Genomic DNA, 60,789 nt, shown 5'->3' with positions numbered 1-60,789 from the left:
CAACATGTAATGGCACAATTTACTTGACTTCACGGAGTAATTTTGACGTTATATGAGTTTAACAACCATGGCTCTGTGTGCATCGTCATACTATATCATAAGGCATATTTTCTGCTCCTCAGTCAGTCACAACAACAAGGAACAGGGACGTGGGAAATCCAGTCCGAAGGAGACGATTGGTTGACTCGCCTGTCAATCATCGTCAGTGGGCGGGTTCATTCGACAGTCGCCATCGCAAGCATGTTAGTAATCTCTGAATGAGCCTCAGTGTTTGGCTTGGTTTGACAAGTTCCACTACGCTATCATGGTGGTGAGACTGAATACTTAGTTAACGCGCCTGTCGAAAGTTGCAGCTTCTTGTGCGCGTGTTTCGGGTACCGCTATTGGAAACTAAGTGCTTTGACAAATGTAAGGACGTAAAAGGTGTCCGATTTGTTCTCTCTCTCTCTCGGTCCATCAAGTCAAAAGTCTACACTGGGAAGACAGACACAGAGTAACGATGAACAGTCTGTCGTTTGACGATCCTGTTTTGGATAACCTGGATCCAACCCTGTCGCTCAATGACCCCAGCGATATTGACACGGCCCTCCTGAACGACATTGATGGTAAGAAAACGTAGTGATGGCTGTTAGCAGTCGCGCGTACTGTTTGCTAAAGCAGAATGACCGCTCCTCGTTACCACCTGTGTATTTTTCACTGTCGCCTGTCCTCTGACTTGTCTCCGACTTCTCATAATATCTATTCACAATGAGACTACAAAAGACCGGCATAGTCTGTTATAGCTCAACGTGCAGTTACCGTTAGTTAGCTACAATTGCTAACATTAAACAGGTAGCTAGCAGGTGTTCCTCTGGTATTTGCAGCGGTTTCAGTACATGAACACATAGTTGTTTCACGACTCGCCGTTTTGATACTATTGTATAGTGATAACAATAATGGCAAATAAGAGTGGGTTTGAGTTATTATGTTGGGATATCTTAGAACGCTTAACTTGCTGCTAAATAGCCTCGAGTGCGCCCCGCCCCCAGCCTGCTCCACACTGGGGTTACTGTCGTTCATTCCTCTCTGCTGGGTTCACAGTACCTCAGTTCACCGAGCACACACACATCTCCATTATTATCATTTAATGTATCACATTGTTATTTTTATAAATAAGAATTGCATTAACATGAACAGTAAAAAGATTCGCATACAATAAAATGCATTGGTTTAAGAATATCATAGTAAACCAATTACTACTATTAGCTGGGGCAATGTACAAATAAAGTAATATATATATATATATATATAAAGATGGATATATATCATCATATATATGTTGGCTCTGAAAGAGACATTCTCTGCCACTGGCTGAGGTGTTACAAAGTTTTTAGCAGTGTAATCAAATGCTAACGAATAATAAAATAGCACATTAAAGTCATTAAGTATGCTTATTATAATGTTAACATGTTTTCAAGATGACAGTTGACTTGTTTACATGTGTTTTGTGAGGAGGTGATCGGTGTAATCGGTGGTCGGGAGCCGCATCTTCCAACCGTGCTCGCTGTATATGACCGACAATAACCCACGGTGACGCTGTCCGATGGTAACCTCGTGTGAAGCTGCAGACAGCACTCTCTCTCTTCTCGTCGCTGTCTTGCGCTGATCGGCATAGCGAGGCTCTGAGCCGCGCTGTGATTGGTCAACAGCGATCACCTCATACCAAAACATTGGTTTACAAATCCGGGCTGCTGCTTTGCACTGCAGACACACAACATGCACTGTAACAGTGTCAGAGGTGTCTTTCGTTCTTATTCTTAGTTTTATCAACGCTCAATGAGAGACTTTTGAGATAGCATCTGCCCAGTGCTGATATAAAGAATTGAGCTCAGTGTTGTCACATTTATGTTGAACTTTGGTTTTGTCATACAAGTTTTACTTAAAATGACAGATGGTTGTAAAATAAAAAAGTAAACTTTTAAATATCTCGGGGTCATATCATGCTAATGATGTGCAAATAGTCAGTAGTTGCAACATCACAGCCAAAGTTTGGTCTTTATTTGTAGTAATTTGGCCTACAGCTACATGAATATCATAAATAGTCTGCCTGCACATGGGTGGACAAACATTAAATGTAAAGAGTAAGGGTTCAAACATACTTTTTTAGGTTCTTGGTATCTTGGTCTTGAAAAAATATTTATCCATCACAACATCAACATGCACATTATACATATATAATTACACAGACTGCTTGAAAAGCATTTGTCTGCTAGTTTTCTTTGGTCAAGAATTTGTCATCAAAGTAGTTTTTGTAAGTATATGTTACACAAATATTAACAGCCTAGTAAATCCCCTGCTTATATTGCAACACCCTCATACCTCAACTGCTTGGGAAGAGAAGTGAGAAGAGGATTGTTTACATAATTGCAATGAAAAACATTGCAGTTGGATTTAAATTATCTTGTTTATATTTATTCAAAATTACACTTGGCTTTATTAGGTAATGGGTAACAATGGATGTTTTTGTGTCGAGTACTAGAAACTGTTTGAGGAGGTAATTAAGAAGATCAGTTTGTCAATAAATCCTTGTAATTTAATGGAAATAATGCTTAAATTTGTTTTTGACTACATAGGCTAATAACTGTCTAAGTCTATGCTGGCATTAAACACAAGACATGATGACATTATTGCTATATACTTAAGAATTTGTTTACTTATTGCAAGTCGTATTGTTATCTCAATATTCAATACCTTTATCCCATATTGCATGATTTCCTAATGTTTTGCGGTCCTACATTACATCCCTTACTGCAATAAATTATCTCTTTGTTGATGTATGTTGCTTATGTGTACTTTTACACAGTGATACTGATAGTTTTGTTGTGTTACCATTATGTCCAATAGCTTATGATGTAAATATCAAGCCCATACTGTGTCTATAATGTACGTTATACATCCTATTTTAACTTTTTCATATAGTTCTAGTGTTAATATCTTTATATATTGAACTTTTTTTGGTAATGCATTTTTATTTTTATTATCTTTACTATCTTTGCTGCTGTAACCATGTACATTTCACCACTGTGGGATTAGTAAAGGACTATCTTATCTTTACTTATCTTTGTTACTTTTTTTCATGTTTTATCATAAACACTGTACATGTAGTGGGTTGATGGATAAGTAACTAGCAACAGAGATAAAAATACAGTTCCAGAATGAAGACTCAATGAAGAGTTTAGATGTATATTAAAATAAAGGAAATTCAAATGCTGTTTCTCATAGATCACTGTTTGACATTGGAGAGACCTTTAAGAAAAGTTGTTGTCTTTAGGAATCAGTTAGCAAGTAATTCATAACTGTAGGGTAACACGACCTAACTCAGAGGCTTTGCCAATTTCCTGTCTGAATGTGGACAAGAATGATTCTGTCCTGAACTCTGCATATTTTTCTACTTGTTCAATAATGGTAAATCTGGTTTTGGTTTCCTCTTCTGTTTAGATATGCTACAGCTCATCAACAATCATGACATGGAATTTGGAGGGCTATTTGATAACCCTCCATACACAGGGCCCACACCCTCCCATGAACTTACTGGTTTGACCCAGCCCATTGCTTCAGTTTCCCCTCCAGCCACTGTTACCACACCTCCATCTTCATCGCCATCGTCCATCCTTAGTAGTAGCCCTCACCTGGATGCACTTCTGGGTCCTCCCATCACCCGCAGCTCCTCTACCCCAGACAAGGCTTTTCAGCCGCCCACTTTCCAGCAGTCCCCCCTGGCCCAAGTATCCAGCTCCACCCCACGGCAGCAGGCTCAGCCTGTCAAACAACCCCAGGTAGAACAGCCCCAACCCATTCTCAGCCCATCTGCTCCAGCCCAGGCTGCTTCACCTTGTGGCTCACCTGTTCCAAGTCCAGTATTCACCTCCACACCCCAGGCTCTCTTCACTTCACCTACACCCCAGGCTCCAATTCCGCCACAGACTCCACTTCAGCCTCAGCCACAGACTCCACTTCAGCCTCAGCCACAGACACAACTTCAGGTTCTGTCCCAACAAGCCCAGGCCGGCTTCAGTAGCCAGAGCACCTTCACAGGTAAGCAATCTGAAGTGGTGATGACAAGGGTTTGTTGTGTGTCTGTAGCTGCTACTATTTGCAATATTTTTGATATTTTTTTAGGAATTCATTAAGGGAAAATGGAAAATCAAATAGTATATACTGTATATGTTACATAATGACATGTAGTTTTTGGGGAAATTTCATGAATGTTTTGATTGAGGCTAAATTTTTTTACTATACTAAAATGACTATTTTTCCAGTTGGCAGTCTGAGCAAACCTGCCCCCAGTTTGTCACCATCTGCTCCAAGTGTGCAACCAGTGGCTATCCAGACTCGTTTCCAAGCAGTGACCACCACCTCTTCTCTGCTGACCACGTCAGCAAGTCCAGCTTCTCAAACCATCACATCGCACATACATCAAGTACCTGTAAGTGAGCCAGGCTATGGTGTGAGTGAGCTTAAATGGACTAACGCAAAGGGAATTTTTAGTTTGCATTATGGTCCTCTGTGTCGTTTCTCAGGTATTGCTGCAGCCCCAATTCATCAAGGCTGAGTCTCTGCTGCTGACAACTCTAAAGCATGACCCCTGCATTGTCACGACTATGGCCTCTCCCACATCCCTGGGCACCACCACTCCAGTACAGAGCACTTCACTCCAGGTACACATACAGTAGATGTAGGGGGGTGAAGTGTTATCTCATTTATTCAATTTCCAAGGCAGAATTTGAAAACCATGAGGGTTATTTTTTTCATAATTCTGTCCACCCTGTTTACCTCCCCAGGCTTTTGTGGGCAATGGCACCATCCTGACCACAGTTCCAGTCATGCTGGACACCGATAAGCTTCCAATCAACCGCATCGCCATCAGCAGTAAGCTCTCTTGCCAACCTCATAAGGGGGAGAAACGCACTGCCCACAATGCCATCGAGAAGCGCTATCGCTCTTCGATCAATGACAAAATTGTGGAGCTCAAGGACCTGGTGGCTGGCACGGAGGCCAAGGTAGGACAGGTAGATATAGATTTACATTAGATATACCATATATAAACAAAATCACATATTTTATCTGTGTATGTATTTGTTTAATTGAAAGAGACTCCTTCGTAGAAAATGCTGTACATGTGTCGGAGTTGTCAAAGAGGTTCTTTTTCATTTCCAGTCCATGGACAAACATTAGTTGCAAAAAAAAGTTATTGAAATGTTTTTGCGGACAGAACAAAATCAAAATGATGAATTAACATAATTCAGGATTACATTGCAGTATTGTAATATTATAATGGAAGGCAGAATGACAGATAAAAATACAGACTGATTAGTCTAAATAGAAAAAAAATCTAAATAATGCCCCCTGCAGTTGTTATTAATGTACTGCATTTGATTGAGCACCTTTTTTATTCATTCATTCACCCTTCATCCTCAACATGGGAGTTTCCAAATCCAGCTGACATAGGGCAGCAGGCGGGATGCACCCTGGACAAGTCGCCAGTTCATCACACAGAAATGCAACTTAAAATATTGATACTAGTAAAATGTGATGTCAATTTTTTTTTTCAATCTGCATTTTGTGACACTTCTAAGCTATCAATATCTAATGTCATGTTTTTGTCAGGTTATTTTTGTTGCTTGGACAAAAAGGTCTTTCAGAGATTGCCCTACATAAGATTGGATTCTATTTAATTCCAACATGTTTTTTTTTCCTTCTTTTCTTAGCTCAACAAGTCTGCAGTGTTGAGAAAAGCCATCGACTACATCCGTTACCTGCAACAGTCCAACCAGAAACTCAAACAGGAAAACATGGCTCTTAAAATGGTTGCCCAGAAGAACAGTATGTGCTTCAAACCTCTCCTCTCTTCTTTATTCCGAAACATTTTGTTGAAAATTGACACTTTCTTACCTTTTTGATTGTGGCTTATCAAAAGCTACTGTTCTCTTGTTTATGCTGTAACTGCTCTCCTCATCTTGTCCAGAGTCTCTCAAAGACCTGGTTGCCATGGAGGTAGATGGACAGTCTGATGTGAAGAGTGAGCTGCCAACCCCGCCAGCGTCTGACGTGGGGTCTCCGACGTCTTTCTCACACTGTAGCAGTGACTCGGAGCCTGACAGTCCAATGGTGGAAGACACCAAGGTATGCAGCTCTCGATATTGATAAAGTCAGTGTTATAATTGAGGGGTTTGGCCCCTCAATAAGAAACATTGACTCCCTTTTTATTTGTGTAATAAAAGCTAATTTTTTTCTTAATCTTTTATCCTAAATGTATTTTAAGTATCTGCATTTGTGTTATATATGTAGAGATTTTACAAGGTTGACGAAAGTCTCTAAACAATGAAGAAAATATAGTCACAGTCTTATTCTACAGTATACTTTTGTTTCATTGATGGTGCTGCTTACATCATTTAAAAACAAAAAAAAATGCACATTAATCTTTGTGGTTTCTCTTTTGTGTGCCAGCCCACTGTGGGTGTGTTGGACGGATCAGCAGGAAGCAGCATTGCTGGTGGCATGTTGGACCGTTCCCGCATGGCACTGTGCGCCTTCACCTTCCTCTTCCTCTCTCTCAACCCTCTGGCTGCTTTGGTTTGTTCATCCGGCAGCAGCTCAGCTGGAGGCGCTGCAGCCACCACCGCTCACAACACAGGCAGCAGGAGCATTCTGGGTGTGAATATTGGAGGTAAGGAAGGATACATGTTGGGAAAGCAAGGCTCTGATTCCTTGTTATGTTTTCTAAAATAACACTCAGTTTCATTATTTCATTTATTTTGGTGAGATGACAATGCTGTGTGTCCTCCACAGTGGACTCTTGGGGCTGGATGGACTGGATGCTACCAACTATACTAGTGTGGCTACTGAATGGTATTCTGGTGTCTGGAGTTCTGATCCGTCTTTTGGTTTATGGAGAACCTGTCACCAGACCACACTCTGGATCCTCTGTGTTGTTCTGGAGGCACCGCAAGCAGGCTGACCTGGACTTAGCCAGAGTATGTTTTTTGTTGTTGTTATTGTTGTATTATGGGACATCATTTTCATTTCATACAGTAGTAGTAGTATACAGTATCTGTAGCAACCATGGATTGGATATAAAAATGGAAGTACAGAATTATTAGCACCAGGAGTAACATGGTAGTAGTAAACATCTCGGTTACTAGTTTCACTAGTTTGAAAATAGACCATACATAGGTCATATATGAGCAGACACTGTGTGATGGGTATTATTGTCTAACAGTTTCCCGGTTTCAGATTACGTTTGTTAAGTTCAGTAACTGAAATGCTACTGGTCAAATCGTGAATCTTGAGGCTTTACAATGACCATCCATTTTTATATAATCTATGGTAGTAACCTACTCGAGTCCTACTCACCCATCTCCTTTACCTTCCCCAGGGTGATTTTGCTCAGGCGGGCCAGAACCTGTGGACATGTCTAAAAGCTCTCGGTCGACCCTTACCCACCTCCCAGTTGGACCTGGCCTGTGCTGCATTGTGGTCTCTGCTGAGATTCTGCCTCCAGCGCCTCTGGGTGGGCCGCTGGCTGGCTGCCAAAGCAGGAGGACTGCGCTCTGACCGCCCCCTGCAGGAGGATGCATGCAAAAGCAACCGAGACGCTGCCCTGGTTTACCATCGCCTGCACCAGCTCCATATGACAGGTTGGTCTCTGGGAAAAACCCTGTTTCTGAATCAAATCATTTTGTTAGAATGAACGCAGTTCAATGGCAGATTAAGGAGACAAAATCTCAGGTGATTAAAGTCCAGTGAGAATAATCTTATTTTGACTGCTCTCTGTAAAACAATACATTTTATTATTCTGACAGGTAAACTGAATGGTAGCCGCTTGTCAGCGATACACATGGCTTTAAGTGCAGTGAACCTGGCTGAGTGCTCTGGGTCCTGTCTGCCTGTGGCCACTCTGGCGGAGGTCTACGTCTCTGCAGCTCTACGGGTCAAAGCGAGTTTACCTCGGATCCTGCATTTCACCTCTGTAAGTTTCCCCTGTTTGGGTTATTTGTTCTCCATATTTAATTAACAAACTGATGAAATTGCTATCTTATGCTGGCCTAAATCATCATTGCTGTGTTTTTTTGTTGTTGTTTTTCAGCGTGTGTTCCTGAGCAGTGCCCGTCAGGCTTGCCTGTCGTCCAGTGGCAGCGTACCTCCAGCCATGCAGTGGCTTTGTCATCCATTAGGTCACCGCTTCTTTGTGGACGGGGACTGGGCTATTCGCAGCGTTCCTAAGGAAAGCATCTATAGCCAGGCTGGAAATACAGGTCAGTGTCTACAAAGTTGAGTGTGGTCTGCTGAAATTGACCATGCTGAATTTCTCTAAATGTGTCACCTGATGCCCAAAAGCTGATGCTGATTTGTATTTGGTTCTGCAGTGGATCCTCTGGCCCAAGTGACACAAGCATTTAGAGAGCACCTGTTGGAGAAGGCTCTCTACTGTGTGGCTCAGCCTCATGGAGAGAAAAGTCCCAGCGAAGGCGAAGGGTAAGAAAAAATGCTTTTTGACACCACTTAAAATGTGTTATCATTCTTTGTTTAGTTTTTGATTTACAACTCTTTACACGTGAGTAGAAGTGAACAAGAACTAAATGATATCACTCATCACCATTCAAAGTAAATTTAAATCCTTCAAGAACACATTTGTTAACAAGTGATCCAATGGTTCTGATGTTGTCATTGTGCATTGATGCTGCAGTAAAATGACCATCCTGTGTGTGTGTGTTCATCCTCAGGGAGTATTCTGACGCTCTGGAGTACCTCCAACTGTTGATTAGCGCTTCAGATGCAGCTGGTGCCACAACCCAGTCCTTTGCGATCGGCTCCAACATGGCAACTGTGACTGGTAGGTCACCTGTGGCAGGTGTCATGTCTTTTAACACATTACTCATCTGTTTTATGTATGAAAAGTAAAGAAAACTCAATTTTAAGGAAAGTTTGTCTTGGATATTATAGGAAAATCTAGATGGATTCTTTAAATTTGACAACCAAAAACTCCCCCTGGATTTGAACACCTTATTGTTTCATATCTGCTTTAGGAGCATTGTACTTGCTTCTTCTGCATCTCTTCTTTGCCTTCCCCTGAGTGTTTGATTACCTTCACGTGCTTTTAAAATAACAAGCCGTGAGAGGAAGGTAACTTTCACACTGTTAAGATCACGCACCCATATTTCTGTAAGACTTACACCCTCCCACCACTTGCCTTTGTCCTCACTGATCACTGATCTGAGTGAAAGGGAGTTGGATGAAGGGGAGACATCCGCTAGATTGCTTCATCTATCTTCAGTACTGTCAAATCGGTGATCACCTTGAGAGGAGAGCGGGGAAGGGAGGCTGTGAGGGGATTTTAACAGGAGACTTTTCTTGGCAGAGCCTCAGGTTGCTCACACACGGTGTTAAGTGTGTCACCTGATGTAAGCTGAGATTTCCCTTATGAGGAAGTCATCAAAATGGCTGCTCTCTCTCAGCATGTTAAAACTTGGCCAGAGGGCAGAAACAGATTGATGCACTTTGCACGTACTCATGCATGTTAAATGTTAAAGTGGGCAGAGGGAGATTCTGCCTGTGCTTCAGCTTTTTTGACTGCTGTGTTCTACTTAACCAGGCTGCGACCCCCACTCCAAGTGGTGGTCTTCAGTTGCTGTGGTTATAATCAACTGGCTCCAAGGAGACGATAATGCGGCAGAGAGACTATATCCAACTGTGGAGCAACTGCCCCGCAGTCTGCAGAACGCAGAGTAAGTTCGACACAGACACACTAAAACTTGTGTACACGGCCAAAGAGGGTGTTGCATAATCCTTATCTTCTAATGTCAAGCAAACGTGGGCACACAAATATTCATTTCCACTACTTTAATATGTGTCCTCGGTCTCTTTTCTGTCAGGAGCCTTTTGCCCAAGGCCTGTCTGAACACATTCAGAGCAGTGCGGGCTCTGCTGTCTAAGCCAGAAAACTGCCAGCTGAGTCTGAGCTACAGCGACAAGGCCAGCACCCTGCTCCGAGACAGCCTCAACCTCGGACCACACAGCTACAGCTCCGGTTTAGACAAGGTATACACACCGTGGTACTCGCACAGACGTGTGCAAATTACAGTTCTGCTTTTTTGTGTTTATTATAACTTCGAGGAAAGATTTGTGAAGTGACATCATCCACATTAAAAATCTATGTAAAATAACTTGCGGCATATGGTGAGAGATGTGTCCTAACATCTGTCGGTATAAAATTGTAAACGCAGGAAATTGCTCTCGCATAATCATTCCAGCACTCTTTTCACAATACAAGGCCACGCTTGCTTTCACCACAAACAGTGAATCCCCCGCTGCGACTCCCACACAGTGATTGTGCTGCGTCCTCGCCTGTGGCGTGCAGCAGATGGTCATACTGATGGACAGGTAGCTCAGACCGTGTGTGCGTGTCTACGGACGGAGCTGTAGTGCATTGTAGTTGCATTGCATGTGTGTCTCAGCAAAGTGCAATGTACCTGCAATGCAACACAGAGCTGGCCCACTAACAGCAGAACACACACACAGTGAGCAGTCGTCCACTATAAAGTAGAGCAGCAAATGGGTTTGTGCTTGGCGGTGTTCCTGTGTCCTATTGTTTAAAACACAATAATATAAAAAACTCATGATTTGTATTGTGATTGTGTCGAGTAAAGATGCCGTCAGATTTCTCGCAGAAATATGTCTGAGATATTTCCCCCACATCCACACACATCTCGCACTAAGCTAAGAGTTGACTTGCCTATAGCCTAAATACAAATTCCTCACTTCTACGGTTCATTAGTCTAATGGTGCTTTTCCATTATACACTACTCGGCTCTACTCTACTCAGTTTGGTATCAGTCAGACACACTATTTTCCATAAACCTCTGCCATAATGTTGTTTTATACATGACACAAACTAGTGATGAGCAAAGTAGTTATTTTCGGTGCACTGAATCATTAAAATCCGTTAATTAAAACGATTAGTTCAGTATACCTGCAGACTCCGTCTGACACAGTCACTGTAAAACAAGTTGTGATTCAGCTCACATACGCCAGCCTCCTCTGTTAAATATTGAGATTTTAGACATTTCCTGGCTAAATGTTGGAGATTAGTGCATGTTTTCAGGATTTTTAAGTTTTTTTTTTTTTAACTGATCTACAGTTCAGCATTGTTCGCTTTTATTCCTGTGTCGGACATCCTGCTCATGACTCTTCCAATGGCGACACGCTCTGCCAATCACTGGGCGGCAGTCTGTTGACGTCATGTTTCAGTGTTGGCTCAGCTCGCTTGGAACCTCATCAAAGCCGAGCTGTGCTCGAACTGTATAATGGAAAAGCGCCGTAAGACTTTAACAACTGCTGTGGCTTTACTGACGTCATTGGTGGCTGTAAAGTGTCTCGGTCCTAATCCTGTTTTTCCCTTTTGTCTTTCTAGGTCATCCAGTTGCTCTTGTGTGATCTGCTCTTGGTGATGAGGACCAATGTGTGGCGTCTGCAGCAACAAGGGGCCAGTCCCGCGGGGACGGGGCCTGTGGGGACGGGGCCTGCGGGTGTCACTGGCTCTGCAGGAATCCATCAGGCTTCCCCACCTGAGCTCCAAGGCTTTCAGCAAGACCTCAGCTCCTTACGAAAACTGGCACACACCTTCAGACCTGCAATGCGAAGAGTATGTACATTTGTATTATTTCCTCAGAGCTTAAAGGTTGTGTGGCTTTTGTTGAATGTATAAGTCTGGCTTTAAAATAGATCCAACCATTCTGCATATAACTGGAGTGGCAATGGCATGTTGAATTCTTACTGCGCACGTGTTTGCAGGCAGTTCATGGTATAAATCTCTGTGGAAATTAGCTGCAAGACATTGAACATACACTCTCTCTCTCACACGCTCTCACACACCCGAGGCGAGTGTTTAGCACTGTTATTCACAGGGCTTCAAAGTCTCTCTGAGGTAGAGCTGAACATTCTGTATGAGTCATCATCACAAGCTCTCATCCCTCCTCCTCCTCCTTCCCTTCCTTTTCCTCTTCCTCCTCCGCCACTGCCACCGCCGCCACCTCCTCCTCCTCTTCTTCCTCCACCTCCACTTCTCTCATCTCTTGCCCTCCCTTTTCCTCTTTTTCCAGTTGTTTCTCCATGAAGCGACAGCCAGGCTCATGGCAGGGGCAAGTCCCACCCGCACACATCAGCTCCTGGATCGCTCACTGCGACGCAGAGCGACGCCTGGAGCCAAGACAGGTGTGTAGAGATGCTGATATTTATTTCTCATCCACTAACAATCTGCACTTGTAATTCTATATATATGCAGCATTAGTTTTAGTTTACTTTGATATGTATGTGTCTGCACTTTCTACAAATATTTGGGATATTTTTTTTCAACAAAGAAAACCTTAATGGCTGTCATCATTCTTTAATTCTAAATCCCATCCGTAATTAAACAAAGGGACTGCTAAATTCTGATTGGATGCTGATGGGTCATTATATCACCCTTGATAGCATGGTAACATCCATTGTATGTTTCTGTGTGCAGAGGAGTGCGAGTCGCGGCCTGGCCAGCGGGAACAGGCCGAGGCAGTGATGTTGGCGTGCAGCTACCTTCCTCCTTCATTTCTGTCGGCTCCAGGCCAAAGGGTAGGTATGCTGGCCGACGCAGCCCGCACCCTGGAGAAGCTGGGAGACAAGAGGACGCTCCACGACTGCCAGCAAATGATCATCAAGCTCGGCAGTGGCACCACCGTCACCAACAGCTAGAGAGAGAAGGGAGAGGAGGAGGGGGAGGGGCCAAGAGACGTGCATGGACACTGTATATAGAAACAAACGTGCTCCCACATATACACAACTGTACCGTCGCTGGCATTTTTGCTGTGTAGCTATTAAAGAGATTTATTAGACTCTAAAAATTCAACCTGAAAAATATTATCTTCATGGATCGCCCCTCCTACCATCTTAACCCCACATCAGCTGGTACTTTCAGTGTTCACACTCTAAGCATCCCCCCCTTACAGAGCCGAATCCCCCATGAGATTGAAGTGCAATGCCACAGGTTTCCACAAAGAGGCGCCATCACGTCCTCCTGGTTGATTAATTTTGTGTGTGTGAGAGAGAGCGAGAGAGAGGAGCCTGAAAAAGTTTTTGCTCTGCATTTGTTCAGTACCCTCCCACCCCCAAGTCTTTTGGATATAGATGTATTCTCTATATGCAGGATATGCTCAGTGGGTTGAAGTGGCCGTGTTTGCTCTGATTGGCTGCCGAGTGAGGCGTCCCTCCCTACTGTGTGGGGGGAAAAGGACAAGCGTCGTATTGGTCCAGCTGCGGAGCTTGTTCAGTGGGAAGCCGCTAAGCAGGTTGTCCAAATATTGTTGAAGTTTTGTTTCATCTGAGGCGAGGTGACCCACTGCACGCACTCTGTTCTCTGTATCTGCACTAGCCCTGAACAGGCTGATTTCAATGATAAGTAAAATATGGCTTTATGAGTTTATTTTCATAGAGGTCCATTTCTTTGTTTGCTGTGTACATATTTTTAAAGTGTATTTATAATCTGTAAGAAGTTTGATTAAGCAGTATTTTTGAATAAGCAGAGTGGAAATTCTTCTGTTCTTCCCTTAATTTAGTTTTATTTGGTAGCTTTTGATCAGGTCCAAGTAGTTACTGTACCATGTTGCCATGGTGACGAGTGTTTGGACACTATCGAGTCATCAGGGTGGTATTTGCGCCACGTCGTCTGATTCGGGTTGACCTTTTGCACTGTTGCACACGTATGCAACCATGATGTTAAAAGACAGATTTGGAAGCGTCTCATTCAGGCCAGACAACAAAAGAAACCATAACGTGAACCTTGTGCTGCACTTTTGCAGCCCTATTACATAAGACATGCAGACAGTTTGAAAATAATTTAACATTGTTTTCCAAAGAGGGCCTGCACTGAATCTTTACCTGGTTTTCTTTTATATCTATATAAAATACAGACTATCGCTTGTTCTTTTGAGTCATTATAATTTCATGCTCAAAGATGAGCAGTTTACTTTTTGAAGAACTGTAAAAATATATCCGAGACAAAAAACGTAGGCCTGTCTTTTCTTTCTTTTTTTGTCCCTGATCTGTATTTTTTTATAGTGTGTGTCACTATTGTACATAACTGAAAGATGTCAGTTTGAGTAGAATGAAATGAGTGTTTCTTCAAATGTCCTTAAACAGGACATCCTTTCATCTCTCCCTGTCTTTGGTATCGTCTTTTTTTTTTCTCATGTAAATATTAAAACATTTTGTAAAGAAGACTAAAGTGTTCTCTTGTGGTGCTGTCAGGTGCAGAAGAGTAACAGACTTTATCTGATGTCTTGGAAAAAAGGAAGGTAAGTTGATTTCCAGTAACCTCAAATATTCACTTGGATACTATGTCACTTCACAGGAAAATTTAATAATAACCACCATGTCCAATTTGAATGATTATCTTTGTCATTAAGTGTTTAAATTAGGTTTCCATTCATTTAAAATTCATTTTCTGCTCTGAAGCACTGAGGGGCGTGTCTGCTGGAGGAGCTGAAAACACATAATATGCACTTTAGTCGGGACCAAAGCCGGTGAACACGATCGTTAGTCGCAGTGTTTGCTCAGAATGCTCTTGTATTAACACACCTGTTCAACAAACGTGTAGAGAAACTTAATTTGGTCCCCACTAAAACGTGCAGGGCACAGCTTCTCCAGCTGACACATACACACGTCTTCACTTGCTTTGGTCACCACTAAAACGTGCAGAGCACAGCTTCTCCAGCTGACACGTAGAGAAGCAACATTCACTTGATTTGGTCCCCACTAAAACATGTGCAGAGCACAGCTTCTCCAGCTGACACGTACACACATGTAGAGAAGCCACCTTCACTTGCTTTGGTCCCCACTAAAACATGCAGAGCACAGCTTCTCCAGCTGACACGTATAGAAGCAACATTCACTTGCTTTGGTCCTTACTTAAACGTGCAGGGCACAGCTTTTCCAGCTGACATGTACACACATGTAGAGAAGCCACCTTCACTTGCTTTGGTCCCCACTAAAACATGTGCAGGGCACAGCTTTTCCACCTGACACATACACACATGTAGAGAAGCCACCTTCACTTGCTTTGGTACCCACTAAAACATGTGCAGGGCACAGCTTTTCCAGCTGACACGTACACACATGTAGAGAAGCCGCCTTCACTTGCTTTGGTCACCACTAAAACGTGCAGAGCACAGCTTCTCCAGCTGACACGTAGAGAAGCAACATTCACTTGCTTTGGTCCCCACTAAAACGTGCAGGGCACAGCTTCTCCAGCTGACATGCACACATGCAGAGAAGCCACCTTCTCTTGCTTTGGTCCCCACTAAAACATGTACAGTGCAGAGCACAGCTTCTCCAGCTGACACATACCCACATGTAGAGAAGCAACCTTTTCACCATTTGGTCGCAGGTTATTGACGTGTACACAAACACAGCACTGCTTTATTCACCGTCTTCTCTCTCTCTCTCTTCATCTCTCCTCTGCTGTGCGGCTGCAGGTACTCGGGCGTTTCTTTCTGTTCTTCTCTATTTCATTTCCCCATCATAAGGAATTTTAGATAAAGTGCCAGAACTTTTCTGCATGTTTTTTTTTTTGCATTTGCAAGACAAACACTTCTCAGCCAGCTAGAAAAACAAAGGCACTTGTGAAGGAGCAGGTGCATTTGCTCACTAGAGGTGCAGCCATAGTTGAGTCATTGAACCATATTTTTAGACGCACCTAAAACATCCTCAATAGAACATTGGAGAGGGAAGAGTTTTCAGTCTTTTCTACAGAGTTGTATTTTTTTCACATTTTCTCTAGCCTGTTTGTGTGAAGAGGAGAAACTCAATACAATTAGAAATACAATTATCTGATTGAAATATTTGCTAAAAAAAAATCCAGTTTATACGATACCTAATTGCCTAATTGTTATAAATGGTTCAGACTTTAGAGGGATAATGTTGAGGTCTCGCATCAATCTTCAGTCAGTGTTCTGATCCAAACTCTGTCTCCTGTGTGTTGAGGAGTGTTGGTGCGTGTTCGGTGAAGATAAAAAGAGCAGGCACTGGGTCATAGCAGCATTGAAAGGTGCTGGTATATTTAACATTGGCGTTACAAAAAACATTTCAAACAAAGTGATGCTGTGTCATCAATTCCAAACAAGTAGACATGAAAATCAATAAAACGGCATGCTCCAACTCAAGTGACATTCCCAAAAAATGTCGTTCATTTTTTTTTTTTCATCAATGGATTCTTTTAATAACATTTTATAAGCAATAACATATTCCATTTTATAGAAAATAAACATCTCTAGGAAATACTATACACAGTTATATTAGTACATCACATCTTACATTTAAACAGCATCAAAGACTTATATACACCATTAAATAATGAGTTTTCATAAAAGAGAAGGTTTGGTGTGGAGTTTTTGCACTTTCTTTTATGTTCTAATACTTAAATATGTCTCCTTTTTCGATATGACTGGTACTTTAACTGATGCCCTGTGCAGGGCGTTGGTACATAGCATGGCGGCGTGAGAGAGGCTACATTTGAGATACACAAACAGGTGTGTGATGGAATCTTTCTGCACGGCTATGGTGGGTGAAATCGTTTTTTTTTTTTGTTTTTTTTTACATCATGGCAATGGTTAACAGTAATACTTCGGGAACTGTACATATGAAGTGAGTTGACCTGACTCCCAGCTGGACCCTTGGAGCCCTGAACTGCAACCTGTCGAGTGAGGATGTTGGTGGTCTACTGTACATACTGAATGTGCACACAGTTCAACTGATTCTTAAACTGGGCTTTGTTTTTTTTTTCCTCTTTTTTTTTTTTTTTTTTAATTCTCTGAATAACACAAAGCCTGGCGTGCACTGACGGTGACGGAATGGTGTTGTACAGTCATGATGCACATCAAAATACATCTCTGAAGGTAAAGAGCGTTATATTAAAATACTGCGTCCGTTTTTCTTCGATATTTAGAACCTGTAAAGCACATCGTCATCATGTACAGTTTCCTTTTTTTGTTTTAAACACACATCGAGATAGTACAGTGGTCCAGTGGTTGGCTGCTGGCTTCTTTTTTTTCTTTTTTTTAGATATGTGACATTTTTGAATGTACTTGTGCACGAGATGCACTTCTCCACACACACAGACGCACTGATGATGAGACCGTGGAATTGATGAGTTAATGATTATCACACTTGCACACACACACACACACAGATGTGTCTCTTGGCCAGACAAGGTGGCTCAAGGGACGCAGTTATCCAATCGGTGTCCACCAGGTGTCTCAATATGATAGTGAGCCATTAAACGGCTGAACACACAGATTCCTCACTCTGCATTTCAAACAGCCCCCCCGCCCCCCCCTCCATGCTCTGGGCCCCACAGGCGCACAGTCTCTAAAGCGCAAGCATCGCCGCCACTGCCTTCCAGTGAGGTTCTCAGTGGAGAAAATGTGTTTCCAGACCAGGTTCAGGGAGTAGCCATTCCCTGTGGAGCTCTTTCTCCCCAGGGGCTGTATCGCTCCGAGCTTCACCTCGGCGCTGCTGCCTTTTACCTTCCTCCAGCCCCAACATGCCTGCCCATCATCAGTCATCACCATGTCTATTTTTTAGGTGTAGGTGCCTGTAAGGACAGCATTTTCCTTTTTTGCCATGGTACTTGTCTGGCTGAGAGGAGGTGGTGTCGTGATACACTGGAATATCTTACAGGCCCTGTTGAGGAGGAGGGAAAAGAGATTAAAATACAGATCAGAAGCTCACAGAGAGGAGGGAAAGCAGTCGTGTGTACTCCTTTATGTAAGCTGTGTTTTACAAGTAACGGGAAAAAGACGGGCATCGTTGTCCAGGTAAAACCGCAGGTGGTAGTGTGGTCATGTGCAGATGTGCTTTTCTTTTTTTTCTTTTTTCCTGCAAATGTGTAAGAGGCTTTCTGTGCAGTTCTGCAGAGAGCAGCCCGGCTGCAGTGAGCAGGAGTGGGGAGATGGATGCATCTGGCCAGTGAACCAGCTCTAGTGTGAAAGACACAGCGGGAACGCCTACTAATTGTGCTGCTGCTGGTGGTGCTGCTGCTGCTGCTGCTGCTGCTGCTGGTGGTGGTGGTGGTGGAATGCCTTGTTTTCCCTTATCCTCCTCTGCAGCCTCAGAGTAACGCTCGCTCCCTCTCTGTCTTTCTCTGAACTGTCAGTTACCCGTCCTTACGCACTGGACTTAGACCAGCAGCCTTGCTCTGTGTCTTTTATCTCTCTGTCCTTCTCTCTGTCTCTCTATTCACCCTCTTTGAAGTTCCCCTCCCTCTCCTTCTGGAGTAATTTGTTTACGCCTTCAGTCTCACTTGTTTTCTCTCTGCTTCTCCATCACGCATCGTGTCTCCCCTCTCTCTCTTTGCCCTTCTTTTCTCATTCTATCTTTCTTTTATTATTATGTCATCCTCTGATGTAACTGCCACCATTTGCCTTTTGTTCCCAACCAGGTCCTCTCCCCACTGCTGCCTGTGTCTCTCTCACTTATGTGTACACACAGTTGAGCTAACAGGTAACCTTGTTCATGAACCAGTATGGACACACTAAAGCACATGCGTGTGCCCTGAAACTAAGTTATTGCAAGCAGAGGGACCATTTTTTCATGGGTGAGGTGGTTGCATACTTGTGTGTGTGTGTGTCTTTTCCTTTTGATTAGGCTGCTCAGCGTAAATTGGCGCGGCACAGACCCACACATAGACCTTCAGATCCCTCGGCTGATGACAGCTCTGCCTCAGCCCACTAACAACAACAATCTCTCCGTTTGTCTTGCTCTGCTTTCCTCACACTTTATTTTTTTGCTACTTAGATGTGGGATTTGGGGGTGAAGAGAAACAGAAGGAAGAGAGCAAGGTAAGGGAGAGAGAGAGAGGGATGAAAATGGAAAAGGGAGCTCACAGGAGATCAGAGGTGAACGTAGTGAGAGACGGAGAGAGAGCGCTGCAACAGCAGGGGAGCGCGGGGGGGGAAAGGAAGGAGATGATAATGAGTAAAAGGGGAAAAAAAAAAAAGGATGGAGAGATCATGTGGGGATGACGCCAGGCAGTAATGGTGGGTGGGGTGTTTTGATCAAGAGCCAGCTTTTCATCCCTGTCAGTCTGCACCGAGGAGAACAGAAAAGGAAGACGAAGGGAGGGAGAGAGAGATGCAGGAGGGGGGGGGGAGGAGGCTACTGCCACTGCTGCCTCACTGCACTGCTGCTCCCTGCTGAATGTCAGCATCTCTCCCTCTCTACTCCCCCCCCCAACCCTCCTCTGCATTTGACCTTCCCCTCAGTGCTGCAGTGTATATTTACCACCAGCAGATGGCGTCTGTTTTTACAGTTAATCTGACAGTGGAGTGGAGACTATTGATATTAACAAGGAAAAAGTGTGTGTTTGTAGTGGCCAACAGTCATAACAGAGGGTATTGCTTGACAGTAATCCACAACGGGTACGTTTCTAGCGACTATAGTAGCCGCTGATGTGGGTTCAGTTTGCCAAGGTCGTTCAGTATTGACTCGGTAACAAAAGATGGGTCAGTCAAAGATGAGATCCTGGCCTTTGTGGCTTTCACCAGCACATGAGATACAGCACTTGTTGCCAGTGTGTAGTGAACGCCACACTGAAAGCTCAGGTGTTCTTGTTGGATTCTTTTTGTGCTTTACATGAGCTGACAATTGTGTTTTCTGCACTGCACTGAATCATCTAACCAGCCGTTGTGCTGCTACCTGTGACAGCAAAGTGTGAATTGAATTTTTTTTTGAGACAAGCACTGACTAGTACAGGAAAGTGGAGGGATGAAAAAAAGAAAAAGAAAAGAGGATGCCATGGGGTGGGGGTGGGAGGCAAGGTGAGAGAAAGGGAAGAAACACACAGTGGTTCCTAAACAGAGGTTGTACTGTGAGTGTTGTGGGTACATTCATTCAGATTTTCTATTCGTTAAACGTGGGACGCACTTGTTGTTGTATAACAAGCTGTTTTTAGGTGATTGAAATTGTTGAAATTTTGTCGTTTTCTTACCTCGTGTTTAGGACATTTGATGGAGAAGTCATCCTCGTGGAATGTGCAGCCTATATGCAGAGAAGAGAGAAGGCAAACAAAAAAGAAAGTGAGGCAATAAGCTTAAATGTCACGGACAAGACGATAACAATGAATGGAACATATAGAATTAGGAAGATGCTCACAGCCACCTGCCACAGCCACCCTCGGAAAATGAAAATCGTGCAAGAAAGGAGGCAGAGAGAGAGAGAGAGAGAGAGAGAGAGAGAGAGAGAGAGAGAGAGAAAAGGGCAACAGAGGAAAGGAAGAGACTGAGTGGATGAGTTGTGATGCAGGCAGGCAGGCAGTCAGATATGGCTGGTGCACTCAGCAGGATTAAAAAGGGCCTCGCTCTGCTCCCTGTGCTGGCTCGGCAGACGTGGCAGGCCTTCTAATCCTCGCACTGTACCTCCTTGGCATGAGGTAATGTGAGGGGACGCCACACAACACATGTGCTGACACACAGACACTCACTTGTATCGACGAGAGAAACCAAGGATGCGCATGCACACGCTCACACACGTATATATTTGTGCAGCTATTCTTGTTAGGACTCTGCACTGACTTTCATTCACTTGGACAGCCTAACCAAATGCTCATCCCCGACTCTAACCATGACCAAGTTAATGCCTGACACTGACCTTAACCTTTCCACAATTCACACCTTAATCCCAATTTAAATCAGAGCCTCTGCAATGACGTTCTGCTTTGTTCGGATCAGGATTTGGTCCCCGTGAGGATTAACAGTCCTGACAAGGACAGTATTTATAGCAGAAAAGGTGCTAAAGAGCACACACACACACGCACGCACACGCACACACACACTGTAATGACGACAACACAAGCATCACGGCTGTAAGCCACACATGAGGATGCATTCAGGCAGGAAGGCAGACACATACATGCACATTCAGTCCCCAGACAGCAGAATGGATGAATGGAGCCACAGGGGTTGTGGTCAATAATGCACACATATGCTCTCTTCTATGCTCTGTCTTTTTCCTCTCTCCCTCTTGTACACTCCAGGGTCCCACTTCCCTCTCATCATCCTCTTTATTCAAAGCTCCCTCCCTCTTTCCCCTTCCCTTTACACTCAATAACGTTACTTCTTGATGTATTCTCTCATTTTACCCACATTCCCTGCTCTATCTTTCTTTTTCTACTACCATTTTTCTACCTACCCTTCAACCTACCTACCTACTCCCGTTCAATGTTCCCGTTCCCAATTGTCCTCCTAATTCCTCCTCATTTTACTTTTCCATCCCTCATTGCGCTCTTCCTGTCTCGCTGTGGTCTCTTACCTATCTCTTTGGCGCAGACATAATGGTATTTATGAGAGCAGCCTCTCCAACAGCAGCTAAGGGACGCCCCCACAGTCTGGCACTTGTAGCAGCTCTGGTGTTAGGCAGGCAGACGGACATATGGACCAGGACCAATAAAGACACAAATAAAGTGACCGATAGGGGCACACACAGGGGCGGAGAGAAAACAGAGAAAAAAAAAAATATATCAAAAGTTAACAACAAAATTCTCATATCAGCTGCTCAGATTCTGAACGTGACTATACACTCTTCCATATTGATACACATATCTCAGAAAAGTAGAAGTAGTAATTGTTTGTGTACCGCTTGGGCTGAGTTGTCCACAGCCTCCTTCAGTCCATAAAGCCTCCCAGCGACCATAATTACCCCCTTGGTCCAGACGGCACAGTTTTCATGGGCCCAGTGCTCCTTCGCCTCTGCCTCTGCTTGTAGCCTTTGGAACACGCTGTCGCCTCCCTCTTGGTCACTCGAGGCTCTTGAGCTGATGGCCTGAAGCTGCTTCATCCTTCTGAACCTCTCACGCAGGGTTAATTTCCGCGAACCACCCTCCCGTCCCGTTCTTTCTGGTCTCTCTGGCCGCCAGTAGTGCCAGTGATGGTTCCTTCTACTGGTTTCCTCTTGCACGGGTGCTTCTGTGTCGCCTTCGTTTCCCGCGATGCTCTCGCCGTCTTTTTCCGAGGAGCTCCCTGGCTTTTCGTCGGTGCCGCAGTCACCTTCGCCGCTCTTCTCGGACTCTTCCCTGAGGGATTTTGTGTGCTTTAACATCAAAATCTTCCGTGGAACACCGTCTTCTGTGTAATAGGGTCCACACAAATCACCTAGGTCTCTGTAATTTGCTGGTTGTCCACACAAGCAGCATGTAAGACACCTCCCAATTAGGTTTTTATTCACCAAGGGTCCCTGTAGCATTGCAGCAGTATGCGGTACTACTTTTGCAACTGTGAAAGGATTCTTCATTCTGAGTATGCCCTTTTTTCTTCGTCTCTGAAATATTACTGCGTCCTCAGGCTTGTTGACTATGGCACACCAAGAGGAAAAATCTCTGGAGTTGTTGATCCGTACATAAGGACAGAAAGACAGTTTAGAATTTTGATGTACCAGTCTGCGCCTGATTCTTTTTACAGCAATGGTCTCAGTCTGCTGCTCTGTGATCGTTACTATCGGACCAACATAGCACGTCTCCTGTTTTTCCTCAGTTTCTCTCTCCATCTGTTCCGTCTCCTCTTTTTCTCTCTCTTCTTTTTCAGCCTGTTCACACCCTGCAGCCCTGACAACTGCCTCAATAACCTCCATGGCATCTTTCATCCCGGGTTTTGGCCCGGGCTTTTTGTGGACCTTCACTGGCATGCCAGGAATAGGCTCAGATGAGGATTTGCCTCTTTTTTGTTTGGTTGGGATTGCTGATGGTTTCCTGCCTCTCCTCGGTTTCTGGAGGAGATCTGTGCTGGGGATATTGAAGCTTTCTGGGATCTCATCTGGGCTGATTGGCACATGTACTGTGGACTCAGTAAGGCATATATTCTCTTCTACACTTTCCTGTTGTTCTTGTTGTTCTGTGGTTTCAGTATTTGTCTCTTCAACTGGCTCTGTTTCTTCAAGAGGAACTTGGCCTTTTCTTTTCTTCCTCCTCTGCTTTAGGTGCATCTCGTGGTTGTTTTTAATGGCCCTCTGCTTGGCTAGCCTTGGTGTTGTCACGATAAGACTCCCTGCTTCCAAGGCTACTACAGACGCATCTGTACTCTCCACCATAGCCCACCTCTTCCTTTTAGTTCTGGATGACTTAGTGATAGCACTGGAAACATCTTCTGAAACATGTGGTGCACATTCTCCTGGAGCCCTGACCTCATCAGGGTCATCAACACAGCTCCAAACTTTGTCATGTTGTCTGTCCAGTTTGCTGTTTTTCTGTCTTGTATATGTATTGTCATTATTTACAATGCCTTCTTCTACTCCTCTTCTCACCTCATCCGATGTTGATGTTACTTGACTCAGCTCATGCTTTTCTTCTTCTTCTTGTGTCTCCTCTTTTCGCTCCTGTTGTTTTGCTTCTTCTTCTCTGGACTCTATGCTTTTCACTTCTTCTGTCATCTCAGTGCTATTTAAAAGAACAGTTGTCCCAGCTTCCTTTAAGGTATGTTGAGACAAAGCCTTGGTTGTAACATCATCAGTTAGATAAGTCTCTATTTGTGGAATTGGAATGTGTTTCTTTGAGCTTGGGGATGTAATTTTCTGTACCATGGCTTCATATTTCTGTCCCCTGCCTTTTCTGGGTGGGAGAACTTTTGTTTTAGTCGGGCACTGGGGAGTCACCACAGGCACATCACTCATGATGTCAGTTTCACTCAAGTTAGTGTCTTTGGTTGAGGGAGTGACCACAAAGGCTTTCTTGGGTGGCCCACGCTTTTTTTTAGCGACACGGGCAGCCTTTCCTTTAGGTGTAGAGACTTCCTGTTCCAACAGCTGGGGCTGAAGTAGTACAGGTTTTGATTTGGGCTTTGGACCCCTCTTTTTCTTGACTGGTGGAGTGGTAAGTTCAGGACTAGGCTTCCGTTTTAGTGGGAGCTTTGTGTTTTCTTCAGATTGTTCAATGGGGACTGGTGAGGCAAGTGCCACAGGTCGGTCTGCTGAAACATCTGTGGCTTTGACTGTGTTCAGAAGAGGAGTATGTGTTTGTTCCACAGTGAAAAACTCTTCTACTTCTGGACAAACATCACTAGATTTAATTTCTGTTAGTGTCTGGGTTAGGATCTCTTCTCCTTTGACTTTTTCCTTTTCTTTTGACAGTTTTTCTTGTGAGGGTTTTCTGGATCGTAAGACCATGTTTTTACTTTCCTTCTCTGATGCCTTTACCTCATAGTTGGCTTGTTTCTCCTCCTGGTTTACTGGCTTCACATTCTGATGTACTTGTGATATTGTAACCTTTAAGCTCTTTTTGCCTCCTCTTTGCAGTCCTGTCAAAATTTGAGTGGTTTCTTCATGTTGTTCTTGTTTTGTTTTCGAAACTGAGCCTTTGGGACGACCTACTGGGGCCTTAATGAGTGCAGAATCAGTAGTGGGCAACATATCTATAGGCTTAGGTCCTGGTTTTGGACTTGGTTTTAGAGTTGGTTTGGGTCCAGGTTTTGAACCTGGTTTCGGGCCTGGTTTTCGTTTCACAGGAATCTCAATTTTCGGTGGCAGGTCCTCTTCATTTGGCACAGGCTTTGGCCCTGGTTTGGGACCTGGTTTAGGTCCAGGCTTTGGTCCAGTTTTAAGCCCAGGTTTAGGCCCTGGTTTTGGACCAGGCTTTGCTACTGGTTTTTGCCCTGGTTTTTGTCCAGGTTTTGGCCCTGGTTTTGACCCAGGCTTAGAACCTGGTTTTGGGCCTGGTTTTCTCTTAACATGAGGCTCAACTTTGGATGGCAAATCTGGTGCATTGAATGAGCGCGTGCACATTCTTGAACGGAAACCATCAGTTACTATTTTGGGAGTCTGGCTAACTATAGATTCTTGATGAGCTAAGTCCATTTGAGCTGAGTAGAGCACAGTTTTGCATGGAGGCATGGAAGATTTCTGTTTCGGTGAGGGGGCTCCTTCTTCTTCTTCCTTCTCCACCTCTGTCTCCAAGCTTAGCTGCCGCCTGACTCCCACACCTGAATGCATGATTCTTCTTCTGCCCCTGGCATGCTTTCGTCCAAATGCCCTGGGCTGAGCAGATGGCGCCTCGGGCTCTGGCTTTGACAAGGGGGTCACAGCACTGGCACAGCTGGTGCCTGGCTCCATGTCCTCATCACCTTTTTTCGGAGAGGGTGGAGTGTCTGCCCAGGAGGGAGCTGACGGAAGAATTGACTTCCCTGGAAGCTGTGGGGAATCGGGCTCAAGCACTTTAGCATCATTGTGATCAATATGATCTCTGGCCTGAGCTGGAGGTGTCAACTTGTCATTGAGGGCTGAGAAGACTGGCATAGCAGACTGGGGCTGAGGAGCAATGTCACCAATGGCTGACTCCCTTGAAGAAGCATCTGCTGCTGCTATCACTGCTGCTGCATTTGGACGGGCAGGTGCTCCCACAAAATCATTGTCAGAATGGGGCTCAATGCTCTCATTCCTGCTGCAGAGATCTCCATGAGGCTTCTCTGACCCATCTCTATTATTCATGTGCTCCTGCGTCATTGACTTGCTCATTTTATTCCCCTCCCCCAGTGCCTCCACAACCTCTGCAGACAGAGGAGGGGAGAGAGAGAGTTGCTGTTCTTTCTGTATTTCTTCTTCATCATCAGCCTCAATATCCTCCTCCCCTTCTTCTTCTTCATCCTCTTCATCTCTGCTCTCTCTTTTGTCTGAATTACTCTCATCCAAGGCCTCAACTTGGGGGGTTGGAGAGGTGTTCTCTGAGCTATCTTCTTTCTCTGTGGAATATTGATCCTGTTCAAGGTCACCACCAGAAATAAAAGGCAATGTCTTAACCGAGGTCTCAGAAGCAGTTGGAGACTCAGATTTGAATACCTCTGATTTTATCTCTGGGATAAAGTTTTCCTTGTGACTGGAATCAGATAGAGCTGCAGGGGACTGATCAACTAAGTCTCTTGAATCAGGTTCATATTTGCTCGGAAGCCCATGGTATGCTGTTTCTGTCATGTCTTTGTTTACACTGCTGTAGAGCACAGAACATTTATCTTTATTTATCCACTTCTCCAGCTTCTCTGTTGATGTAGTTGTGTCTAAATCTCTGTCATGATCAGAGGTGTTTTCTGCTGTCACCTCTTCTTTGTCAACTGATTTCTCTGTCCAGGCAGATTCTTCAAAGTTCTCTTTGACAGACTCATCGTGTTGTATATCTGGAGGGGAGTCCAGTTCTTGTTTCATTGGACTTGGGATTGTAATGCTTGTAGGAGACCTCTCATCACCAATGCTCTTCACTGGTGTACTCATGCCATCTCCTCCCTGCCCTGACTGACACCTAGTTTGATCAGGGGTAAGGTTATGCAGACCAGAGTCCCCAGACCTGGTTGATACATCATCTGGAGATGTCATGGAGCATGATGAGGTTGTGTCCATGCTGAGGTGCACGTTGTTAGGGGCCTGCGCTGGACTTCGACCCTGTCCACAGTAGAAGTAACTCCTCTCCAGCTGTTCATCACTACTGCTGGAGTAGCCTCCTTCATGAAGTTCCATTGGCATTGGCTGGTGCTGTGGGGTGGAATAAGGGTCCTGCATTGGGCCTCCACCACCACCGTCTGGATATGGAGGACTTTTGTACTCCTCACCCTTTTTGGAAGATGCGCCACTCCCAGCACTACTGTTGCTTCCACCACTGTTGCGCTTGCTGCCCTTCTTATTGGCTACCAGGGCCTCTGAAAGCAGCAGCTGCTGGACATTATTGGAAATGTTTTCTACCTGAGAAGTGAGGGCATTCAGGCTCCACAAACTGGGGTTTGAAAGTAGTTTCTCTGAGAAGCGCTCCTTCATGGTGGGGATTTGTGGTGTGGAAGTGTAGTTGTGTGTGGCTGCGTGGAGAACGTTGGGTGAGGGGTGTGAGCGTGGCGGCATTAACATGGTGTTGGCACCGGTCTGCTCCTGGATACCAGCTGAAGAGGATGAAGAGGATGAAGCTGCCCCAGGAGTCATTGGAGGTTGGCCATACTGAAATGATTCTGGGTTAGTCATTAGTGGTGAAGGGGTGGAACTGTATGAGGGGGAACGCCCTACAGAGCGAGCAGGGGAGTGGCTTGAAGAGGGGCTACAAGTCTGGTAATACTGTTCTGGTGATCTGACAGACAGCTCTGAGAGACAGTAGTTTTGTTGGGGTTGGCTGTAGTGCTGATATTTAGTGTGGGACTCCTGCGGGTTTGCCATTGTCTGTAAAGGAGCCTGCTGTTCATAACCTCTAGACGAAGGTTGCTGGTATCCATAACTATTCTGGGCCAACCTGTAACCCCCCTGCTTCAGATTGCTGTGACTGGCCATTTGTCTGCCATACTGGGAATTTGGAGGCATGTTGTAACCTTTATAACAATGAGGCATGGGGCTACACTTTTCCATATATGGTGAAGGAGAAGGAGATGGTGAGTGTTGAGGGTAGTGTAGATGACTTTGAGGGTACATGAGAGAGGAGGAAGCAGGGTTAGGAGGATGGGACTGATGGTGGGGGCTGGTATAGGCAGGAGCCGATGGCTGGTGGCACTGGGTCTGGGACTGGCCCAGGATGTTCTGGTCCAGGTACTGGGAGGGCCCAGGTGCAGGGGTAGCACCACCCTCCAAGCGCCCCAGCATCTCTTGGTCATACTGAGCTATTTGGGTTGGGTCCTCCCACTTCTGCTGCAGTTGGCCTTCACTTATATACTGAGCTGAGTAATTCCCAGAGCCCATATGGTTACCATAACTCCCAGGGCCCTGCAAGTGCTGACTGGGATTTGGTGGGGGCACTTTGCTTCCTCTGTAGGATTTTTTCGCCTGTGAAGATGCTGAACCCCCATTGCCATTCCCACTGCCTCCACCATTGCCTGGGTAACCAGCATATGTCTGCTGGCTGTAACAGTCCTTGGGTCCTCCTCCAGTTCCTTGTCCTCCACCTGGAGGCATGCTTGTCGAGTTTGCCAGTGAATGAATTTCATAGGCTGACCTGGTGTGTCCTGGGCCTGGACCTGGATGTGGACCAGGGCCTGGGTGTGCGTGCTGGGGGTGAGGATGATGTGGATGTTGCCGGAAGGTTTCCAGTCGGGATAATTCATTGGGCTCCTGCTGGTAGCAAGGTTGGTTGCTGTGGTAACCACTGCTGCGTTCGCGGAAGGACTGCATCATTCTCTCCTTCTGTAGCCAGAGCAGGAAGGGGGAGGTGAGGTGAGATGGGAAAGGGGGAAGGGGGGGAGGGGGGTTAGGGGTTCTGTAGGTAGGGAGGGAGGGGAAGTGAGAGAAAAGAGGAAGAAATTGTGAGGGTTAGATCTTTTGAGTCTGCACTTTAACCATTCTGCATCTCCGTCAAAACTTAAGTCATTGTTTTAACTCTACTTAGACTTAGACTTAGACTTCGCTTGAAGTCTAAGCCCTCGTCAAGATTATTTGAAAATGTGCACACGCTCTCACAGAAAAACCTAAAGACCCACACAGGTGAGTGAGCGGAAGTGTTGTGTACTTTCCCACATGTAGATTAACCCCCTCGTGTGTGGGTGTGTGCAACAGGCATTGGGAAATTTCAGCCACTCGAGACGCTGGGGCAGGCACGTGATGCAGCCTTTGGTGTTCTTATTGACGTATCAGATGGGAGAGGAAGGAGAAAGACCGAGGGATGAAGGGAAACTTAATTATTGTGATTATCTGTGATAGACAGATGATGATATGATTGAGGCAACTGATTTAAGACTTTTGTCACATTTTATAGCCACACTGAGATATTTAAATGTATTTCCTAAACAAAAACTGATGTTTTTCGGGTTTGTCTTTGATACAGTGTTTTATAAAAGGTAAAAGTCAGCTCTGTTTTCCTTCATTCCCATCGCCTCCATTGGGGAGTGGGACCTGTTACCGTGTGCGTTGTGTGTGTCTGCTCTGCTCTGAGTGTACCAGTAGTCATAAAATGTGTTTGGTCCAGCGTGTGAGTACATGTGGCAATGTTTGTCTGACTGTGTGTCTCTGTGTGTATATACTTGTGAATGTGTGTTTATTCTTTCAATACAAAAAATGGAGAAGAAGAAGAAGAAGAGAGGAGGGGGTGGAGCATGTTTTTGCTCTATAAAAGGAACAGAGTCACCTGGAGACAGCCTGTGCCTGTGAGTTTATGTGTGTGTGTGTGTGTGCGTGTTGTGTGAGTGTCAGCCAGTTCCAGCACAATATCCCCGCATTCAACCCGCCCCAGGGACAGTGGTGCATCCCACCAGACACACAGTAGCATTATTCATCTCTGAAACACACAGTTTATGTATGTGTGTGTGTGTGTGAGAGACAGAGACAGAGAGAGAATAGGTATTTGTGTTTATGTATGCAGGTTCACAGCTTTTGGCAGGCCCTTACACACACACACACACACACACACACACACACACACACACACACACACACACACACACACACACACACACACACACACACACACACACACATAATCGCAAGCACGCACACACACACAAACGCACGCACGCACGCACACACACACACCTATAGATTCCCCGGGAGACTCTCTGTCCTCCCTCCCACCTCCCCATCTTCCCTGCCTGCAGCCTACTTGCGTTTCACCTACAATGATGTTGTGCACTGCATGTCCGTGTGTGCGTGTGAGGACACTTGTTTACACAATGACCTAAATAAGATGCTTAAAGGAGACAAGGAGAGGGGGGGATTCTGCCGAGCACAGCAGAGAGGATGGACTGAGGCGCACAGGATCCACTTGTGTGATGCTGTGTGTGTGTGTGTGTGTGGAGCTGTTTACGTTTGTGGGCGTTTTTGTCACATCCACCCGTCTTCACAATAGCCTCTTCCAAAGGATAATTAATTGGATTTTTCACTGTTTGTGCATCTCCCCCCAGAAACAAAGCAAACCAAACCAAAAAAAAAGCCCCTCCCCAATCAATTTTCCTCACTCCTCCTTCTGTCTTTTCCCCTGTACTCAAACACCCATGCATGTGTACGCGAGTGGGGTCTACATTCCCATCACGTCTCCTCTCCACCGCCGCCACACCGCACCTCCTCCTTCCACTTTTATCTTCCACAGAGATTGTGTGGTTGGCCAACTGCTGTGTTTGTAGATGCACCACGTCACATTGAGCTGGGCCCTTCCTGACAAAGGGTCAGAGGAGAGGGAGGACGAAGGGTGCATGCTGAGATTGCCAAATTCTCTCTGGTGATCTGGCGGTGCCTGTTTAATCGGTAATGTTTGCATTGATTGTTGTTGCTGCTTGAGCACAGGGTAAGACAGATTAAGGAGAAACGAACATACTGCACATATACTGCTTTCTTTCTTTCTCCCTGAAGAAGAAGTGAAAAGACAAGAGATGGAGAATGGGTCAGTTAAGGCAGCAGGTAGCTGAGGGTGGGGGCTGGAAGCTGTGCTAAAGAGTGATGGAATGATAAGGGGTGAAGATGAGGAGGAGAAGGAAAACGGGTATGCAGAAGACAGAGGTGGATATCTGATTTACTGGCTTTCAAATCTGGGCTCCAGAGAAATATAAGCTGTAGCCACCACTGTGCACACACACACACACACACACACAGACGTATGCATACACAATGGTTAAGTATGCACAAGCTTACAAGACAGACTCGTCCGTAATTAGCAAAAATTGTTCACCTCCTCAGATGAACAGGAGCTGCTAGACATGTGATTGATTACCCAAGACTCTGCCCACTTCAAATCTCATCAGCGCAGCCGCCCTCATTACCAGCATCATTGTGACTGTATAGGTTTGTAAAACCTTAAACTGACATCAGGGTTTGAATGTTTATTTGAGCATGAGCTATTTTAAAAAAATGCACCCACACGGATGTTTTCTGTTCCCAAGTATAAATCTGCGAGGTAAAAGAAAAATACTGTCAGGAAAGAAGGACAGGAGGAGAAGAGAGCGAGGGAGGGAGGGAGGGAAGGGGGACAGAGGAGAGGAGGGCGAATCTGATTGTTCCGCTGGATGGTTTATAATGCACTGAGCTGCGGCTGGTTATAGTCCCCGCGTTCATTCTTTTTTTATCCTCTCTCCCTCTCTTTCATCACATCATCTTCAGAGGCAGCTCAAGATGGGATTTATCATCTCTCTCTTCCTCTGCCTCCAAACACACACACACACACTCACACGCACATACACAGAAAGAGGGAGCGAAAAAGAGAGAGAGAGGCGGCTCTCTCATTCCATCAACTCTGGCTCTGAAGCACTTTGACACAAACAAACACACACACACACATGCAAATGATGCACACACAAACCTCTCTCTCTCACGCACACACACACACACACACACACACACACACACACACACACACACACACACACACACACACACACACACACACACACACACACACACACACACACACACACACACACACACACCACACACACACACACACATTACCAGGCGCAAACATAAATGGAGGCACATGGGTGGAGGGATGGAACATCTCTGTGTGTTTACTTCACTCGTCATCCTGGTTAATTATGAATGCAGACAGAGGCAGCAGTGTGCTGGGGAGGTGGAGCGGCCTGGGAAGGAACACGCACTCACACACGCACACACACACACACACACACACACTCGTCCACACTCACCTATCACACATATTCACAGTCACACTTCACCACCACCACCACCACCGCTGGAATCTTCACAACACGACCCAGCACCGCAAACTCCAAAGCTCGGCTCACATGCTCCTCGACAACCCGACAAATCGCTCAAAAATAACACAAACTTGCCACACACTCGCGCCTAACACGTATGCCTTTAACACCCTGCTTAACACAGCACGCTCTCCAATAACACAGCAACCATCTAGCCCCGCTGCTGGTCCCACTCAGCACACCGCCATCCTTTTTTCTAATTACGCACGCTTCAACATGGCGCGGAGAATATTCAAATCGCCTCTCGCCTGCGTCTGTTCCTCTCAACGGACACTGTGCCCTTTAACTTCTAACCACAGGTTTAAGAGGAGACTGGACAAACAGACAGACAGATGTGCCACCCCCACTCTCCCCACTCTCCCCACTCTCCCCACTCTCCCCCAATGTCTGGCCAGGCTGTGTGGGTACGTTCCTAAGCCCAGGGGAAAGGCTTAGGAGATGGAGGAAGCCAATATCCGCTCTGACATTTGTCAGTGTCCCATTGTCAGGACACGCAGCTGCAGGTCACGAGGGGTCACTGCCAACCAGTCACATAGATAATAGGACGAGACGCAGAGGAGGCAGAGACCTGTGACTGACACTCACAGATGGATGGATGTATGGATGGATGGATGGATGGCACTTTGAGGCTACTGCTCAGGTGGCAGATAAAGTGAAAGTCTCTTTTACACTTAAGCTCACATAGAGTGGTCATGTTGCACATATATGTGAGTTATGGAGGTCTACTTACATATATGAACTTGTTTTTATGGTCAAAAACCTCCTAGTTGCTGTAAATGGGTCGATAGAAATCTCTCCTCACTGAAGCTCTCCTCAGCCACGGTGTTTCAGACTGAAATCTCACACCCAGAAGACAGTCTTTGTTGTTATTGGCCAGCCAGCGTAGAGCCTTCCCAACTGTCTTGTGATTGGCCAATACCCGGAAGTGACATTAGCACACCAGCTCTCAGAAGCACAGCTACACCCTCTGGAACGGTGGATGCACTGCTACTCATTTGTCACGACTCCCCGCCGCAGTCCCTTTTATGACTTTGACCCGGAGTCTGACCCAGAGTCAGAAGACACTGTCGCTCGTGAAACACCTCCACAACGGACGTTATTCTTCCTCCGCGGTACAATGTACGCAACCGGATGTGCCCGGACTAGTGCCTGGACCAGGAGGATCCGCTGTTCAGGAGACATCCTGGTTATGTAACCAGAACGGGTTTTTTCAGAGATCTCACTGAGCCCAAGAGTAGAATACATCAAAGTGTTCTCAGCAGTGGCTGAACTGTTTGTTTCGAACATTCAGGGTTTCATAAAAGAGGTAATGTCGCAGATACACAAAAAAACAATTGGAACTTCTGGTCTAGGTCCGCTTTAAGTTCATAGGTATACCCAGATGAAGCCTCTAAAGGCAGGAATGAGCTCAGTGTTATCTAACGGAAAGGAAACTGAGCTTTGCCCACGTCGATCAGAGCGATCACTTTGGCTCGCTGAAGGAGGCCAGTTAATGTGTGTGTGTGTGTGTGTGTAAGGTGATGTCTTGTGTCTGGGGTTTGGGATGACTCATCGGTATTCACAGACATGGTTGCTTTTTTTCCTCTCGGTTGAAGATGACACTCCAGACACAAATGTCTGCGTGCGCACACAGCCACGTCCCCCGTCCCCCCCCCACCCAAAAAAAACAACAACCACACACTCAAATCAGACATTACCCAAAACCAGGAAATGGAAGAGGAGAAGAGGGAAAACACAGACAGACAGGTGGAGAGAAAACAGACAGACGGTCAGGCTCACAGACTGCTGCAGCTTCAGCATGAAAGTATAAATAGAGGTCAGAGACGAAGACAGTAAGGCAGATGTCTGTGTCTGTCTGTGAGCAACAACATCAGCCTTTACAGCTCTCTGCTTTGTGGTCTACAATTCCTTTTTGGCTCTGAGAGCAGGACACACAGTGGGGATGTTATCCCCCCCCCGCCCCTCCACTGTGGAATGACAACCTCTGTTTCTGGGGTGGAAAAAAAAAAATCAATTAATTAGGGAACGCTAGACTGGGTGGTGTGTGTGTGTGTGTGTGAACGTGTATCTCCGTCTTTCTGTCGCCCTCCTGACAGGCTGCTGATGACCAGTGACCTTTCGGAGAGGAACAACTTCACACTGAGACGTGTTATGCCATAAAAACAACAAACAGAGGAAAAAAAAAAAGGAAAAGTAGGGTCCACACAGTTGCCATGGCAACGGCAGAACCACTCAGTGAAAAGACCTTGAGTATGCACGTGGCTTAGGGGAGACGGGGTATATTTTAGGCGAGAGGAGACACACATACGGTCTGTGTATGTAAACAACAACAAATTGTTTAGAAGCTGTTTAAGATGAAGATAGGATTAAATTAGTTTAATATGAAAACTATGAAAAAAAATTGATTGTTGCTGTTGACATTTTTTACAGATCTGAGTTGCTTTGGTTTCTTCAGTTTCACTCCTGCAGCAGCCGCAGCTGTCGTTCGGTGTTGGCTCCACTTCATTTGCTTTTGCCTGCTTTTGTTTTGTTTGGGAAAAAAAAGCATGTGCAAATTATATTTTTTTCTCTCCTCACTGCTTTTTTGAGAAGCACACATTGATCAGTTTGTGCCACACAGAGAGGTTGAACGCCAGAGTGTGTGTGTGTGTGTTCAGTGCCTCCCACGTCAGACTCGCACCAACAGCTTCAACTTCACATTTTGTGCTTTGAGTCTGTTCCATTCTATATTAATCACTTTACAGGTGTTTAACAGTATAACTCTGAACCACTGGGCAGAGGGTGTGGGTTGTTAAGCAGCAAATCATATACACAAGCTTCTTTGAATACATTTTCTGTCTCTATTCCAGCCCTCACTCCTAATCAATTCTTCCCCCCCTTGGTCGCCTTTTCCTGTCTTTCTTCACAGACCGTCTTTCAGCGTGGTCACCTCTAGAAGACAGCTGCTGAGTGTTGCCCTTTGAAGGTCTAAACCTGGCTTTGTTGACATGGTAACAGAGCAACAAGCCGGGTGGGGATGGAGACGGAGAGAAGGACAAGTGAGAGAAAACACACACACACACACACACACACACACATGCATGTAATCAAGCACAAGCATTGTGCTCCTCTCCGGCAAAGGTTATCCTGGATGGGCACATGACAAGAATCAAAGAAAAATTTAAAATGACATATCATCACTCAAGCATTGTTCCTATGCTTGAGTGCCATTCTGTCAGTGTTTAAGCGTGACGACAAACGTGATTCCGTTTTTGCAAGTATTCCCTATTTGTTTGCATGCATGTGCACACTTTGAATGTATTTGAATGTGAGGGACGAGAGCTTTGGTGATCAAGCTTGACTGACTGCACTGTCCTAGTGGAGCAGAGAAGGAACTGAGGATCTGGTTAACTTTAGGACTTTAGGTTAAGATTAGGTCTATAGATATTAACTGGTTATGGTCAGGCTTACGGATAACCATACACTGTTTATTCTGTCCAAATGAATGGAAGTCAATGCAGTGTCCTAAGAAGAATAGAGAGATATACTGTACCAACATAGAAGAAGAAGAACAAACATATTATATTTGGGTTCCCATGTTTCCCTCATATTGATAACCACAACCATCCACTTTTTCTGGTTATCTTTCTGCAGGTCTCACTCATTTACACACATGCATGCATACACACACGCACACACACAAATGCATACACAAGGGAGTTGAGGTCCTGTAAAGTGGGCCCAGAGCTACTTGGTATTCCACCAGAATACGCCAGCAAGTTAGAGTGTGGAGCACAAGAAAGAGATGATGCAGGGTGGGGGACGACGACGACGACGACGACGACAGAGGGAGACGGGAGCAAAGCAGTCAGAAGCAAACGTGTCTGGTAAATTCTCTTTTACACTGTGGGCTGGAAACAGATTTGACAGCTTATTTTTAAAAGGCAGATCCAGAGGGGTACCGCACCTGCCTGCTCCCCCCACCCCCACCCCCCACCCCCTTGCACAAAGGTGTAGTGATCTGAGATTGGAAAAACAGATGTGAAATGGCTTATATCTCGCAATGACCCATTTTGATTCGGTCCAGCATCATCGCACCTCTTCTCCTTCTCACACACACACACACACACACGCACACACACACGCACACACACACGCACACACACACGCACACATACACACGCACACATACATGCACAAGCCTTTTCCAAGTAATGGGGTATAGAGCACTCTACTGACGGAGAGGGAGCAACGTTTGAGCAGTGACATCCCTGCTGGGGCACATAGTGTGCTCCACTCCCATGTATTCGATCCCTACACTCATTTACTCACACACACACACACACACACACACACACACACACACACACACACACACACACACACACACACACACACACACACACACACACACACACACACTGATTTGCACCTGCTCCCTTTTCGTGGCACTTTGGTCGGACTAATTGATGATGCTGTATCACTCCTGCTGTCTCTCTCCCACACACACACACACGCACACACCACCTCTTCCTCTCTGTTCTCCTTCTCTCTGTGTCCTCTAAGTTGTGCTGTCCTCTATCTTTCATAACCCTTCCTTCTCATGCCCTGTAGCCACAGTGCAGCTGCTGGCGGTGCCGTGTGTGTGTGTGTGTGTGTGTGTGTGACCTTGTCTTAGGTTAGATCAGGGCAGGCAGCTCTTTGGTCTGGCACATTGAACCAATAGCCTAAAGGAGAGATTAGCAGTGGTGATGAGCAACCTCAGATGTTGTCCTCTGCTGCGTGTGTGTGTCTATAAATAAATGTGAGTCTGTGCGCAGCCTACTCTTGTTTTTCTTGTAAAGAAAAATAACAGCAAATTCAGAAAATACTCTTATTTTTGTGTTTCTAGACCTACTAATTTAAAATTCACACTCGTGTGTGTATATGTTTTGCAGTTTTATGTAGTTAGGACTTAGACCAGCATTCACATGGAGTTTAGGACATAATCATGCCCTAAGCTCCGTAGGGCTCTGTGGGCTGTAAACAGGAAATAGATAAGCAATCTTTATTATTTTCAGCGACTTTATGCCACATTTACACACCATATATACCATAATTGTAAATGTATGCCAGATTAGTACTTGGAAGCCACTATCTTTGAACATTCGGTGTGTGGTGATATAAGCAGCATCTCTACAATTTCACGAAGAATTGATAAAACGAGTCAGTGCGAGTCTCATGTCACGTCGGTTGAAAGCATCAGGATTGTGAGAAGAAGGACTTGAACGAGAAGCAGCACAGCGCTTGACGCACATGAAGGCAATTGGGTGTTAAGGGTTTTTAAATGACCTTAATTTTCCGCTGTTTGTTTCAACCCTGCAGCCAAAACACATTAAATAACTTAATTATTAGTTGTTGTTTTTTATTGCACCACAGTGCACCTCTCCTTTTCACCTCAGGCAGTATGGTCTCCACTTTGCTTTCGGTGAGAATTATAATCCCCAATCAGTGCCATTCGAGGTTGCCTGTGTGTATGCACCTTTGTGGGTCCTGTTTTACAGAACAGGAGTCATTCCTGAATCTTTTTCTTTTAATTATGTATGTAGCTGTGCCAGCCCCGGTTGGAACAAGGGCCATACTGCAAGTAGTTTGCATGTTCTCCCCGTGTGTGTGTGTGTGTGTGGGTTTTCTCCAGGTTCTCCGGCTTCCTCACACAGTCCAAACACATGCAATATGGGGATTAGGTAAATAAGTCACTCTAAATTGACCTTAGGCATGAGAGTGTGAATGAATGGTTGTTTTTCTCTATATGTGGCCCTGAGATGGAGTGGCAAACGTTACCCCGCATATCGCCCTATGTCAGCTGAGTTAGGCACAGCACCCCCCCGCGACCCTCCAGTAGAGGATAAAGCGGTATATAATGGATGGATGGATGTAGCTGTGCCTCCTCACATCTACTCAGAAGGTGTCCTTGATGGCCTGCTCTCTTTTTTCCCCTTCTCCTTCACAGCACTGCTCTCCTCTCCACTGTTACCTGAGAGCCAGACTGGGGAATACTTTACTCCATCTGCAGAACCAGACAGACTGACACTACAAGGAGGCAAGTCACTGATACACCGATGGCAGATAAGTGAAATGAGAGGAGGGCAGCAAAGAGAGAGAGTGAGGAGAACAGGACATTTGACCCAGACAAGTCTTAAAAAGGAGGGCAAGAAAGAAGGGAGAACAGAGGAGACAGCGTGAGACATGAGAGAGGAACCGGAGGGCAGATACAGAAGAGAGGGAGGACCAAATGAGGGGAGACGGGGAAGAAATGGAAGACCAACAGGGGGATAGGTGAGAGAAAGTGGAGTGATGGGAAGAGAGCAAGTGAAATTAGATATGAGAGAGGGTAAAGAGTAAAAGACAGTATAAGAGAGAGTGGAGGTATAAGTGGCGAAATGTGAAAAAGGTTGTAGAGCAGAAGAGAGGCGACAGAGAGCAAAAATGAGGGGGTGATTCTGTGAGATCAAGGGAGGTGAGAGAGAGAAAAAAAAAGAGGTATGCAGATGCAGAAGGGGAGATGAGGAGAGACGTGAGATCGAGGGCATAGAGAGAGAGAGGAAGAGTGGGAGGGAGAAGTATAGATGGATTGAAGCCACAAGATCAAGGCAGATGGTGGAGGTGGGGTGGGGAGCTTTGGTACAGTGATGAGGAAAATGGAAAGATGCAGGGAGGAGAGGAGAAACGGAGATCGTTATCACGGGGCCTCGCTTGCCTATTGATTTGCGTTAGTGTCTCAAGCCAGTGAAGTAACAGCGGTGGTGGGATGCAGACTCCCTCGTCATTAGGAAACACACAACTCTCAAGATGCCACTGTGTGTGTGTGTGCGCGCGCGCGCTGTTTTTGCATGCTTGCATCTGAGTTAGTGTGTCGACCATATGGCACGTTTGATGTCCACATGATTAAGACCAAGAATAGTGAAAAACAAAGTACAGAGACAGATGACAAAGTTATAACACTTTGTTGGGAGATAAAAACAGACTGGCGGAAGGCAGAAACAGATTGAGGGAAGGAGCAGCAGACGTTCCGAGCTGAATAATGAAAGCAAAGAGGGGGGGGGGGGGGGGGGAAGAAGAAAAGAAATGATCACGCCATGATGTGATCAGGAGACACCCTCTTGTTTCAGGTGACAGAGCTATCGGTCATTTCTCAGAGGTTGATGAAGGAAGACAAAGTTCGCTCCATGTCTTTCCTTTGCTTCGCTCACTTTTTCTGCATGCGGTGCAGTGTGACAGTGGAGCTAATGTATGTGTGTGTGTGTGTGTGTGTGTGTGTGTGTCGCACCAGGGACCAGGGAAGTGTGAATATGGCTGTGGAACTCTGCCAACTGTGCTGGAGAGCTGATGGGGGGGGAAGCAGGAGGAAGGAGGAGAAAAAGAGAAATACAGAGGTAAATGGAGAGGTAGAGGAGGAGATGAAGAGGAGAAGGAGAAGACTTCAGCCTTTTGTTCTTTGTTGATGAAAGGAGGGATTGGATCCTCTACTCCCACTCTCGCTTTCTCTCTTGGTGATGAGCCTTGATGTGTTGGGGTGAGCGAGTTAGCGAGCAGGAGACGCGCACGCACACACACACACGCACGCACGCACACACACACACACACACACACACACACACACACACACACACACACACACACACACACACACACACACACACACACACACACACACACACACACACTCTCTGCTGCTGTTATTCCGCTCAAACCCAAATGACTCCTCGCTCACTAATTAAACTTTAATCTCCGATAGCGTGCAAATTACCTGCCATGCAACTGAGCGCTAAACTGCATGGAGGGAAGGAGGAATGGACACATGAAGGGAAGGAGGGACGGAGTGAAGGTCAGACTGTACCTGCAGGCGAATAAAGAAAAAAAAAAATCACTCTGTCCTATGTCTTTTGTCTCCTTCGCTCCTGTCATTAGTTTGTTTTGATATGACCAACAGTCTTTACACCTCTATATCTGTGCTGTTTATGTAAGTGTGGGTCTGTAAGTAGAGCAGTCGGCTCAGTGAAGCCTCACTCTCTGAGCCATGTCAACGTTCCCACTTTCACCTGGATGTTATCTCTCTCTCACACACACACACACACACACGCATACACGTGTGCAAAGTTGATGCGAGCCAAGTCCTTGCATCCTTCTCTGCCTGGCCTCATTCCCATCTCTCTCTCTCTCTCTCTTACAGACAGCCCCTGCAAGGACACACACACACACACACACACATGCACGCACGCGCACACACACATACACACACACCGCCATTTTGTGCCGCACAACAGAGGGCATCACAGCAGTGTGTGTGCGCACGTGTGTGTCACATAGTTAATCACAAAGAACTGACGATAATTACCACCATTTCCCTACCTGCCAGTTTCAAAGTGTGACACACAGGTTGTTGGCGGCGTGCAGGACGGTGTGTGTGTGTGTGTGTGTGTGTGAGAGAGAGTGTTTACCTGTTCAGTTCATACATTCGTACAACAGTTGTCACTGCACAAAGTAAAATGAGATCAAGTGAAATGCAATCTCCATAAATGCAATTTTGTATTTTGCCATGTAAGTGTTTCAGAGAAAATATTCAAAGTCAAAATTCCCTCAATTAGATGTAAAATAAATGATATTCAAAACCTTGCAAGAAAGAAAATTTTAAGTGAGACGGTTCATTTGATTTCATTTCAGAAACTGTGCCAGAACCTGTTGCACTCAGTCATTATCATCATTAAGGCCCCTTTTACATTAAAGAACTCAGTATGATTGCTGAGTGATCTAGATTCTAGAAAAATAACCTTAGACTTAAAGAGAACCCTATTTTCCAATTCTCCTTTCACACCCCCCCAAAAAACAACAACAACATATGTGCATGAAACATCGCCGTGACATTAGGATGTCACCGAAAAACATCATGTCACAAAAAAAAAAAATAGGCTCTGAAATAAAAGGTGCATTTCCACTGGCTGTAATGGACAGGATTATCGGGTTTTAAGGCTGACCTCTATTTAATCTGCACACAGGTGGTGAGAAGTGAAGGATATCAACCAAATTAGCCATCATGGAGGTCCCATTTGGTAGATTAATGGCCGCCTCTGCTCCAATAACCCAGGATGAAATTATTGAGTAAATACTGCAGTGCTAGTGCAGGACCAGGGAACTGAGCATATGCTATTTGGTGGGCTCTTTTATCTCAACTACCCTACGATACCAGAGAGTGCACATATTTTTAGTCTGCCTGGCGCGAATGGGAATTAAAGCCTGTAAAATCGGAGGGTGTTAGTGCCACACTCCGTCATCTGTGGCGTACAATAACAGCCTCAAACAATAACTCCATCCAGTGCTGTCAGGTAGGGTTGAACGATTTGGGGTGAAAAAAAAAAAAAATTGTCCAAATCTTTCATTTATATTGCAAATGCTGTTTGAGCTTCAATATGCACTTTATTTCAAGATGTATAAAGTGCAAAATCACTGTCTGAATGTGTGAATTAATGTTTATCATTACCTCAGAAAGTGCTTTTTATATTTTTTTCAGCTGCAGTGAGGATGCCATTTTGGATCACCAACACTTCACCAACAAATATTCCGCTGCAACGCGAACACTGTACCTTTACAATGTTCAGCCCTACTGTCACGGTCAAGAGAACCTCAACAACAGTGCATATTACCCACAGTTGGAGGTGTGGCTGCCAGTGGGAACCAGTGGGGGGGGGGCAATGAAGGATATGCCCGTCATGCAAGGTTAGTGATGTGTGTTGTAGTGCATACATAGGTATGTCTATTGTGTGTGTGTGTCCTGCCTGCCATGTGTGACTAGACTAGAGTCAGGTGTTCTGGGAGGAGCATTGGCACGACCATGTGCCCATATGCTCATGACTGGGAGACGGGGCACAGCGAGCGTGTCTTCAGCATGACTTCATCCCTGCTGAAGGCAGAAGGGGGCACTGAGACGAGGAGAGGTTGACTGACTTAGAAGGTGTGAAAGCATGCTGCTGGATGGCAAGAGGAATTAACTAAGTTTATAACCACGGGTCAAAACACAGTTTAACCCAGGTTTAATGGATACTTTCTGGTGGGGAATGTGCTTACTCATGTTTCCCAGCTGGGTCTAACGACTTTGTTTTTGCTTTTTAGCTTTTTTTAAAACTTGGAACAGTGCTCAATGTTTCCCAGACCATCTCTTCATTTTATTAGCAACTTAAATTTGCTCACTGGCCATTGATTGTTTGAACACGTCACTGTAACAAATGTTACAGAGCTGTTGTTTTTTTGTTGTTTACTTCCTCTGACTCATTTCCTCTGATGCATTTTGTGATGTAACATTTCAAGTACGGGGTGATACAGGGGGGGTGACAAAGACCACCACAGGGCAGAACAACCACTGGCAATAGGACTAGTCTTTAACAACTTTTTTGATTGGTTTATTCCAGGTATACCGACTAATTTTAGAAGACAAGTTCTTCTTATTTTCTTTACACACTCCGTATTTACAAAGTAGATCGATCCATAGCAATCCTTTTTGAATCAAACTCTTTGTATGACCTTTGCACTGACAACCCCCGATCACCTCTCATGCGTTTCTGAAGCTGTCGGAGGACGTTTCTGCATCATAGACACCCTTCACACCTGGTATTTGCAATCGTTTGCAATCAATATTTGAGAACATGGATCCGGGTGTGTTCATGAGTGTGTATCTTTTTTTGGGAATGTGAGGACATTTTGGCTCGTCCTCGCATTCTGTCACCCCTTAAAAGTGTTTTTTGAGGGTTATGACGTTAGGTTTTCGGGTTAGGCGACCAGTAAACCATGACAAGCAAATGGTTCCACTTCTTCACTGCAAATATCAACCCATTATTCTCATCATCCATAGACTTCATTCTTCATAATATTTAGAGCTTATCTGCTCCACCCAGCACATAGCAACCAACCTACAGCCAATTAGTGACAAGCCATCTTTGTCTCCTTGGCAACACACAACTGTCTTCCCAATGTATACCCATTTAGGCACCTATACACCTGAGGTAAATCTGTATCCTAAGACGTGCATAGCTTAATTAATACTTATAAGTCATTGCAATGTTAATTTTAACACCTTGGAACGCTGATGACAAACAAACCACTGAAAGAATTGGCAGCAGTTCGTCGTGAGTGCAACAGGGTTACATTTCACATAGAATGTGCTGGACTACTTTACACCAAAACAACTGAGAGCTGCTGCTCTTGAAGTAAATGAAGTGGCACTGAGGCTTTCCAGAGTTTTTCTCACAATGGCAGATGGTAGAGGGAGAGACAAATATCCCTTCCAAGATGTTTATCCTTTTCAGGAAAAACGAAAGAGAAAACAAATGCATATTGAGACAAAAAATATTCTTTGTAACAGGAAAATAAAAGATATTTTAAACAAATGATCTTTGCATTTGTTTAAAATTTGGGTTTGGTGATATAAATAAATACATTATAAATGCATCAATATTTTTTTTTAAAGAGGTGTCTGCGAATCTATTAAATGTAAAAATATAAATGTGCATTACATTCTAGCTGCTGCCAAATGGGTTCATACTAGGGTATTTAAAGAAAAGCCAAGACACATTGACATCAGTGGCACAAGTCGTGTGTTCTTCCCCTCTCTGTGTGCGTAAAGTATTAGCCTAAGTTTTGTTTTGTTTAAGTGAAGAAGGCATGTCGATTCTTTTTTAAAAGAATGTGTCAATGTGTGTGTGGGTTTTCTCCGGGTTCTCCGGCTTCTTCCCACAGTGCAAAAACATGCAATATGAGGATTAGGTAAATTGGTCACTCCAAATTGACCGTAATTGTGAGTGAATGGTTGTTTGTCTCTATATGTGGCCCTGTGGTGGACTTGCGAACTGTCCAGGGTGTACCCCGCCACTCGCCCAATGTCAGCTGAGATGGGCACAGCACCCCCCGTGACCCTCTGGTGGAGGATAAAGCGGTAGATGATGGATGGATGTGTCAATGTGATGTCATCGGTCGATCAGCACATCACAACTCTGTTTCTCAGTAGAGCGGTGTTTTCGTCTTGTGACGCAAGACAGGAGCACAAGAGTAACACAGCGCTAGTAAAGCACGACGGCTGTAAATGGCTGTTAGAGTATGACGTAAACATCAAGAATCACCCACAAGACGTTTTAGAAGTAGATTCTACTTCCGTGTAGTATCTACACATGTGGACATTCAGTGTTTTGATGGGATGAATGCTTCTTGTAGCTGAGTAGTGGAGGGGGTGGGGGAGATGTGGGAATCACCTTGGCATGTGTCATGTACTGTAGAGGCAAGAGCAATGTTTTGGTAATTACTCAGAATTGCCTCAGGGGGGAGACAGAAGTTCCGCACTAGTGCTTTAAAGCCTCAAAATGCTTCATAAAGCCATTTCTAGCCGTGTCTCGCAGCCAAATTCCAGAAATCCCAATGACTGATTGTAACCTGGAGGGAACAAACTCACCCAAATCACTCCCTGTTTTCTGATGCTTCCTGTTTACCCCTTTTCCTACTCCCCCACCCACTTTGCCCTTCCTTTCTGTCAGCCAGTTTTCTTCTCCCACTCCGTTGCCTGTCCCTACCTGTCTCATTTGCATAGGACGCCTTATTTGCATACATATGAGCTAAAGAGAAAGGGGATTTGTGTGTGCGAGAAGAAGAAGTAAAAAAAAACCCTTACATGCAGGCAGGCGGCGACTGCTGGAAAGAAATGAAAAAGAGCTCTTTCAGGAGGAAAGTGCGACCACAGACTTCCCCTTCGCTTCGCTCGCACGCACTTCTTTTTGCCCCCTCTCTCGATTATGTTGTTGCCCTTTAAGGTCACACCTTTGAAAGCCCGATTAATGTGAAATCAGTCTCAGAGACGGACGAAGTAAAGAAGGTAAAAGTGAACAGAAAACAGAGAAATTATTAGATGCAACATGGACCGAAAATTAGGGAAAGAATGAGGGGGAAAAAACAGAGATGGAGAGAAAGCAGATTGATGCATTTAGCAAAGGCTGTTGTTCAAAATCGCCCGTCTACTGTATCCCCAGCAGCAGCAGCTTTGCTTGGTGAGACTGTGGTGCTGTTGTTTCTGTTGTGGTGATGGATGGTTGCCCCCCCCCCCCTCGTCCCTTTCCTACGCCCACTCCCCCCCCCCCAGTGGGGCTAGATTTTTATCCTCCAGGAAGGGTGGCACACAGCAAACCTCTTCGTAAACGCAACACATTCAAAGATGCTGGAGACACGAAGGGAACGTTTTTCCTCGTGTCTTGATGACCAAACAACACGGATGCTGCCTCTACGTTTACTACGAGCGTCAATCCCCCCACTTGTCTCCACCTCAGGCCGAAGAGATGCATTGCATACAATCAACAAATATGCTAAACCCCAACAACCCCAACCCACACACACTCACACACACACACACACACAGGCATATTTATCCTTCTTGAACTTGCTAATTGCATACGTCTAATAACCTGGTGCAGAAAACAGAGCAGCTCTCTGTCTCTCTCTCTCTCACGTCTCCCTGTGGACAGAGTCCAGGCGTGAGGTTGCAAGAGATTGGAGGAGAGGAGTTTGTGTGCCGTGCGTCTGCCTGTGTGTGGGTGTGTGTTTGTGTGCGTTTGTCCTCTACTCTTTGATCTTTCTGTTTCGGAACCTGAAATGCTGCAGCGTACCAAGAATAACAACTTTATAAACACGCATGCACGCTCACAGAAAACTTGTTTTTAAATCTTAGTGAGGACAAATCATTGACATAATGGATTCCTTAGCCTTCTAACCTAACCCTTAACCATCACAACTAATTGCCTAACCTTTACCCAATTCTAACCCGAACCCTAAAACCAGCTCTTTAAAGTCTTGGGGCCTGGAGAAAATGTCCCCACAAAGGCAGTTTTTTTTACACACACACGCAAACCTCACCCTTGATATGAATATGTTTGTGTTTGTGTGCACACAACACGCCATCGCTCATGCATGTGGCGTCTCCAGTGTATCATTCAGGACCGGGTGGAGAGGACAGACAAGAGCGGGCGGTGGGGGAGTGTGGGGTTAGTGGGAGAGAAAGTGATGAAAGATGGTAGGGGGTAAGGAGTGGAGATGAAAGCACGAGGAGGGGGGGAGGAAGAGGAGGAGGGGGGGAGTGTGAAGGTAAAAGGGCAAAAAAAAGGGATGTGGGAGGCAAAAGGGGAAGAGAGAAACAAAGGGGGAAAGGGTGCACCAAATTGGGCTGAGGAAAAGAGGATAGGACAGATAATGCTTCCTGCTGATTGGATGGAAAACATGAAGAGAGAGAGAGAGAGAAAGGAAGAGAGAGGGAGAGAGAGAGAGGAAGAGAAACAGAGAGAAAGCCTGTCACCTCCAGTCAGCAGCTATTAGCAGCAGCAGCAGCTCTGAGACACCATCCCTCATCCTGCTCTGGCGGTGCTGGCACAATTAGACACACACACATGCACACACCTTCATGCACATGCTCATCCATTCGTCTTTCTTCTTTGTGTGTGTGCGCGCGCGCCTGTGTGTGTGTGTGTGTGTGTCTGAGCGAAATTGAGTGTGTGTGCGTGCGTCAGCGTGTCTCTGAGCGCGGTGTTTTTCTCTCTGTCTGCTCTTTGTGAGTGTGTAACGGAGAGAAAGAGTGAACGTCCTTGTGTCTGATCTGCTCGTGTGTGTACATCCCACTTTGTGTGTGTGTGTGTGTGTGTGTGTGTGTTTCTGCCACTGAGGCCCTGTGCCCAGGCCTGAGAGTGAGTGATAGAGTCCATGCCAACATGAGCTGCACACCACGGTCTCCACGCCTGCACCCGTGTCCTGCCACTGCCAGCACCACCCTCCTCCTCCTCCCTCATCGCCATCACTCGTCTCTGTATGTGTCTGTTGGCCTCTCCCTCCTCTATTCCTCTCCCTTCCATCCTTTTCAGTTTTTAGCTCCCTCCTCACGCTCTTTCCCCATCTCCTTTATACTCAGTTTTGGCTAAATTACTCCGTCTTTAACTCGGTCTCCCCAGTGTGCTGTTTTCTTTTATCCCCCCCCCCCCCCTTCTCATTTAATGGTCACTCCGCCCAGTCCTCTTATCCTCACATCCTTTAAACAGGGGGAAGCTCTACCTGCCCTCCTTCTCTAATTTCTCACCTCCCCGTTGTCTCCTGTGGTCTATTAGTCTTGCTGATGCAACATTTCATCACAATCCCTTATTCTCTATTTCATCTACACACCTTTCCCCCCCCCCCCACTCCACCTCTAAGTAAATCCTTTTTTGTCTCTCTCTTGTAACTTTCTTATCCTCCTTTCACCTCCTCTCATTCTCCCTCTTCTTCTATACATTAATTATTTATCTCCCTCCCTCTGCCACTAGTGGCAGCTGTTTCCCATTTTTTTCCCCTATCCATTCATAGCAGCCGCTCTTGCTGCTTCATCTTCCTGATTTCGCTCTCTCTTTTTTTTTTTCATACCTCGCTCCATCTCTGAGACGTCTCTATTCGGGGCTCCATCCTTCTCATCAGATTGCTCATTATCCAACCCCGCTGCACCACTCTCCCCTTCCCTTCTTCCTTCCTCTTCTTGCCTTCCCCCCTTTCCCATTTCCTCCTCCCATCGTCCCTCCATCACCTGCTTCTCAGCAGCGTTCCGTCTGATTTCCATACAGCCGAGCAGCCTGCAGGCCTCACACACGCACATACACACACGCACATGCACAAACAAACACTGTGTGCTTGCATTCAATTGTTTATCTTAGCATGCATTTTATTCTATATTCATTTATGTTTTTATTCGTACTGTCTGTGCAGCACTGAGGTTGTTTTTAAAATGTGCTACAGACGTAAATGTACTTCATACACAGACACATGCATAATTCCTCGATGCAGAGACATATAGGTCAAGGAAGATGAGCACATGAAGAATGTATGTGTTTGCACGCTTCTGCACTCCCGCTGATGCAAATACTCACACATTCATCCTGGGCATAATAATGAGATTTTGCACGCGGCTGTATTCTTCTCTCCGTCTTCCACGCAATACTTCCACAAATTTGTTTACAATTGCTATTTGTGTACGTAATAAGAACCGTTTTAGTGGCAAATTAGGGATCGCTAAGTCCTTAAAACCATTTGCCGCTTACATTTTTTTTCCCCCACTCTTACAGCCTTGGCACTGCTTGTACTTCAGCGTCATTTCATGCACACAGAGAGCTATTAATTGAGTGAATGAGGCCTGTTCTTTGCCATCCTCCCCTGCACAGCTAGTGAGACAGAGTTGATGGCTCCGCTGCCGAAGTGAGGAGGCTGATAAAAATTAGAGCTCGCCGGCTAGATGGGGCTTTGGGCTGCTGGCCGCTGCCTTTTCTAGGCCAGTTAACCAGGGGAGAGCTCATTAAACTTGGTTGGAGGTGGAGGTTATCTGCCTTGTGAGGATGCATGTGTCTTTTTTGGCTCTAATGTCCTCTGTGGCTTTGTGTGTACATGCTCGATAACTTTGGCAACAGTTGTGCGCCTGCTATTTTGTGTGCGAACGCATCTTTGTGCATAATCTGAACGCACTGTTTATAAGAGACAGGACGACACGTCAGGAAGAGAAACTCTGCTTATTAAGGCGCCGCTGTCTATGTGAGTGAGTGAGAGACAAAATACGTGATGCAGGAGCGGAATAGAGAACGAGAAAGATGTATTCAGCGGTGAACTAGGACGGCCCCGGGATCAGGTCACTTGCAGGATGGCTGTCTGCTGTCCTGAGGGAGAGGGCTGGCTTGTTATTTTAAGGAGAGTGACTCTCTGGCATTCACCTCGTACGACAAAAAAAAATCGGCATACACACACATACTTGCATACTGTGTATATATAGAGGCACACACCTACACACGTTGTCTCTGTGCAAATGAAGCTGACAGCACATAGCATACCAGCTAAGACAGTTCCTTAGAGGCCTACTCTACAGCATGTGTGTCTCAGGTAATGGGCGACCTCAGCACCTCTGTGTGTGTGTGTGTGCGTGTGTTCACCTCATCATATCAACGTGGAGACAGCACTGCTGCTACGCCCATGAGAGCCTCAAGTGCACAGGCCTCGTTCAGCGCGTATGCGTGTGTGCAACTCGTCCGTCCTACGTGCAAATACATCCTCATATGGTAAACACGTAAGCGGCATCTGTGCATCCGTGTCTCTACAGTATGTGTGCGTGTGTGTGTGTGTGTGGGGGGAGGTTATGGTGACGCGTGTGCACTTGTGACTTAGCGTCTGTGACATTTGACATACTACACTGCCTGCAGTGTTGGCTTCATGGGATTGAGGCCGCGTTCTGCTAACATAGCAGCGCGCCTCGCCTTGCGCTCGTCGCATCGCATCTCGTCACATCACGACGTCGTCTCTCCTCACATCACATTTTCCTCTCATGTTCCTGTTTTCATCCAATCCTCTCATCGTATCCTTGCTTTGAACGGGAAGGTGTTTCTTTCCCTTTCATATTTCCTTCTCCCTAACTTGGGCTCTAATGCTTCCATTTCCTCCTGCTTGTTCTGTGATTTTCTCTCTCTCTCTCTCTCTGTTTGGCTTTTTATTTGAGCCTCTGCCTCTTTCTTTCTCCCCAGTTTTCCTCCCATCTCATTTCCTTTCAGCATTTTCCCCACAACATCCTCTCCTCTGTGTCACATCTAATTCTTTCCTTTCTTTTTTTTGTCCAACTTTTTCTTATTGTCCTCTCATCCCCCCCCCCCCTGTCTGTCACCCAATACACTCTTTCTCCGCCATCCTTTTGTCTCCATTTATCCTCTTTTCTCTTCTTTTTTTCCTGATTCTCTCCCTCCACTCTCCTTCAGCCGCCGCTAAGCTCACACCAGACCAGTTAGCTTCAATCAGTCCACTTTGCCTGGCTCAATAATACCGAGCAGGTAAGCCGCGGTTCTATTAAGCAGGTGTGTGCGTGTGTGTGTGTGTGTCTTTGTTTACAAAGAAAGCCCATGGAAGGGTCAGATTATGAACCCTGCTGTATCTGTGTGTGTGGATTCACTCGCGCATCTACATGCACACACACGCACGCACACACACATTGTGTGTGTGTGTTAAATGCAAAAGTACACACGCATACACATCTGCTCAGTGAGAGAGCCCATCATGCATGCTCTCTCGGCCAACAGATAAACAAGTGTGCCTGCATCTCCCGGGAAGTTGCTATGGCAACCGTCTCTCCCTTTCCCTCTCTCTCTCTCTCTGTCTCCCGCTCTGTCTCTCTCTCTCTCTTCCCTTCATGCTGTCTCTCACTCTCGCTGGGCTGTCTGGTTGGTTGACTGTCCTGAGGCAAGACAATACCAAGGCCATTGTCACTTTTTTTTTTCTTTCCTCACCTCCTCCTCCTCCTCCTCCTCCTCCTCCTCCTCCTCCTCCTCCTCCTCCTCCTCCTCCTCCTCCCCCTCACTTGTCAAACAGGAAGAGAAGGAGAGGAAGAAAAGCTGTTTCGTTTATTGATAAATGTGATGTCACAGGTGGCGCAGCAGCCGTGCAGCTCAGCACCGCGGGGAAAACATAAAACAGCGACGATGGATTCAGCAAGATTTTTTTTTGCAATCCTCGTCCCACTCCCCCATGAAACCCTTCCACGCTTCCCTCTCCTCCTCTTTTTGTATACTATGGCCAATTGCCTCCTTCCCTTTGTAGGACGCGAGAGGAAAAGGGGATTTTATGCATGCTAACTAAGCCTCTAATCCTCATGCCATCCCCGCTCTCACTGATTGGTTTATAAATACATTTCTCTCTATAGTTTGCCGTTTTTGTTTTGTTTGTTTTAGCTAGATTCAAATAGTATTCTGATTCACAGTGCTGCATAATGCATCATATTCTATACATACATTTCCATGTAATTATTTGTATTTTTATATATATATATATATATATATATATATATATATATATATATATATATAGCACCTATAACAGTCAGTAAAATGAAATGGGTGGAAAAAAATCCAGTATAAGAACTTATAAATATTAAGAATATATATCTTACAGATCATTTTTATAACTTTTGGGTCACTTGAGGACAGCAGGAAATATGTAAACAAAACAAATAACCAACATACGGTATATTGTCAATATATAAAATTGATGTAACGTGATATAAATACACAGAGAGCAGCAATAATGTTTATTTACAGTGTGTCTGATCCATCTGATGAGTTTTGGCCCAGTGTCATTCTCTATATTTAGCTTTGGTTTGGTCGACACCATCTCGTGGGAAAAATGTGTCGCGCGTTTAAAAGCTCCCCCGCGTTGTCACCAGATAAAGAATCAAAACAGTAAAATGTCTTATAAAGCTCCACAAAAACGGAACGGAACTGCAGAGATGGGAAATGGTTTGATCAGGATAAGAGAGAGCCATTTTCTGCAATGCTCTGTCAGTGCCTCACTACATTCACATTCACTCTGATTTTGCTTAAAAATGCATAGTCTACTTCGGATATGCCTGGTGCCTACGCTACCCCCACCATTTTAGATACATTTGAAAATCTCAGCTCAGTTTTTGTTCGAAAAGTCTGGAGCTGCTTTTTGAGTCTGGACTCATTGAAAAAACGATGATGCAGTTATTCGCTGTTCTGCTCGGTTCTTATTGGCCACGGAAATCAAAAAAAAAATGCTGTTTTTGAAATGAAAATATTGTAGAATGGATGTAGCCAAAATGTCTCTTATGCCTTTCTCCCCTGCTGTGAAAGGTAGCACAAGTCCCTGACAATCATTCTTTCCCAGATTATGGGAACTCAAGAGAGACAGAGAGAGAGCTGTCAGCCGCTCTGGCTAACCACCTAAAAGGTTGCCAGACTGAACTGACATTTGAAGGCTATGGGAGCATTAGTTCTGAAATGAAAAGGAGAGATGAGAGAAAGCGGGGGAGAGCGACAGGGGGAGAGCGACTGGATATGCAGTGAGTGTGCTGCGGAGTCGGCAGCCCTTATCAATGCATCTGTCTATCCATCGGCACCACACGGCCTCATCTCTTCTATGATCTCCACCCACCCCAGTCTTCCGCCTCCTCGAGCCATCCCTCACCCTCACCCTCTCTCTCTCTCTCTCTCTCTCTCTCTCTCTCTCTCTCTCTCTCTCTCTCTCTCTCTCTCTCTCTCTCTCTCTCTCTCTCTCTCTCTCTCTCTCTCTCTCTCTCTCTTGCCCAGAGAGAAAAGTGACAGAGATGAAAGGAGGTAGAAGAAATATGGCAAGTCAGGGAGAGCTGAGCTGAGCGAGTGAGCGCATAGGAAGGGGAAAGAGGAACCGAGCAAAGGGGGGGGGGGGATAAGAGCCAAGGACACAGGAAAAGAGGGAGAATCACACGTGTTTAATTTACGTTCTTTTCAAAAGTGTGAGCTCAGAGGAAGGCATTGAGGTAGACAACAAGGTGGACAAGGAGACAGGGAAGGAACATGTTGGGACAGCCCATATATAGTATAGCCACACATTCAGTCAGATACACTTGGAACATTGCTTTTGCTCTGTCAGTGAGCTACTTTACACCAGGTGTGACACCAAAGACTTTGACCCTCTCACAGTGCTGGTACCTTCCATTTTTTTTTTTACTTTCTCTCAACTCTCTTTTTCATTTTTACCATTTCAATCTATTTTGATCCGTTAAAGGTGCATTATGTAATAAATCTATATCAACTGGCCATAATATCCTCCTAATATGTCACAGAGACTCAGGAATAATGTTCTTATAACAAACTGAACTCACCAACAACAACAGTACAGCCAAAATATTTGCATTAAAAAATATTTTGCAGACTGCAAATCATGTTTATGTTTTGAAATCATGTTTTGGCATGTGGCGCCACCTGCCGCCATCTACCAATCATTGCAGTCAGTAGAGTCTCAGCTGCCGCGCAACCACGGGTTGCCAGTTGCCAGTTGCCAGTCAGAAAACGAAACCTAAAAGACCTTGGTAATTTGAATTTGAATGTAGTAACCGTTTTTGGCCACATTCTTACATATGGCGCCTTTAAGGGTCATTTAGTTTAAACTGCTATGCGACTATGACGCTTTAGCATTGCACTTCTGTGTCGTCGTTCCTGAGATGACTGGAGTTGCTGCTGCCTCACTGAATTAAGACTATTAATCAAAACAAACTCAATAGATTATCGGCAGTATTTCCCTCACAGGGACTTTGGGCCGTTTGACTCATATGGGGGGTATAAAAAATATCCAATGGGCCGTTTCTGGGTCGACACTGTCCTTCACCAAGAGATTCATAAGTTTTCTCTGGATCATTGTGATTTAAAGCTTATTTCAGAGTCAACAGCAAACTTCCTGTCCTACTTCTTCAAGAGACACATTAAAAGTGCTTTCAAAGATTTGAGATATTTTCATCTTGATGTGACGCTGACACACACACCCGTACGCACCCAGAAAAACAAGCGCGTCGTACCCACATCGCTGTGGTTTGTGTGAGCGTCTTACGCACGTCCTCACTGAAAATAATAGACACTTCATGTGAACGGCCCATAACTCAGTATAACTCGTTCAATGTTACTGTAACATATCAGCAACCGTAAACTGTGGCAATGAAATAGATAACTGGAATTTGTGATCGTCATTGCATGCCTCGTTTTGGAAGATGACTGCTTTTGTCTTTTCATCAGATCACAAACACTTTGTGAACAGACTGAAGAACGACACATGGAGTACAACGGCAATGTGTGTACACAAATCATCGTACCATAAGTCATATTTAAGATTCAGCACGCTATACAAAGTCATCTGAACTGAAACACAAGGAAGAAAGCACAGGATATGATACGACCACAATAAAGATGTGGATTAAAAAGCTAAAGTACCACTAAAAACCTTGTTTATAAGCAAGATTCCATGTAGCCAATGGTAAAGCATCTTATTCTGATTCTGTATCATAAAAAGGTTTTAGATCAAGGTCATGTGAGCGATGTAAATTATTCCAGGTTCAAAAACAGAAGTCTGACATGAGTGACATGGAAATATGAGCAAGCACGCATTTAGCAAAATTGATTTTTTTTTTCTGTGAACGCATAATGTACCAAATGCCACTTAGGCTGTAATTAATTGTCAATGATTGTCTGAGGAAGTGCCTCCAGACCCTCGTACAAACAATTATTTCCTCTTTTCCACTTGCCCCACGCAAAATAATTGGTCTTTCAGACAGACACTCAAAGCTGCAGTTATGTGTGTGTGTGTGGGGGTGTGTCTGTGTGTGTGTGTGGGTGTGTGTGTGTATGTGTGTGTGTGTGTGTGTGTGTGTGTGTGTGTGTCTCCAAGCATCTGTGGCTCTAGGATGTTCTGGAAAAAGTTAACTGGCAAAATATCTGAGTGTGTATGAATGAGTGAGTGTGTATGTGGCAAAGTGATAAGCACCTGAGTTCTGAAGCAGCCTTCAGATTTCCCCTCACGTCCTCAGTGAAATCAGCCCAATCACTGCACTGTCATCTGCCTGCCACCAGAGAGAGGCCTGCACTGCATACTGACAAGCTCATTTGCCATGCAGTCTGCACATGTACGCACGCGCACACTCGCACACACACACTCGGCCCTCCACTTTCTCCCAAAATTGAGTTCAAACAAAACCACCCCAAGGAGACATTTGTCTTTTTTTTTTTTCTTTCTTTTTTTTTTTTTTAAGGGGAGAGAAAATGTTTCCTTCTTGATTCACAACCAAATTGAAGTGTCATTGTTTATGAGAAGGATGGCGCTCGGCTGCCAGCTGAGCGTTTAACACCATCCCCATCATCAAATAACGTATTATTGTTCAGACAAATGCCCTTGCTTTTCCGAGTTGCATTAATAATTCATCCGCCGAGGGAGGCAGAGAAAGCTTTGCAATGGTTTTAAACAACTGCATTGATTCCATTATTATCACCATGAGAAACTTAAAGGCCCTGGAGACACAACACATGATCCACCCCCCCCCCCCCCCGCCTTTTTTTTTCTCCAATCAGCATTGCCTCACAAGTTTGAATACTTTTTGTTTCTGGTTCAGTGGTCACGGCTGAAACGTGTGTATATCAGTTTATCTGCTGCAGTTTTTCATACATTTTAACATTTTACGTTTATCGCTTCTACATGAAGGTCGTGGGGGGGGGGTGCTGTGCCAATCTCGGCTGACATAGGTACGCCCTGGACAGTACGTCAGTCCATCGCAGGGCCACATAAAGAGACAAACAACCATTCACTCTCACCTACGGTTAACTTTCCAATTGACGTAATCCCCATATTGCATATTGGACTTTGAGAGGAAGCTGGAGAATCCGGGGAAAACCCACGCACACACACGCCGAGAACTCCATACAGAAAGGCCCTTGTTGTGATTCTATGAATAGTATTGATGATTAAATGTTACATGCAGTATTTATGTGCACATCACATGTCACTTAGTCCGACATTATTCTAAAATGAGTTGGAAAGATGTGCAAAACATGTACATCTTCTTTTTTTTTTCAAAGTTAACCTAAATTTAGCTGCCCTGGCTAATAATAGAACAGACACAATCAGCCGAAGTAGAAAATAAAGTGTGTTTACCTTTGTCTACTTCTCTGAGGTAGTGCTTTAATTCACAAATGTGAGGCTTTAAATTAACGTGCTTCGGATTTCAAAACCTTGGCTTGCAATAAAAACTTAGATTTATATAGATCATATAATCTTTGGAAAATGTTCCCTACCCTATGGAATACTGTTAAACTGTTGGACTTTTGAAGTCATTCTAACAACCGTCTTCATGTCCAGTCTGATTTCCATGATTTAACATTGACTTACATTCATATTCTGGAGATTTACCACGACTAACTACTACTGGCCTAATCCTATAACCTTAACCTTAACCTCATCCTATAACCTCAACCTAACCATACAACATGTAATCATTTTACGGGGACTTGCTTTTTGTCCCGCTAAGGAAGACAAGTCTCCACAATGTGACTGTGATTTAGGTCCCCACTACATGAGTTATACCTGGAACACACACACACACACGCACACACGCACGCACGCATGCACACACACACGCATACATGTGTGTTGTTATAATCCCTCTCCCTCTGTGCCACTGTCTGTCCCTGTATGTTGCTTTGGGGACATTTTTAGGTCACAAAGATGTCACAATGTGTGTGTGTGTTTGTGTGGGTGTGTGAGTCCCCGTGTGTGAGAGTGTCTGGGAGTTTTACGGGGTGGGTGAGAACGTGCAAGAAAGAGGAAAACATGTCCAATGTATTAATTCTGCATGTGTTTATTCTCTGTGTGTGTGTGTCGGTTTTTTTAATGCATGCCTGGTGGCAGGAGCCACACTGAGTGCAGTTCTCCTGTCAGCGCGATTAGAGGGCTGCACAAACATGGTGGACGAGAGGAAGAGGGGAGGTGAGAGAGGGAGAGAGGGAGAGAGAGAGAGAGAAAGGGGGGAGAGATGTTTCAGGTAGTCCAGTGATGTGAGAGCGGCTGTCTTCAAAGAGTGGACACAGTATTTCTCACTCTGTCTCTCTCTTTTTCAATTGCACTCACACACACATTCACCTTGTCTCTCCTTCGCTCCATAACCCCAAAGGAGGCAGCTGTGCATGAAAGTGTCCTGTGTGTGTGTGTGCGCGCCTGTCTCTGTGTTTGATAAGGGTTTCCATGACAACAACAGCATCAGCAGCAGCCCCTGTGGGCTCATTTACATATTCAAGTGCAACAGTGTAGTTGAATTACAGCCGGAAATTGAAAGCCTCAATCAATAGAGTGGGGTTTGGTGGGAGGAGGGAGAGATAGGAGACAAGATAGATTAGATTAGATTAGATAGATAGATAGATTAGATAGATAGATAGATAGATAGATAGATAGATAGATAGATAGATAGATAGATAGATAGATAGATAGATAGATAGATAGATAGATAGATAGATAGATAGATGGATAGATGGATAGATGGATAGATGGATAGATGGATAGATAGGTAGATAGGATAGATGGGTAGTGGTCTAAATAAACACTGAGGAAAATATACCTGATTTTGGCAACGTATCAGTGTGTGTTTCATTGATTTCTAGCGACTACCTTGAATAAACTTTTTGTTTGACCTGCCAGCAGCACCCAGTGACACCAGTAACCTTGCGTGATGGCTTGCGAGACAATATTTAATATTAAGCCAGAATGGTGGAAAACCACTGGCGTACTCATTGTACATTGTGAAGAAATCTATTTTAGGCAACCCTGTTGTTCTTCCCACACGCTTTCACACATGCTCTGCAACCCTTAACTTACCTAGACATTTCCCAGAGGTGCTGTATAGGTGAGAACACAAATTCCCATAATATCAGCTGCACTGGACACTACAAACTGACCTTAATCCTGACAGGTTTCTATAGGACAACATCTAATAGAGCAGTTTCTGATGTCTATATAAAAAAAGGGGAATTCACAGTGAGTGAGTGGGTGGGTGGGACTTATTTTTAATCATTCAAATCATCGTCATCCAGTTGTTACTAACATGGAAATAAGTCATATAATAGTCAAATTTACCTACAATAATGTCATCAGTCGACATTCTTCTGAGAAGTTAATCTGCAATAGAAGACGATGTCAATTTTGTTCCTATTTAGAGTCACACGGTTGGTGTAGCGGTTAGCAACGTTGTCTATGCAACAAAACTACCTGGGATTTGCACCTGTATCCTTATGTGGAGGATAATGAATTAATGAAGTAGACAATAAAGCACAACACATACAAGTGGACGCTAAGTAGAACCATATTAAAGTTCTATTAAAGGAGAACCCTTTTTGGCTCCAGGTAGAACATTTTATAAAGGTTCCACCTGAAACCCTTTTGGAGTGTTCCACCAAGAACTCTTTTAAAACCCTTTATTCAGGAAAGGGGTTTTAAAGGGTTCTCTGGATCAAAATGGTTCTTACTGGAACCATTAGTGTTGCAAGAACCCTTGAAAAACTCTTTCTTCGGGAAAGGGTTTTTCAGAAGCAAATGGTTCCAGGTAGAACCTCAGCCCTTGTAGAAGGACCCTTTTGGAACCCTTATTTCTAAGAGTGTAGTGTGATTCCCAGCTGTTATTGTCATCAGCAATATCTGCAATATGCAGTAAACAATACGATGCAATTTTCACAGCACGCCTTATGCGTCAAAGCTCGTTCCCTGCTTGCTCCTAAGCAGTAGGTGAGAAAAGATCTGACATAGACAATCTTGGTCCGTCACAGGTTTAATATAGTGTGTGACCCTTTTGCCCCACCTCCCCCCATAAATCAAAGCTACTTTTATACCATCCTGGATTCACATCGGAGTAAAAGAGAATGGAAATGGCTATTATTATCTGCATCACATGTGCAACTGTCCAGGTGTCTTCAGCTGACCGAACAGATGCACCGGCTGGGGACGCGATAACTTTCTCAAAGGCGAACCTGCTCTCTCTCCTTCACTGCGTGTCGGAAGGCCAACGTCTTAGCATCAGCGTCCCACAGGGAAAGTGGACCATTTGCAGTTTTATTATGATGGGTTAGTTAGGCAGATGTGTACAGAAGGAAATGGCACGACATTATGCTGTGCAGTAACTCCTACTGGAGGCAGCCGCGAGAGCCTATAGCTGCACAACAATGTTCCCATAAAGAGATATTACAGGATGCTGACTGTGTATATCTGGCCTGCACACTGTGTCTATCTATGGACATCAGCTGTGTGCTTTCTAATTTCCATGCAACTGCTGTGTTCATACGTGTATCTCTGTCACAGGATGTTTACAGATGTTCACATGCAAAGAGGCGTCTGATTTTGGTGCAGTGGAATGCCAGGGCTGCGGACGAGACTGTCATCAGCAGTTGCCGTGACAATGGAGACCCAGTGGTCATGGGGACAGAGGAGTGCAACGGGAGGAGGACGAGGAGGAGGAGGAGGAGTATGAGGAGGTGAGGTGTAAGACTGGGGGAAGGTGTAGAGTCTGAGGGAGGAATCAGTGATGGGGAAAATGGATGGAGGGGAGGGAGGGCTTTAATGGCCCACAGTTACAGCTGGCTGCAGACACCCAAGGACAGAGAGACGGAAAGAGTGAGAGACAGAAGGAGAGGGAGAGAGAGGGACGGAAGGAGCGACAGCGACGCAAGGGGGAGGGTGTGTTGGGGGTGGGGTAAAAGATGATAAAAATAGTGGGGGAGAGGAGGCAACGAGGCGTCTCGTCATGAGTACAGGCGAGGGATAGAGGGAGGGAAGGTCATTTTCTTGTCATGCTTTTTTGCATCTGTTCGCCCACCATAGGGAAGACGCACACACACACAGCCTGAACACACACACACATATGCACACATAAACAAAAGCATGTGGGCTGCTGCGATGCATGTCAATGAATTCACCAACCAAGAACAATGGTGGCTCTTCACATTAATGAACATAAACGAGGGGACAAAGATAGAGGACCGAGCGTGAAATTCTCAACCGGCTGATTGCCTTCACTTCCAAACAATGATTAGCATTTGATAAGAGGATCGTCAATTACAAGCCCACATTTTTCCTTGATGATGGATACGAAAGGTCATCACATGACATCACCTCCACCCTCCAAAACGTGCGACGATGCCGACGATTCGGCGCTTGGGTTTTTTCCTACATTACCCATGATCCCCTCGACGTCAACACCTCAGCTGTTAACCTTGGCGGTGACATTATGCTCGATGAATACATTACCAGGGGAAGTGTGTGTGTGTGTGTGTGTGTGTGTGTGTGTGGCTTCTTGAATGAGACAGGAATCATGCGTCATCCCAAAAGTGAGATTTTCTCCTTTTTAAACTAATGAAGTGTAATGGGGTGAGGGGTAGCATGCTGAATAGGAGGAAGACTGTTGTTAGACTCGCAGATGTGAGCTGAAGATGGAGAAAAAAAACGTGGAAGAGGAAAAGGGAGAAAAGGAGGAGAGAAAGAGGCAGGGAGAGGAAGGAAGAGAGGAGGGGTTGTTATGGGACGTTGGTGGGGGGGCATTGTGAGGAAAGACTGAAAAAGAATGCGAGTGAGAAATATAGATGTGTACACCTGTGAGTGGGGAAAAAAAAAGGTGGACTGTGAGAGAATAAAAGGTTAAATATTAGTACAGGAAGAGATGGCGAAACAGTGAAAGATGAGGCACTAACAGAAGATAAAGAGAGATATGGGGTAACTCAGCAGAGGGAAGGAGGGAGGATGATGTGAAGTAGAAAGAGGCAGCTGTTAAAGGGAAGAGGTGGAGATGGAGAGAGGGTGAGGAGAAGGATGATGTCAGCGTATAGGGATGTGGATGAATGAGAGAGTTTCCTCCACTGTTTTGTCACCGGGAAAGTTGCAACAAAAAGGAGAAGGAAAAGAAGAATTACTGCTCCTGGAGAATGACTTACTCATCTCAAAGGAAACAACAAAATCTTTGCACCAAACCAAGAACAATAATGTCATTTAGCTATTTCTGCTGCAGTGATGCAACGGAACGGATGAAAGGAAAGGGCAGGACTCTAAAGTGCTGATGATTTGTTTTGCTGTGTTACATAATTTGTAGCTCTGTTAAGTTAAATCAAGGAATTATGCAAATGAGAACATTTACTGCAACATGTGAGACTAAAATAAAAAATGACTCTGCCCTAATAACATAATGAGGGAATATTTTTGGCCAACAGTGGGGGGCTAAGGCTGTGGCTTTGTAACAAGCCCAAGACCCAAGTTTTATTACATATTACAAGGAAATTAATATCTATTTATAAGTACCAAACACTTCCGTGTAATATTACGGCGTGGACGGACGGAATGAGGTCACCTGTTGTACGACGTATGTCACGTAACGTATACGGACATTATGAATAATCTTGTGCTGTCGCTCAGCGTAGATGCAATATTTAACCCAGTTTTAACTACACAACTATATCAACTGTTACTTGGGAGACCAACTCCAACTTTTACCAACCTTGGATGCTTTACAAGTGTGTCATACCGTTCTCACTTCTGGGTGATCTTTGGTAGGTTATTTTCAACATAATGAAAAGAACAGACATATGGATGCTTGGGTGGCTTCTTCAAATATTAAGGCTTTTAGCCACAGTGCGGTCTTCGGAGGAGGATCGATGCTTATACGGCGCTTTGCATCCACATTCCCGTCTTACATGCAAAACATCCCTGTGCCATTAAAGCCTTTCGCTTAAAGGTG

General features: G+C 45.1%; 2 protein-coding genes across 2 annotated transcripts; one reads left to right on the top strand and one right to left on the bottom strand.

The window, feature by feature from the left end:
* Nucleotides 1–329: 329 nt before the first annotated feature.
* On the top strand, nt 330–14,210 carry srebf1 (sterol regulatory element binding transcription factor 1). The gene is made up of 19 exons (XM_083897093.1): nt 330–605; nt 3,478–4,074; nt 4,299–4,465; nt 4,560–4,697; nt 4,821–5,039; nt 5,748–5,862; nt 6,005–6,162; nt 6,487–6,706; nt 6,829–7,013; nt 7,415–7,676; nt 7,842–8,008; nt 8,126–8,294; nt 8,406–8,514; nt 8,763–8,872; nt 9,632–9,764; nt 9,912–10,077; nt 11,450–11,680; nt 12,138–12,249; nt 12,542–14,210. The coding sequence occupies exons 1-19, from the start codon at nt 500–502 to the stop codon at nt 12,760–12,762; spliced, it is 3,585 nt and encodes a 1,194-aa protein (XP_083753219.1). The 5' UTR covers nt 330–499; the 3' UTR covers nt 12,763–14,210.
* Nucleotides 14,211–17,736: 3,526 nt separating this feature from the next.
* Nucleotides 17,737–28,167, bottom strand: rai1 (retinoic acid induced 1; the record flags this gene model as incomplete). The annotated part of the gene is made up of 4 exons (XM_083895804.1): nt 17,737–17,745; nt 20,051–20,100; nt 21,370–21,463; nt 21,694–28,167. The coding sequence occupies 4 exons, from the start codon at nt 28,165–28,167 to the stop codon at nt 17,737–17,739; spliced, it is 6,627 nt and encodes a 2,208-aa protein (XP_083751930.1).
* Nucleotides 28,168–60,789: the final 32,622 nt, after the last annotated feature.

The sequence above is a fragment of the Microchirus variegatus genome (genome assembly GCF_963457635.1).
Source record: "Microchirus variegatus genome assembly, chromosome: 10".
NCBI classification, from domain to species: domain Eukaryota; kingdom Metazoa; phylum Chordata; class Actinopteri; order Pleuronectiformes; family Soleidae; genus Microchirus; species Microchirus variegatus.
Note: the sequence above shows the minus strand (reverse complement) of the source record. Positions and strands in the feature narration are given on the sequence as shown.

Bases quoted from the DNA above. Each gene is read 5' to 3' on its own strand.
- srebf1 (XM_083897093.1), top strand. From the start codon at position 500: ATGAACAGTCTGTCGTTTGACGATCCTGTTTTGGATAACCTGGATCCA. The intron at 6,163-6,486 runs GTATGCAGCTCT...TTTGTGTGCCAG, and splicing joins CAATGGTGGAAGACACCAAG to CCCACTGTGGGTGTGTTGGA. The intron at 10,078-11,449 runs GTATACACACCG...TTGTCTTTCTAG, and splicing joins ACAGCTCCGGTTTAGACAAG to GTCATCCAGTTGCTCTTGTG.